This window comes from Vicia villosa, linkage group LG1 (genome assembly GCF_029867415.1).
Source record: "Vicia villosa cultivar HV-30 ecotype Madison, WI linkage group LG1, Vvil1.0, whole genome shotgun sequence".
NCBI classification, from domain to species: Eukaryota; Viridiplantae; Streptophyta; class Magnoliopsida; order Fabales; family Fabaceae; genus Vicia; species Vicia villosa.
This window is the reverse complement of record NC_081180.1, coordinates 135665652-135737740: the sequence shown is the minus strand read 5'-3', so window position 1 is coordinate 135737740 and position 72089 is coordinate 135665652. Positions and strand designations below refer to the sequence as shown.

The 72089-nt window shown below is 33.0% G+C and overlaps 3 protein-coding genes and 2 long non-coding RNA genes across 8 annotated transcripts; 1 reads left to right on the top strand and 4 right to left on the bottom strand.

Moving 5' to 3' along the window:
• Positions 1-8760: 8760 nt before the first annotated feature.
• LOC131617595 (calmodulin-2/4-like) lies at positions 8761-10220 on the bottom strand. Its single transcript, XM_058888864.1, has 4 exons — positions 10066-10220; positions 9804-9961; positions 9608-9688; positions 8761-9180 (listed from the first exon to the last, which is right to left on the bottom strand). Exons 1-4 carry the CDS (start codon positions 10139-10141, stop codon positions 9043-9045), a joined length of 453 nt encoding a protein of 150 aa, XP_058744847.1. The 5' UTR covers positions 10142-10220; the 3' UTR covers positions 8761-9042.
• A 34101-nt stretch (positions 10221-44321) lies between these two features.
• LOC131644267 (protein PSK SIMULATOR 3-like) lies at positions 44322-46322 on the bottom strand. Its single transcript, XM_058914723.1, has one exon. The coding sequence runs from the start codon at positions 45999-46001 to the stop codon at positions 44523-44525; it is 1479 nt and encodes a 492-aa protein (XP_058770706.1). The 5' UTR covers positions 46002-46322; the 3' UTR covers positions 44322-44522.
• A 543-nt stretch (positions 46323-46865) lies between these two features.
• LOC131617581 (uncharacterized) lies at positions 46866-50050 on the top strand. Of its 4 annotated transcripts, none has more exons than XR_009288626.1 (4): positions 46866-47591; positions 47878-47948; positions 48128-48243; positions 48720-50050. It is a non-coding gene; the product is annotated as an uncharacterized LOC131617581 (long non-coding RNA). The 4 variants fall into 4 exon arrangements; XR_009288624.1 differs by having other exon boundaries at positions 47878-47971; XR_009288623.1 differs by having other exon boundaries at positions 48128-50050.
• An 11896-nt stretch (positions 50051-61946) lies between these two features.
• On the bottom strand, positions 61947-64602 carry LOC131617574 (uncharacterized). The gene is made up of 3 exons (XR_009288621.1): positions 64219-64602; positions 64044-64138; positions 61947-62353 (listed from the first exon to the last, which is right to left on the bottom strand). It is a non-coding gene; the product is annotated as an uncharacterized LOC131617574 (long non-coding RNA).
• Positions 64603-66455: 1853 nt separating this feature from the next.
• LOC131655143 (uncharacterized) lies at positions 66456-67727 on the bottom strand. Its single transcript, XM_058925050.1, has 4 exons — positions 67523-67727; positions 67190-67439; positions 66963-67054; positions 66456-66793 (listed from the first exon to the last, which is right to left on the bottom strand). Exons 1-4 carry the CDS (start codon positions 67725-67727, stop codon positions 66456-66458), a joined length of 885 nt encoding a protein of 294 aa, XP_058781033.1.
• Between the last annotated feature and the right edge of the window lie 4362 nt (positions 67728-72089).

The following is a 72089-nucleotide window of genomic DNA, read 5'->3' as shown; positions in this document are numbered from 1 at the left end:
ACGGATCTAAAATAATCATCTGAATCCGACCGAATCAACTCTATGCTATCCAAATTAAGCAACTGAATCAACCCTACACTCGATCCTATCCGAACCGTTTGCACAAAAGTTACAATGGATCGGTCGGTTTGAATCGGTCTGATGAAATTTGTCCACCCCTAGTTTGTTAAAGAGAAAAAAATCCTAACGGATCCAAGGGAGAGAGAGAGAACTTCACACATTTGACACCATTATCATAAAAGATTTTACCTATTTATTGTATTTTAGACGTGGTTTTCTCTCTCTGTGGTTCCTTCTTACGTCCACGATTAATGGATCTTCTGCCACGTGTCTATTTTCATTCTATTTGCATAGCACATCATTTCTACTCACGGCGTCATCATTGCTCATAATTGGCATGTTACTCTCATTATTCTTTACAATACTTCCCTCATCGGCACCAACCTTGTCCTCAAGGTTGAAATTAGGAAGAGTACAAAGTATGATATGTTGATCTTCCCACGTGGTCATAGATGCATCTAAATTCTGCCACTTGATAAAAACTTGAGGTACCGTAAGGGGGCCCTTCAATATAATGTAAGTCTTAAGAATCTTTTCAGGCACCATGATGGGACCAAATTTGTGAAGTAGTACTTGGTAAGGGAGAGTATTGAATATTGTCAACAACCATAAATTTCTTGAGCTGAGAAATGTGAAAAATAGGATGGATGCGTGCATTTGGAGGCAAGGATAACTTGTAGGCTACGGAACCAATCTTGGCAATCACCTTAAAAGGGTCAAAATACTTGAGTCTCAATTTCTGATTTTGTCTATATCTGACAGTGACTTGTCAATGTAGTTGCAGCTTAACCAAGGCAAGGTCTCAATACTCCAATGTGACATGTTTTCTCTTCTTGTCAGTCTGATTTTTCATTAATTGTTAAGCATTGTGCATTTTCTGTTGAAACTGAATCAGAATGTATTCCCTTGTCATGAGTTGTGCAGTGACTCCATCATCCACTTCTTCAGTGATGGTAGAGGATCTAGTGAGGGTTGGAGGGTCTTTGTCGTATAAGGCCTTAAATGGTATCATAGCGGCACTAGTTTGAAAGGTAGTATTATACCAATACTCAGCCAGATGTAAGACCTTAGACCAGATTTTGGGGTTATGGAATGTCAGACATCGAAGGTACATTTCGATACATTTGTTAAAAGCTTCGGTCTAGCCATCACTCTGAGGGTGATAAGTTGAACTAATGGCCAGCGTTGTTCCTTTTCAATTTAAATAAGTGTTACCAGAATTTGCTAGTAAAGATTTTATCTTTATCTGAAACTACTGATGTCAGCATACTGTGTAGTTTGACAATATTCTTGATAAAGACTCCAGCCACGAGCTTACTATCATAGCTAGTCCTCATCGGGAAAAAAGACCAAATTTTGTGAGTTTGTTCACAACCACAAAAATGACAGTAAAACCACAAGAATTTGGCATTCTCGTCATAAAATCCATGGAAATATCCTCCCAGACCTGAGCAGGAATAAGTAAGGGGTTTACCCATCTTGGAGATAAGTAGATTTTTTAGCCTATTGACAAATGGCATATAGCTTCACATATTCAATAATGTAATTTTTCATCCGTGGCCAATAAAACTGACTGCAAATGCGATCTATAGTTTGAGTGGTCTCCTCACGACCTCCAATAAATGAGATGTGATATTCATGCAAAACCTTAGAAATTAAGGGGTTCTTAGGTGGAATAGCAAGTCTATCATTCCATATAACAAGTTATCCTTCACAGTGTAACTCTGGTGAGGTGCCTTCTTCTACCTTTAGATTATAGTCTTCTTCTTCCCTTTCTTTTCAAATTTCTTGATTTCTTTGTGAACAGGCTACTGAGTTATTGCTATTATGAATAGTTGTTGAGAGTAGGAATTAGAGATAGGTTGAACGCTGGTAGATTAATGTAGGGATGATGTTGATAATTGTTGATTGATGAAGATGAAGGTGCCACCGATTAGGGGTTGATGATGAGGTTTAGCTCTACTTCTTTCAAAGCTTAGATAAGTTATTTTAGAGCTTTGTAGTTCGAGTTATGATGATAAATTGGCAGAGTAATGCTAAGCCGATTGGTGCTTGTTCATGAAGGTGAAATGAGGGGGGTTATATAGGTGTAGGATCGAAGAACTATGGAGGGAAAATCAGTTATAAATAGTTAGGAATGAGAGGATTCTAGCCTTTAATAGTGATCCTAGGCTTTAGTTAATCAAGGGCCATAAATTAATTTGAGAGTTTGTCAAGGATTGATACTTATAGCCATTGGATTAAGGTTGAAGAAGAGTGATGATAGAGTGTGGAGAAAATGAGAGGGATTGTGTTAGTTTGTAACTGAAGTTAGTTGAAAAATAGGGATGGGAGTGTGTTAGTTTAAGTTCAAAAGTTTTTTGGGGTTTTAAATGATTTTTGGAGGGAAAATTGAATGCATGGGTATTTAGGTCATTTGTTAGGAGCCACATGGCTGGATGTTAGGAGTCAGTTATAAGTTAGTTGTGATTGTTGTCTCAAGTTGGTTAGAAGTTAGGGAGACCGTGTTTCTCTTTTGAATTTTCCATTTTTTTAATCCAAGCCTCATACCCTACAACATGGCCCGTGTTGCTCCACGGGTGACTTCATTTTTTCCAAGTCCCAGACTTTGTGACACGGTTTGTGTCAGCTAACACGGGCGGCCGTGTTGCTCCACGGGTATCTTGAGTTAACTTCTACCGTCAACTAAGATTTCTCCACTTTCTCGCATCGAGTCTTTTGGATATTTTATTTTGATCTGAACATAATTAAAGGGACACAACCAACACATAAAATGCAAAATAAACTTGAAATAAACTTAAAACAATAAAATTTGCAATTAACTTACGGTAAATAGAATTTACTCAAACGATAACAAAATACAAGAAAAGTGCTACAAAGTACCTAGATTCATGTCCAATAAGTGATGAAAATATAGTATAAATGGTGACTTATCACAACCCCAAACTTATCTAGTTGATTGTCCTCAAGCAATGTTCAAGATAACACAATATGTTACCCCAAAGTTCAATGTTCACCACAATAATACTAAGATCTTCGACAACTCGACTTTCTCTTTCTTTCATAGTCAATGCTTTACACATCTGATTGTTCTGCCACACTTCCACCGAGACGTACTACTTCACCTGTAATCTTATTTCTCTCTCTCACCAAGCCTCTCGGAGTTAAAGTGTTTACACTCAACATTTCACAGTATGCAATATCAACTCATAAGCTTGAATAGATTCTCATATCATTTAACTTGAACATAACACACAATTTTTCAGGTCATTTACGGTTGTAACAAGGCTTAGGTTAAGGTGGGATATGCAAAGAAGGGAAAACAATTGGTTTTGGGGCTCAAAGTCAGTTTTGTAATCCTTTTCACTGTGTTCAGTTTGAAACATGGCAGTGGGGGGTTTAGACACCCTTTTTCAGTTTGACTTCTCAGTTTCTACTCAAGTATTTCTTCTTTTTTTTTTCTTCTTGAGTGTATCCCTTTTTATTGAGTCCCTTCTTCAAGCAAGTGATTTTTCTTGTACAATCAAAAATCTTCTATTCATGCCTATTTTTCTTTTCTCCTTTTTTATTGCACTTACCTGATTCATCTTAGGTGTCTTTACCCCAAACTTAGAACTTATCATAGGTGCAAGTCTAATAACACTTATCTGAGCAGGGTATGAAAGTGTTTGGGTCATGGGTCATAATTATGTAGTGATAAAACAAACAAAAGAACATAGGCTCAACTGGGGTTAACAAGGGATAAAAATCATGGGGATGGCTTGAAAGACTCAGGGGTAAAAAGAAACAAAGTGCCTCAGTGTGTGTAAACATGTCGTGACATTCCAAAAGATCTTACGTAAACTCGGAGTGATAGAGACATACTTGAATTATCTCTCATGAGGAATATGTGTTTGGCCTTTATTCTCTCACCATGTCGGGTAAAGCTTGACAGAATTCAAATTACCTCTAATATGGTGCAACTTCCCAATCAGATCGGGCTTCACAGGGTTCCTAAGTCAGTCAGGCTTAAGAGAGTTGCTTCCATTCATCTTTTTCAACAGTATCAACTTTTTAGGGGGGCTTCACAGCAAGAAAGAACGTAGATGGTGTGAATCTTTCATCCACTAGTACTAACCTTCATCACTTATCCAAGCAATAACCAAGAACCTGTAATACTCAAAACAACTACCACAATAAATTAACGGAAAAATATAGCGAATACTAAAAATAAAGACTAAAAATAACAAAAAACAATAATCCCCCCACAACTGAACTAAATCATGGCCTTAATGTTTGAGAATAACATAGGAAAGGGTGACTCACAGTGCTTAGAAGCGTGGGTTGCCTCCCACATAGCGCTTCGTTTAACGTTGCATGGCTCAATGGCTCATTCCCCCTTGTTATGGGGGAAACTTTCACTTCCACACCTTGTTGTTTTGACCTGAGCACAATCAAAGGGACAAAACCAAAGCATAAAATGCAAAATAAGTTTAAAAATAATAAAACGCGCAATTAACTTATGATAAATAAAGTTGACTCAAACGATAACAAAATACGAGCAAAGTGCTACAAAGTACCTGGATTCATGTAGAATAAGTGATGAAAATATAGAATAAATGGTGACTTATCAATAGGTCTAAAAGATTCTTTTGAATTCTTGGTCAGGGTAAATGTTAATGGTCAAATGTTGGCCAAAAGTTAGCAGTTGACCAAAAGTCAACTGTGTCACAAAAATGTAAAATTTCCTTTTCTTTTGCAATATTCACTTGTAATAGCTACTAGTTGAACCTTGTTGTGTACCTTATAATGACTTTGTGGTCAATCGTAATCCAAGCAAATTCAAAAATGAAAGTTTCCCTCCTTTTCAATTTGAATTAAAATTTTGTAATGTTCTTAAATTTTCAAATGAGTATGAAGTACTAAGTGTGTAGCCTTAGAAATATTTTGTGAATAATAAAATATTGTCCACAACTTGGTCAACAAAAGTCAACCTTCCATGGTTGACTTTTTGACCAAAAGTCAACTTATTAGCCAAATGAAACACATTCAATTTTCCTTTTTTTTTCAAAGTCAAATCTTCTTTCCAAATGACATTGAGAGGAATCCAGTAATTTGTACAATAAGTCACAAATGAAAGTCATCCCTAATCATCTAATGACTAACCAAATGTGGAGACCCAATTGAATTCATGAACCCTTTGAACCAATGAATGAATGTTTGTATGCAAATGTCTTGATGAAAATGAATGATTAAGACTAGAAGAATGTAAATGAATGTGAAACTATAAGCCAGATAAAATTGAATGAGACAGGGAAATTTTGGGGTATGACAACTGCCCTTATTTAATAATCTTAAACCTGAAGGTGTGAAAAACAATGATTTTCAGACATTCAAGGTAGAACAAGATTAAATACAAGAAGATCGAAAATTTGTACTCCGAAGAGAAGAGGAGGGTAGAAGTGTTTATGGTTTTTTTTTGTTTTGTTTTGCCTCCACTTACCTTTTGGCAAGTATTGGTAGTTGAGAGATTTCCATAGGATTTTCGCAAATGACAATTGTATTTATTGGGTACTTGCAAAAGGCGAGCATACATTGCATAAAGATAAATTTGAAATTCTCTTATGCAAAAGGAAAATGAGACTTCACTGGGGGATAAAATATCTCACGCAAAAGGCGAGATAGGACTTTGTGGGGATGATCTATGATGACTGTTAAAGACCTGTGAGGGATAAGGTATGGTGAAAAGACTTATTGCGAAAAAAACTGTCAGACGAGAACTGACTTCAGGATTGGCTACCAGACGAGAACTAGTAATGATTTAGGCTACAAGATGGGAGTTGGTTCCAGGTTTTCCGACAGGAACTGACTTGAAATTTAAACGACCAGACGAGAACTAGACATGATACTAGACGGGAACTGGATTTGATTTAGGTTACCAGACGAGAACTGGGTATGGTTTTTAAATGTTAACTGAAATTTGAGATGATTTTTGAAATTTTTTATTGTTCCATACAGGAACTAGACTTTGAGATGATTTTCCAGACGAGAAATTGACTTTAAAATGATTTTCCAAACGGGAACTGGACTTTAAAATGATTTGTTATACAGGAAATAGAATTTGAGATGACTTGCTAAACGATAAGTGGACTTTGAAATGTTTTTCCTGACGCGAATTGGACTTTGAAACGAGTTGTCAGACGAGAATCAGACCTTGACTTAATAGTCATACGAGAATTAACTATTAGACGGAACCTTAATTTTTTGGATTAATTGTCAGACGAAAACTGACTACTAGACGGGAACTGGATTCATTTTAACAGCCAGACAGGAGCTGAATACCAGGAGGAGACTGGATTTTTTGGATCACCTGTCAAACGGAAACTGGATTTGATTTAACAATCAGACGAGAACTGACTACCCAAGACGAACTGGTTTTTTAATCAAATGTCAGACGGGAATTGACTACCAGAAAAAAATGGATTCGAATTAACAATCAGACGAGAACTAACTACCAGACGGGGACTGGAATTTTGGGATCAACTATCAGTAAAAAATTGACTACCAAATGGGAACTATATTTAATATGGGCTACCATACGGGAATTGGTCTGACTACTAGCCGAGAATTGGGTTTTAAAATGATTTTCCTTACGGGAACTGGTTTTGATTTACTGTCAGACGGGAACTTACTACTAGACATGAACTGGATTCAGGAAAGGATTTTCAGATGGGAACTATACGTTGAGGAAAAACCAATTGGGACACCAACAAGAAGTTTTGTGGGGGTAATATTCTCTTCGGAGAAATACTAGTGTCTTTTGAAAAGCTTGAATTCTGGATAATGCTTTGAATGCATGTTTGATTTTGTATGATGATGTAATGTTTATGCAATGATGATTACTATATGCCAAGTGCCAACACGTGAATGGGCTTTGGTGATAATTTTGAGTTATGCGAGGCTTATATCTTTTTTGTCTAAAGGATCAAAGCGAGGCAAGGCTTCTGTAGAACAATATTGATTGGTGTCTGATATGAAAATGGGATACCAATGATGATTGTATTTTCAATATGCTAATAAAGATTGGGCTTTGGTCTCATCGGAGGTGCCAATAAAGATTGGGCTTTGATTTCTGTTGAGGGTGCAAATGAAGATTGGGCTTTGATTTTGTATGTTTGTTTTATGGGTCTTCATGATATGCTAGATGAATGTGATGATATGCATGACAGACTATCTTAAGCCATTATGGTACACGTGTTCAAATGCTCAAGTGAGTCTTCAAAAGCTTTGCCACTTAGGATGGTCATTAAAGTAGCTTGCCCCTGCTCAATGGAGTTTCGAGGCGTTTTGTCCCTTGGAATCATTTGCAAGTGACTTGCCCATGCTCAACGAAGTCTTCAGGCAACTTATCCTTGAAATGATTCGCTTTGTTCTAAGTCTTTATTATTTTATTTTTTATTGTTAAAATCATGTATCTCTTAAGGATGAGCGACCAGTTCTCTTAAATTAGGTTCCTCATAGATAATTATACCCTAAAACCGTGATTTATGTAATTCTCTATAGTTGCCTCTGTAATGATATTCTATTTCTTATTATATAGTTTCATTTGAGTTTAATGCTTTCTTTTGTCTACAAAATTAAGATAATTGATTTAGAAGACAATTGAGACCTATTGGTGAATCGTTCACCTGTTTGGTAAAATTATGAGACTGTAATGATAGTTCGTGTTGTGACAAGAATAGTCTTAGCCATTAGTCTAGTTTTACGTGCTAGAAAACCTTTGACATTACGACTAGAAACTCTCAATATATTGTGGGTTGCTCTGATAAAACGAGTCACCTTGCGATTGGAAACTCCTAGTATATGGATGGTTGCGAAGTTGTAATTATGAGTTTAGCTAAACTGTCTTCTTATTTTATTTGCCATATGGAGGACTGCTTCTGACGAAGTGGGTCGTCTTGTGATTAGATGCTTCTAGGATATGGGGAGTTGTAGATGTTATAATTTTATGCTTTGTAAATATGTCATAATTAAAACATAGTCATTATAAGATCAATCATGAGAAATTCTCACATTTAAGAGCAATCATGAGAAATTCTCACATGTAAGAGTGGATGATTCGAAAGGGGAAGTTAATCACTTTTATATTTATATTTGTCAACCTTTAGTTGACCTTTTCTATTTACAATTATATACATAAACAAATCAATCGCGAGTTCTACGAACCCCAGTTACCGCTAATCGCTCAATGCGTTGAATTTACAAGTGCAATCACATTATCCTTATATGGATTAATACAAGTCGATACGATATTTGTAGTCCAACAACATGCATGATCAAGATTAATTTATAAAGTACAAATTATGTTTTGTTATGACGCTATATTTTTAACTAATTTTAGATCCCATAACCCCTTTTAATCAAATTAAACTCATGCATGAAGAATGAATGAAGGGGAAACCCACCTTTGATTCCTTCCTATGAGATGATAATGATTCCTTGTTCCTAATGGACTTACTTTTCTTTCTACCTCTTCCTTTTTCTCTTTTATCTTTTCTATCATTAATTCTAATTTTCTCTGTATCTCTTACTTGATCATCTTTCTCTAAGCTCTCTCTCAACCCCAAGGTAGTTTAGCTAACTCAAATATCTCTTATTTATGAATATCTAAAATATGTCATGCGTTTAACATTTATTTTTTCTATTAGATATACAAAAGTGTAATAAGAAGACAACATAAATTGCAATCTTAATGGAAGAGTAACAATTAAAATTACTTCACTGTGTTATATTATATAACACTTGGTACAAGGATTAAAAGAATAACAACTTTGAGTTGAGACTAGAATCATGTGGTTAACTAACTAATACTTGGCTAGCACCAATTTATGGGGCCACTAACTTGGTACAAGTAAAAAAAAAATAAAACAACAACAATTTTGGAAATTAAATAAAATTAGGTTGGAATTAAATAAAGGCAATGAATTTATAGGTGAAATATTTTCATCTAATGGTCATCATCATCTTGACAAATTCATCATAGTCAACCTGGCCATCACCATCCATATCTGCTTCTTTAATCATCTGCTTCACCTCCTCATCACTTAGTTTTTCACCTAGATTCATCATTACATGTCTCAACTGCACAAAACACATGTTTTCTTTTAGAATTAGTATTCAAACAAATAAATGTATTTGAATATGAAAGCGTGCAAGACAGACTATAACATCAAGACCATAATAACTATAACAGCAAGACCATAACGTATGATAAAAATTTATCACAATTAAACAGTGATTAAATAAACTTTTTATAAAATATTATAACAATTAAAATGAGATTAAATATGATTTCTAATTTATTTTGGCCAGAATAAACTGCCCCTAACCTAGTTGCTGCCACTAAAAACTTGAACAAATAAATGTATAAGATTCTCTTGAATACTCAAATGTCAAACCCCTATGGATATCTTATCTTATAATTAAACAGCTAGTAATATTCATTGCATGTGCATGTGGCCATGTGCATATAAAAAATTGTAACAATTTCACATTTTTTTATATATACCTCACTGGCAGAAATATAGCCATTTTGATCTTTGTCAAAGACCTTGAAAGCCTCTCTTAGCTCCTCTTCTGCATCAGTGTCCTAAATGAAATAAAACATAAATAAACTTAATCTTTGATTTTTAAATAATATAATAATGAAATGTGTATGGAACCTATAATGAATAAATTAAATGCAAGGAAAATAATTGTATTACTTTCATTTTCCTTGCCATCAAGTTCAAGAACTCATCAAATTCAATTGTTCCATTGCCATCTGCATCAACTTCACTTATCATATCTTGTAGCTCTTCCTCAGTGGGATTCTGATCCAATGACCTAATAACAGTGGCCAATTCTTCCACAGTAATGCAACCTATAACACATTCAACAAGATTAATTAACACAAATTTTAAACATCAATATCATTCATATTCATATGATGATACTCATGTTAAAAGGAAAAAAAATGTAACTCACCATCTCCATCTTTGTCAAACAAACCAAAGGCTTCTTTGAAATCAACAATTTGTTCTTCACTTAGGATATGTGCCATGGTGTGTGGTTGTTTTTCAAAGAGAAATAGAAAGAGAGAAAGATGAATAAGAGAGAGAATTGTGTTAAGTATAGTTCAATTAGGTGGCCTTTATATAGAACTTCAATGAGGTCAATCTAGTAAGATAGTAGTATTATTTAAAATTTTAATTGAATTAGTCAAATTAAACTTATTATGATTGCCTTTTATAGTTTGGTGCTCTCCAATTTTATTATGGAAAATGATAATACCTACTCTAAAAATACATCTTAAAATATAAAAATAATATTTAAAAGATGTACACTTAATTATTTAAAATAAAAATAATACATCTTAAAATAAAAAAAGTGGTGAAAATAGTAATAATAAATATATTAACAGCTGGAAAGGTTGGATACATAGGAGACAAAAACAAAAGACTTTAATTGAAATTGAAAGGGTATGGAGTAAAGAGTATTGGGAAGTGTGTAAAAATTTGAAAATTGCATTCCATTCTGGTTGGTTTGCTTGTTTGCTTGCATTGCACGAGAGAAGACTACTTGTTTATGCCTCTTTCTAATTCTGTGTGCATGTTACGCTGTCAACGCGGTTCTTGAATAATGAACATTTAATGAACTTATCAAAACGCGTTGTGTTGTTGTCCTATCAAAATCCTTCCTCACATTTCAACAATTCAAGTTTTGTTTTTATTGTCTTTTCATAAATATTGACAAGTTTAAAAAGAAAAAAGCGTGTGAGAATAAATATCACATTAAATGAAATGGTTGAGGTTGAGTAACATGCAATGAGTTAGAAGACTTGTAGTATCTTTAAAATGTTGAAATTTTGAGGTTAGAATATAGTGTTGAGACACTTTTGAATAGTTATTGGTTGTGATGATTAACTCTATTGTTCAATAGACTAGGGATGACAAAACGGGCCGTCCGCCCCGTCCGCTCTGCTTTAAGTCCGTCAAAAAATGAACGGGGCGGGCATGTCCGCCAAGTAAAATGGACATAAAAATCATGCCCGCCCCGCCAAGATGGCGGGCTTGCCCGCCTATTTTAATTTATATTTTTTTTTCATTTTTTTTAATAGATTAATAGTTTCTTTTACCTTTTAATTAAATTTTTCACTTATTTTTTAAAACAATTTTTTATAAAAGTAACTTTTTAACAAATTTTACTTAAAAAAATATTACATATATTTACAAATAAATATATAAAATAAACCATCAAAAATTGGAATTACTAAAATTAACTAAAAAATAGAGAATTTTGGAGGAGGGGCGGACTTTGGCGGGCGGAGGGCATTGGCGGGGCGGGTTATGGCGAGCGGCGGGCTTTGGCGAGCGGCGGACTTAAAATCTCAACCAACCCGCCATTTTTTGGCGGGTGCGCGGGCCGGCCTGGCGGGCCACGGCCTGTTTTGCCACCCCTAGATAGATCATTAGAGGAGCAACCACATTGAGACAAGAATAATTACGTAAGTGAGCAATTAGGGATGGCAACAAAACCCATATCCGCGGGTACCCACCCGAACCCGCCCCGAAGTTGACGGGGAAAACCCGCTTTGACTGGGTTTGGGTTTGGGTTCGGGTTCGGGTTTTCCCCGATTACAAAATATGGGGTTGGGTCGGGTAATTGGGACACTAGTACCCACCCCGAACCCGCCCCGTTTATTTCATTCTATATATTATTATATATTTTTGATAATTTAGAATAATAAATACATAGCCAAAGTTTTGATATTTTGATTTAAATTTATTATTTAAAACATTTGAAATGTATATATGATTTTTTTTAAATTGTTTTATTTTATTATTTATAAAGTAATTTAATTTTGGAAAAAATAAATATTTCTATTAAAAAATTGATTTTATTAAATGGATGATGGCGGGGCGGGGATACCCGAACCCAACCCGAACCCGTTTGGGTGGGGTTTGAGTTTTAATTCTAGATCCCCGTTTGGGTTTGGGGCGGGGAATGGGGATTGTTTTGGGATTCGGGTTTGGGTTTGGGGGAGGTAATAACCGTCTCCGGCCCGCCCCGTTGCCTTCCCTAAGCAAGACGTAACATATTTATAAAAAAAAATTAAGATATTAAATATATGGACCGTATTACTTATAAAGTGTTCAATTTACATATGTATCACAATATGTAGACTTTTCAAAAATTTCAACAATAGTATTAAAACTTGATTCACCGTAATTAAAAGTGAGAATTGTTCCTAGTGTTTAATAGAGGGTGTCAAAGTCTCAACTCGATGGTGAATAATAGTATTAGAGTTTGACTCGACTTGGTAAGAGAGGGAGAATGATTCCTAATGTTTAATCAATGACATGGGAGAGTCTCACACTTGAAGGAAATAATGTTGATCTTATTGTTCAATCATTTAATTAACCAAACTATTTGTTGTAATTGTATAACTAACTAAGTAAAGAGCTATGTAAAAAATGTTACTATTTCTGTTCCAAATTATAAGTCACTTTATCAAAAAAATTGTCTCAAACTATAAGTCATTTTACAATCGCAATACATCATTAATCACTTTTTTCCTAATATACCCTCTACTATTTATTTCTCTTTCTTCTTTCAATTTTTTTAATTTCGATTTTTAATGTAATTATTAAAGGGCATTTTTGTAAAGTCTTACATCATTTTATTTTTCCATAAAGTAATAATTGTATTTTTTTAATTCGTGTGAAATGAGCAAAATGTCTTATAATTTGGGACGGATGGAGTAGATTGTTAGATAAGACAATTTTAAGTACTTATTTGTGTAAAAAGCCAAATATCTATGTAATTACGAGTATAGTTTAAAAAATGGTCCATGATTGTAAAAAAGATCGTGATAAAAATAGTTTTGACATAAGCCGATATCAATACCGTTATCATTGTTTTTATGTTACAAAACAAATTGTGATTAACTCACATCGCGGCGACCTCAATTAGTGTCACGACATCTCTATCGACCGAAATTACAAAATTCTTTTCATAACCATGACGTGACATCGACCATTTTTTAAAATCTTGATTACGAGTGTGATGGGTTGTATGCCCATAGTTGCACCTGGACTACATGAGCATGTGACATGGTCTTTACAACAATAGTTTTATTGTTGCAATCTCCTTGTTTGTTCCTATGATTGTTGCTTCTTTGAATAAGGAGTGTAGACCTAAAAAAAACTCTGTTGTCAAAGTAAGACAATGATATAACATGTAATAAGTGAATAGATTGACTATGTGATCATACTTATGAGTGAATCCATGTTTATAGAATGGATAAAGTTTGAGTTCCTATTTATAGAGGGGATGAAGTCTTATGTGTTTCATGCAACGATTAACTCCACTTAGGTGATCTATGAGATAATTAGTAGATAAGTATGAGCTTGTTGACATAATGGACTCTGAGATTGATGGTGAAACCTATGTTGTGTGAACATAATAATGCTTCTAGATACTTGACAAATATATGTGTGAGTCTTCAGCGGTAATCTCATGGGTGAATTATCATGTCCTGTCATCTCGCTATGTCGAGGTGAGCACCTTAAATAATATGGCTATAAACCTCACTATTGGTGTGAGAGTTAAGCCAAAACACCATTTAAAAATATTGAACAACTAGCATTGCATTGATAGAAAGAAGAATTACACAAATCTACCAAATGATGTAAAGTTATTCACTACTTGTAGCAGTTGTAATCAGTTAGATCTAGTAACTAACTTCTAATAACCTTTTAACTTCCTAACAGAAAGTAGTTACATTAGTTAGAACATAGCTTCACTTGATAGTTTCATCCATATTGGAGTTAACTTTTCGGGCGAGTAACTTCATTAATCTCTACTATCATCTTGTGTTCTACACCCCCCTTAAGTTGAAATAGATATCAATATTTTCTTTCTTGTTTTAAAGATTATTAAATGGTCTTATATTTAAAGACTTTGTCATTATGTCTGCTACTTGTTCCTTCGATGCGATTAAAAGTAAGTGAAATGAACATACATATACCTTGTCTCTAACAACATGGTAGTCAATCTCTACATGTTTAGTTCTCTTATGGAAGACAATATTTGTAGCTATGTGGAGTGTTGATTTGTTATCACAATAGATCATAATTGGATAAGGATGCTCTATGTGAAAATATTTTAGCAAATACATGATCCACTTCCCTCACATGTTTCTTGGGCCAAAGCTCGATACTCAACTTCAAAGGATGACCTAGATACCACTGATTGCTTCTTTCTCTTACAGCTAACTAATGATTTTGCAAGGAAGAAACAAAAACATGTTGTAGATCTCCTTGTGCAGGGCATGCTCCCCAATCTGAGTCAGAAAACCCTTGAGTTTTAATTTAGCTGATGAGCTAAATAAGAGACCATTGTATGGGCTACCATTGAAATACCTTAGAACATGAAGTCCTGCTAGCATGTGCTCATTTGTTGGTAAGCTAAGAAATTTACTAAGCTTACTTACAACATAAGAAATTTGATGTCGGGCTATCAATGCACGTCATTTAGCTAGAAAAACCGTCGAATTCTAACAAGAATTGAGCAAGTTAGAAGCATTTAAATGGGAAATTAGAGAAAAGAGACAAAAGCACGTTGTTCACCACTGGGATTCACGTGCCCACACTACTTGCCAACACACCCACGTTACAAGATAACACACCCGCATCGTAAAGCAATGTGTCCATGTTGGAATGATGATGATGCAACACGCCCGCGTTGAAAGGCAACGCGAATGCTTTGCAGCTTTTCGCTGACAAGCTTTTCTGACTACTTTATAAAGGAGAAAAGGAGGAAATTTTAAGGGTTCAACTACCAAGACCTGAAAAATGACGTTTTGTTGCGATTTTAGAGCTTTTGAAGGCCAATGAATCCATTGGAGAGCATATTCTTTAGTGTTTTTTTATGTTCTTCTCATATACAATACTAGTATTGAATTAATTCAACATGAGTAGCTAGATTTACCCTAGGTTAGGTTTTATTTGATGATGAACCAATTTTTTCTTGATTGGGACACATGATCGAATGATGTTAAATAAGTTAGGTTTTATTTGATGATGAACCAATTTTTTCTTGATTGGGACATATGATCGAATGATGTTAAATAATGTAATTGCATTGAATCTATATTATTCAGTTGTTGATTGTGCGCATTGCCTTTTGTTTGTTACGACATTCAAATTGATCTTGATAATAGTGAATAATGGCCCTATGGCTATTTATCTAACATACCTTAACTGTTGAATTCTCTAAATGACTAGGGATAGCATGATTATGAATTCTGGCTTAGGGATTAATGAGCTCTGTTGCCAACTCATTGTGTGTAGTGGTTGTGTTAATTTGTCGTATAATATTGTATTAATTGTATATCTGTTAATGTGTGTTTCATCAAGCAAGTAGAACTAAGGGATTATGACAATAAAACCCGTTCACTTTTCTTATTATCGTATAAAACTCTTTTCTTGCATTCTCGACCTAAACAACTTGAAATCCCCCCCCCCATTTATTGTTTTAATTTACATCGCACAATGTTCTTTGTTTAAAGTTCGCAGTTCCTGTGGAGACGAATTTAATTTTATTATTTCGATAACAAAAATAGTACATTTGCTAGTAATTTTGTCATCAAGTTTTTGGCGTCCTTTCCAGGGATTGTTGATATTTTCAATAAGGCATAATGTGTGACTTGTTTTATTTTTAAATTTTGTTTAATTTTAATTTTTCTAATTTGATTATTCAATCTATTCTGAATTGAACAATGCTACTAAGGTATTGTTTTATGTGTTTATTCGAGGTTTAAATTCAAATCATTTGTCTAGGGTTGTTCGCGGTGTGGTTTGAGCAATTTTGACGCTAAAAATTATTTAAAATGAAAGAGAAAAAAACGTGTGGTTCGATTTGGTTCGGTTGGCTTTTAAAAATAAAACCATACCAAACCAAATCAAACTAATGCGGTTTGGGTTGGTTTGGTTGGTTCGGTTTTTTACAAAAAAATTATTGAGCCATACATACACATATAGAAGAAAATATAATTTTGTGCTTTATCATTCATACATTGCCATAAAAAAGTTTATAATTGTCAAAATAAATTTAAAATTTGATACGTAAAACTGCATCTTACACGTTTATCTTAAGTCAAAAGAATGATACACGTGAAATTGCATTCTTAAATAAATATCATACAAACAATATATTTTGTTAAAATAGTATTTATAAGTGAATAATATTTTGTTTTTTGTTGATATACAAAGAATATGATAAAATATACATATACAATATTTGATGATTTCTCTAAAGAATTAAAGAAATATATATTAGTTAGTAATATTTTGTAAAGTAATGCGGTTTGGTTTGGTTTGAAAATACAAACCGCAACCTAAACCAAACCGCGCGGTTCTATTTGGAAATGACCCAAACACATCCGAACCAAATGTGGTTTTTACAGTTTCGATTTGGTTCGGTTCAGTTTTGCGCTTTTATATTGGGCCGGTTTGGTTTTGAATACCCCTCAGAAAAGAAAAGATCGAAGCACTATTAGCTGAACAAAAGTTAAAAGAGGAAACTGAAACGGAAAATCCACCTTGTCAGAAAAGAAAAGATCGAAGCACTATTAGCTGAACGAAAGTTGAAAGAGGAAACTGAAATGGAAAATCCACCTTGTCAGAAATTTTGAGTTTATTGTAGGCGTATCGATGCTAATCAAATTTCACAAGGATTCCAACTGGAGAATCCAGTGATGTTTGATATCAATAATTCAATGTTGGAGGGCCTGAGACATTTTGTTTGATGGCCAAGCCATTTGTGATCCTTGGGAACATCTTTCCAAGTTATACGAAACATGTTCTGTGTGTAAACCATCCGACGCTGATATAACTGACGATCAAGTTAAACTACACTTGTTCGGATTTTCATTGATTGTAAGAGAAAAAGAATGGTTATAGTGTATCCTTAATAAGATGATACAAACGTGGAAAGAATTAGAAGATAAGCTCCTAGAATGATATTATTTGAATGTGCTGTTTTCCAAAAGAAAAGATGCAATTACAAATTTTGGCCAAGAATATAGTGAGTCTCTGTGAGATGATTGGGAAATGTTTAAATTGTTACTATGAATGTGCCTGAATCAATTATTATATTTCATGAGAGGATTGACAACAGCTACCCGAATGCTCATTGATGCCTCAAATAGAGATTCATTGAGAGAGAAGACGGACGATGAGGTTAAGACATCAATTGAAAATATGTGTCACAATGAGTACCGCTCGAGCGAGCGAGCAGTTAAAGGTAAATGTGTGTTAGCTGATTGTTGAGCAGGCATAGCGGCAAGAAACAAAAGATTTGGAAATATTACTCCGGGATTTATCGTGTCCATAGAGATGGTGAGAATGCCATTTAAAAGTTTCTAAGGTTTCGAACTCGGGTTTGAATGAACAAAAGTGTAAAACGGAAATATAAATATTAACACAAAAGAATTCATTCTTCGGAAAGATAAGATTTATCAAGCATTGCATATGATCTACTTCTCACAAACTTAAACTTATCGACCAGTTATACTCAGCCTACGATACTCGTCTATGTTATCACGTATATCTCACATCAGCGTTCATCTCTGAAGCACCTACGAGACAATTCACAACTAAGGTTATCTCTAATGCAAAGTCGCAAGAACATCCGTATTCTCGCTTCGGCAATCTCTCGCGCGCCGCTCAAACACGAAAGCATTAAGTACATATACCCATAGTGATTGACAGCTCTAAATCTATCTCTAGAGTTCAGAAACTAACAGATAATCATCCTAGATAAGGATTCAAGAAGTTTATCTCTAAAGCAACCCAAATCCCAAGCACAGAGCAAAAATTCAGAATAACAATCAACACAGATTTATAAAGCAAGTTTTATATAACACCATGGACGACAAATATACATTAGTTCAAAGTAAATACATACACAAAACCTAACTATAAGAGAAAACAGAAAGAGGAAGAGAAATGAACTGAAAATCTCCCTGTTTGTCAGCTCCGATCGATGATCAATCTACCTCCAATCATCCAAATGCAAGCTCCATAGTTGTTTTCTAACCTAATATACCCTAAAAATGAAGGTTTGATGAGTTGGGAACAAATACCCCAAAACATAACCTAAAAAATGTGATTTTTTCCCCTTTTAACGAGCTGCTATATCAGGAAATCTCGCTTAGCGAGATTGATCTTGCTAAGCGGGTAGCAAAAAACACTAAATTTTGTTTTCGCCATAACTTGAGAACTGTAACTCCGTATTGCGCTCGGTTCGAAGCGTTGGAAAGCTTATTCAATACTCTATCTAACAATGACTAAATGGAAACCAAATTTATGATTTTTATCATCCTTATTTTGAGCCTTATTCTTTGATGAATTGGTAAAATTTGCATTCTTGAAGCTTAGCCTTTGGTCTTTATTACTCAGTGCTCCAAATATGCATGAATACCTATAAAATGAATGGAAAACTATTAATTGGTATAAAAATGAATCAAAAACACAAGTATGCACATATTTACACAAAAGTTAGGATTTTATTACAAAAACCATAAGAATATAATCGATAAGTGCCACAAATATATACTCAAAATATCGACATTTTGGCACTTATCAAACTCTCCCCAACTTGAAACTTTGTTTGTACTCAAACAATGTTAAATAAATCAAAGAATCAAAAGTAATAAACCAAAGAATTGTGAATCAACAAGTTTTGAAAATAAAAAACAAATGTATGGCTCAATACAAAAACGTATAAACAAAATAAATACTTACCACTATCCTACAACGACAACATGTAAACGAAACGAATCCTAAGTACAAAAGTCATGCAAAACATTCTAAAACAATATAAACTATCTCATGAATCACACCTAGCAAAATTTCATCAATGGATGAAGAACACACAAAGGTGAGGGACTTTTAACACTCATCCAACAATCTTGCGAACAAAAGCTTAGATTATGCATTCATCCAAAAATCCCATTGAAGATATAAAAGCAAGAATCACAAGGACTTTTAAAGGTTGTAATGTGGCTTGGTTAACAAACAAGGGATAAGTCCTAAGGCTAATTGAAACAAAAACTTGCCTAAACCAAAGGGAGTGATCAATCCACCAAAGATTCAAACAACACAATTCCGATCAAACTTCTTCCTTATCAAAAGTTGCCATACCAAAACAGAATACTTATTAGCACAATTATTCCATACTCTTTTTGTTTTTCTTTTTCAAAACTTTTTCTCTTTTTTCTTTCTTTTTCTTTTCTTTCTTTTTCACATTTTTTTCTTTTCTTTTTCTTTCCAATATCATAGAAACAACCAAATAAGTACATAATCATTACTCTCCTAAACTTGAATTCAACCACATCATCATGTGAATACTCCCTACTTTTTAAGGCAAGGTAAAAATTCATACCAAAAATCATGGTTGAGGGTTCAAGAAAACAAAGAATCAAGCATCCATGCAAAAATGAGAACTAAACACTCAAAGATAAGCATTTAGCAAAAACAACATGGACATTGACAAAAAGGCTCAAAAGGGTTAACAAATGATCACACACTCACAAGGTGAATTGACTATTTGGTTATGGTGGTTGTGCTCAAAATGAAACAAAATGCCTTGATCCTTTTTATGCTTTTATAAAATCAACATAAACAAAAGATTAAGCATAATAAAATCCAGTTAAAACAAAGATTGTGGCCTCCAACATATGTGAACAATGGAAAACTTCATCACATTTATGGTTTGGGAACTAAAGTGATTCAATCAACAAGCAAGTAATGCAAAAGAATGAATGGCATGGTAATTGTACAAATGAAAAGTTTCCTAAACCCGTTACGCTATAGAAAGCGATAAATGAGTACCTTGAATGATACGAATTCAAAAATAATATCCTACCATACATCCGCAGGTTGAAACACTCAAGCTTTGGAAAATCACCTCAAAAATATTCGATTACCGAACAAAATTTGAATACAAACAACCAACAAAAGAATTAGAAAAAGAAAACTAATATATATTACTAATTAGCCTTGGTGAAAGTGGGAAAAAGAAGTGAACCAAGTGGAATAGGAACCCCATTGGTACAAAGCAGGAAAACAAAATTCTGTTATGCTCGCTTAGCGGACACAACAGAATTCAGAAAAATCATAACTGCACCAGCTGTTCTAATCACTCTCCAATTCACCTAAATTCCTCATAAATAGAAATATAAACAATATTTACAACCATTTACGTCGTTAGCTCGACGCCTTTATTGTTTCAGTGTTTGAAAAGTAGCCTCCTCTCGTCATGCCATGGTGACGTCTCACCGCACAAGCCTAAAGAAAGTATTCTAATCAACCACACAACAAACGTTACATGTACAAATATATACAATGATTAAACGAACATAAAGGAAAATACAAGTATACAAATATGTACATGAACAAACACATAAATACAAACATGAAATACATATAACTAGTAACATACACAAAGAGAAAAATTGGTGAATGTTGGATACGTAAGTTGAAAAGTGAAGATTTGTAATTAAAGAGCTAATCCGAGATCAACATGCTTCACCAACGTTCACCAATAAAAGTATACTTATATGTAACATATACAAGTAAACATATATGGTGAATATAAATAAGTAAACATGTAAAAGTATATATATATATATATATATATATATACAAGTGAAAATATACAATATTTACATTATATACAAAGCTCAAAACCACGAAAACTATTACGATGCAATTCTAACAACCATCCCCGGCAACAACGCCATTTTGTTGAAGCAGGCATAACGGCAAGCAACAAAAGATTTGGAAATATTACTCCGGGATTTATCGTGTCCACAGAGATGGTGAGAATGCCATTCAAAAGTTTCTAAGGTTTTGAACTCGGGTTTGAATGAACAAAAGTGTAAAATGTAAATATAAATATTAACACAAAAGAATTCATTCTTCGGAAAGATAAGATTTATCAAGCATTGCATATGATCTACTTCTCACAAACTTAAACTTATCGACCAGTTATACTCAGCCTACGATACTCGTCTATGTTATCACGTATATCTCACATCAGCGTGCATCTCTGAAGCACCTACGAGACAATTCACAACTAAGGTTATCTCTAATGCAAAGTCGCAAGAACATCCGTATTCTCGCTTCGGCAATCTCTCGCGCGCCGCTCAAACACGAAAGCATTAAGTACAGATACCCACAGTGATTGACAGCTCTAAATCTATCTCTAGAGTTCAGAAACTAACAGATAATCATCCTAGATAAGGATTCAAGAAGTTTATCTCTAAAGCAACCCAAATCCCAAGCACAGAGCAAAAATTCAGAATAACAATCAACACAGATTTATAAAGCAAGTTTTATATAACACCATGGACGACAAATATACATGAGTTCAAAGTAAATACATACACAAAACCTAAATATAAGAGAATAAAAGAGGAAGAGAAATGAACCGAAAATCTCCCGGTTTGTTAGCTCCGATCGATGATCAATCCACCTCCAATCATCCAAATGCAAGCTCCATAGTTATTTTTTAACCTAATCTACCCTAAGAATGAAGGTTTGATGAGTTGGGAACAAATACCCTAAAACATAACCTAAAAAATGTGATTTTTACCCCTTTTAACGAGCTGCTATATCAGGAAATCTCGCTTAGCGAGATTGATCTCGCTAAGCGGGTAGTAGAAAACACTAAATTTTGTTTTCGCCATAACTTGAGAATCGTAACTCCGAATTGCGCCCGGTTTGAAGCGTTGGAAAGCTTATTCAATACTCTATCTAACAATAACTAAATGGCAACCAAATTGATGATTCTTATCATCCTTATTTTGAGCCTTATTCTTTGATGAATTGGTAAAGTTTGCATTCTTGAAGCTTAACCTTTGGTCTTTATTACTCAATGCTCCAAATATGCATGAATACCTATAAAATGAATTGAAAACTATTAATTGGTATAAAAATGAATCAAAAACACAAGTATGCACATATTTACACAAAAGTTAGGATTTTATTGCAAAAACCATAAGAATAGAATCGATAAGTGCCACAAATATATACTCAAAATATCGATATTTTGGAACTTATCAATGTGAACACACAAATGATATTGCAAGCTCAAATGGAAGCTCTCACAAAACAGTTGGCTGCCTCTTTGTTGACTCAAGCTAATGTTAAATGTGATTTCTGTGAAGGTGAGCATAGCAATTGTATTCCAAATATACAGAGTGCAGAAGTTCAGTATGCCAACTTTCAAAGAAACAATTTGTACTCTAATACGTATAATCCAGGTTGGAAAGATCATCCAAAATTTAAGTGGACCAATAATTGTCAGACCTTGAATCCTACCTAAAGTGCACCTCATGAATCGCAAGCACCTCAGCGGAAACATCAGCTTTAGAAGAAACTCTAAAGAATCTCCCACCTAAACTCACTGATCCTGGTAAGTTCTCTATTCCATGTTCTATTGGGCCATTAAAAATTGACCAAGCTCTTTGTGATTTGGAGGATAACATTAATCTGGTTCCAGTCTCAATGATGAAGAGATTGTGTTATGGGAAGTTAAAATCCACTCATATGACTCTTACTTTACCTGACTGGTCTATAACGCATCCTCACGGAATATTAGAGGATGTCCTAGTTAAAGTAGATGAAGTGGTTTTTCTGATTGACTTTGTAATCTTGGAGATGCCAAAAGATGTTGAGACTCCTCTGATACTTGGAATGTCATTCTTGGCAACGAGAAAGGTTTTAATTAATGGTGAGCTAGGGGATCTAACATTGAGGTTCAGCATACAACAAGTAGTTTTCAAAGTGTTTGCCTCCCACGCGCCAACCGCTGTACCGCTGTCACCGTCAATGACAACCACTGCCCTTCCCCTTGGTTATTTTTTTATTAGGGATAATTTTTTTCCTGGACCTCTAAAAAGTCAGGGCTGAATCTAGGAGTGCATACATAATTTTAGTAGACTGTTTAAGTATGTTCACTCGGATCTATGTGGTCTAACCAGGGTGACAATTCATGGGACTAGTTTCTATTTCTTTATTATTATCGATGATTTTTATAGAATATTATGAATCTACAGTTTGAAATATAAAAGAGACACATTTGAAAATGCCAAAGACTAAAATACTCTTATTGGAAATTAATTGTGAACTAAATTGAATATATTAAGAAATGACAATGGACTAGGGTTTATTTCAATGTAGTCTTTTTCAATGTCCATCCACATTGTTGAAGTATGTCTTAAAGCCTTTGTTGATGAAGAGAAAGAAAACATATATAGAGATTTCTAAAAATCATGATGTTGGAAAGCAGCAAGAATGTCCGGTTTGGGTGGTTCGCAGATTTCGTGTTTGACCGGTTCGGTTTGCGATCCGTTATTTAATGTTAGAATATTGGATTTATATTAATTTAGAAATAGTCTAAATTAATATAAAATATGCTATAAGATATTCATAATATTTTATTATAATAATTAATGGATTGTGTTTTGGGCTCTGTATGTTGGGTTTTAGTAATTATAAATATCTATCTCTTCAGTATTTTACAATGTGACACTCTTAGAGTTTATAGCAAAAAGGTGGAGCAAAGGGTTTAGGGTACTCTCAAGGAAAAACTTATAAAGTCAAAGGTTTTGGGAAACCTTTGGAGTTATCTAAGGGGATTGAGAAACACTTGTCTATACTTTGGGTTTATATGATTACATTATTGCGAGTTGGAGAGGTTGGGAAACATTAGGGCAGAAAATAGGGGTTTGTTATTAGGAGCCTTTAGGGTTTTTCTTGGGAAGTTTGTGTAAAAACAAGATTGGTTCTGCATCTGGCCTTAGGTTTTGATGATAACTTTACATGTTATCTCAAGGAAAAATTATATACACTGATGGTTTTCTTTCTAGTGTGTGGATTTTTCCTTGTAGGTTCTGAATCTGGTAAGAAGGTGTGTGACATCACCAAGTTTTTAACTCAACACTCTGGAAGAACACTAAGTGATGTGTTACAATGGAAGTCAATATTCTAGGATTCTACTTTTGCAACGGTTCCAAGGAACGTTAGTACAAAAGCTTTTGATTGTGAATTTGCAAGGGAAGCTTTGGAGGCCTATTTAAGCTTTACTTCCACGTCCTATGTTCTGAAGATGCTGAAGATGATGTTCTACTGAACAAGCTCTAAAGATATGAAGACATCGCTTCTGAAGACTAAGTAATGAAGACTCTGAAGACAAAGGTTCTGCTAAACAAGCTCTGAAGACTCAGAGACTTGGGTTTGAAGATTTAAGTTCTGATCATCTACAACATGCTTCAATCAAATATACAATCAAAAGCCTCTGAAGACTTAGAAGATCAAGAACGGCTTGCATGTGATGGTGGGCATAAAAGTACTAACGTAAACTGTGACCTCTACTCTTATAGGATGGTGTAAGGACAATCCAACTTGTACTTGTTATCTATCATTCCCACCATGACCGTTGGGGACTTTACAATTGTATTTTGCATTTCCTATTCTACCCTCCAACGAATATATCATTATTTATAAAGGAAGCCATTGGAAGAATTTGAAATCAATGAATCAGTTCTACAAAATTACACCAAAGCACTGCACAAACTCTGTTATAGAGATTCTTTGTATAGTTTTATATTTTTTGCAAGGAGCTTTTGTTTGTATCTTGCTTATCAACACTTTTGTGTTGTTGTACTTAAACATTGTTTAATATGCTTATTAGAAGTATCTTGTAATACACACTTGTAATCATCTTGGTTGTTGTTTCCTTGGGGGACTAGGTGCTAGTCAGAAGCCCGAGAAGACTGTGGTTGCGGTCATAGTAGTTTCACGATAAGGATTAGTTGAACTTGTTGGGGTTGTCAGCAAGGTTGATTGGAGTTTACTGTGGTTATTTCCTTGAGAAGGTTAGGTGTTAGTCATTAGGGGTCCCAATAAGGCATTGGCTATGGTCAATGTGGTTGTCTGTAATTAGTTTGGTTATAATGGATTAAGTCCTTATCGAAAAGGCGAAATTACCTTGGCGGGTGGACTGAAGTAATTTCGTTAACAGTGAACCAGGATAAAAATAATTGTGTTCATATGTTGTTTTTCACTTGTTAACCTTGTGTTTTGATTTGTAAAAAGATTATATTTGGTGCAACCCAATTCAAACTCTCTTTCTGGTGTTTCTTGAACCTTCACTTTGAATGCAAAAGATTTTTTCTTATAACTCATTTGTAATCTCTTGTAACAAATTTTCCGACTATAGAGAATTGGAGAGTTGTTCTCTCCCCAATAGTAGATCTTTTGATCGAACTGGGTAAACAAATCCTTTGCATTTATTTGCCTCATATTGCTATATTTTTTGCTTATTGATTATTATTGTTGAAATCCATTTATTTTGGCTACTTCTATTCTTTTCCTCACATATCACAGTGTTGATTGAAATTGAACGTTGTCATTATCATAACAAGTGGTACCTACCGTGTGACAAAGGGGTATTATTTACAAGTGAGCACCATGGCTAAATGAGAGATCACAAAATTTTCCAGTGACAAAGATTTCGGGTTGTGGAAAATAAAGATTTATGCAATTTTAATTCAACAGAAGTGTATTTATGATTTGAAGGATGAAGCATTGATGCCTGCAACAGTTACACAATCACAAAATTGAGCTGATGGATTAGGCCATGAATGTCATTATCTTGTGCCTCGGGGATAAAACTCTAAGAGAAGTCGCCAAAGAGTAAACTGTGGTTGCGATGTGGGAAAAACTTGATTTATTTTATATGACCAAGTCTTTTGCTCACATGTTATGCTTGAAACAACAACTCTTTTCATTTCAAATTATGGAGAACAAATCCATAGTTGAGCAGCTTATAGAATTTCACAAGATTATTGATGATCTTTAAAATATTGAAGTGAAGATTAATGATGAGGACAACGACTTATTCTTGTTAAGTTTATTACCTAGATCCTTTGAGCACTTTAAGGATTCCCTTCTTTATGGTAAGAAAGGTACTATCACTTTGAATGAAGTCCAGACGGTAGTAAAATCCAAAGAATTTTCAAAAGCGAAAGATTTGAAGATTGAAGATATTATGGTAGGTTTGAGTGTCTCAAGAGGAGGAACTAAGCGTAGAAGGATGCCCAAATCGAAGAAGTTTGACAAGTCAAAGGTAAAATGTTTTAATTGTCATAAACTTGATCACTTCAACAATGATTATCCTGAGAGAAAGGTAAATGATGATTTTGTTCAAGTCGTGGTTGTCTCTGATGAGGATTATTATGAGAATGCTTAAGCACTAGTGGTATCGAGTTTAAAAACTAAAGATAGTTGGGTTATTGGCTAAGGTTTCTCTTATCACACGTGTCCAAGAATATAATATTTTGAGACTTTGAAGCTGGTGCATGGTGGAGTAGTTCGCCTTAGTGATAATAAGGCTTGGAAGGTTCATGGTATTGGTACGGTCAAACTTAAAATGTTTGATGATCATGAGTTTCTTATTCACAACGTGATGTATGTTCCAGAGCTCAAGCAAAATTTGTTATCTATAAGCCTGTTTGGCGATCTAGGCTATTGCACTAGAGTTAAATATGGAGTGTTGAAGATTTCGCATGATGAAGTGATTATTGCTAAAGGGTCTAAAATATATGGTCTATATATTTTAGAAGCTTCAAATGTTACTATTCATTCATCATTAACTAGTGGAGGCTTTCATGACAAAAAAAAAGTTATGGAATTTGAGGTCAAGGGGTTATGAATGCCTTGAGGCTATTTCAGAACTATATAATGAATTTAGCATAAAACAAGGGTAAAAATGCATGTTACCACTGAGTTATTAGTGAGTTTTTGGGAAAGGGGCGATGTCAAAGCTGCTGACTTGGTTGGTAGAGAATTTCTTCAAAGGAAGAATAGTAAAAACAAAGGGATAAACTTGTTAGAAACTATAACGGGGAAGATTCAGTTTAAGGTGGAGTTTCCTACTATGGACACTAGTACTAGTGAAGGAACGATTATAGAGATCTCTGATTATCATTTGACTTGTGATAAGATAAGGAGGAGATTATAGAATCTCAAAGGAACGATTATGCTAGCCTTGTGTGTTATGCTTTGAATGTGGCTAAAGGGTTGCAACACATAGAAACAGGAACCTTCAGGGATGCATTCGAAGGCATGTGGAGTCGACGATGGTTCAAGAATCATACTAGTGGGCTTGTTCGATTACCTAGGTAGAAAATGGTAAATGGAAACAAGTGGATGGAAGTGGCAGGATCAAGATTCAAGGTTGCCTTGAATTTGATCAAGTCTTTTTATTAGAGTTTCAATATGGTAGAGAGCATCAAGGTGGTTGATGCTTAATTTGACATCAACGCGGTTTAAATTCAAGGTGGGGATTGTTGAGGTATGCCTTAAAACCTTTGTTGATGAAGAGAAAAAAAAACATATTTTGAGATTTCCAAAAATCAAAAAAGTCGAAAAATAGTAAGAATGTCTGATTTGGGTCGGTTCGCAAATTTCGAATTTGACCAATTCGGTTTACGGATCCGATATTTAATGTTAGAATATTGAATTTATATTAACTTAGAAATATCCTAAATTAATATAAAACATATTATAAGATATTTATAATATTTTACTCTAATAATTAATGAATTGTATTTTGAATTTTGTATGTTAGATTTTAATAATTATAAATATGTATTTCTTCATTATTTTACTGCGTGATAATCTTAATGTTTATAATAAAAAAGATAGAACAAAAGTTTTAAGGTGATCTAAAAAAAATTATAAAGACAAAAATTCTGAAAAACCTTTAAAATTATCTATCAAAGTGTTGACTGAAATTAAATTTTGCCATTATTACAACACACATAAATAAACTTTAAGATATTTATGAAGATTTAGAGTGAAAAATCGATAGACTAGTGATAACATTATAGGATTTGGTGTTATAAGTTTCATTCTCCTAAGTTTACTACCTAAGAATGTGGACAATTAATCTCTTAAGTTTACTTTAGATCTCACATAACCGATGGAAATGATTCCATATTTGAGCAGTTGCTTTAAAATGTCACAACTATATATGTTTATTTTTTTTTTCCTTTAAAAGCTTTTTTTTTTAATTTGCAATAGCTTTGCCGAATAGAAATCAAAGTGCACTGATATTTTGAGTTTTGTATTAAGCAACTTTTAGTTTCACATCCCGATTTTAAGGTAAAATCTACTAAAAGTCAAGCAAGTTCAGTTGCTTATTTGTTAGTAAGAGCAGCCAATTCTTAATCTAGGTGTATGTCTCTTTATTCGATTCTTCTTAATATTGAACAACAGTTATGTTATGACATGATCTGAATTTGTTTAGGTAAAAAAAAAATTTGCTTCAAACTTTTTCAGTTCCGAAGAAAAAAAAACTATGACACCACAGTGGATTTAGTAGTGGTTGTTTGTTTGGCTGATCTCCAAGTAATTGAGTCATCACCAGATTTGATTACATAATCAGTAGTAGAGTTTATCTCATCTAAATTAGATATCCATTTTGCATTACTACATTGTTCTCATACAACAAGAAATTGACTGTATTAAATAACATAATAAACGGCGCCTTTTAAATATTTTGTAGTCAAGCCAATGGCCATTATGATTTCAATTAGGATTGTGTATATTAACTTTAGAGGTGTGTATGATTGGTTATTTTCAAAAACTAAACCATAAGCATTTTAAAACTATTTAAATGGTTTGGATTTATAACTATAACCACATTTTAATTAAAACAGGTTATAAAACTGATTATAAATTTGGTTATAATTATATAACCGGTTTTTAAAAAAATCCAGTTTTAAAAATTATTTTTTTTCAAAAAAAAATTAATATTTTGATAGTTAAAATATTTGGATCTGGATAATAACCAGATTATAACCGAATCCAAAATAATTTAACCGGTTAATAACCATCTAATTATATATAGATTATATGAATGAATAACCAAACCATTAATAACTAAACCGGTTAATAACCATTCAATTTATCCGGATATTTAAAAGTGGTTTAAGTTTGGTTATGGATTTAGACATCAAAACCGGATATTTTGCACACCCCTAATCAACTTAATCTATTTACTGCATAAGAAATTAGACCGAGAAAAACTCATTAAATGGAGCCAGCTTGAGAATATAGAGATTTCAACAAGGAAGATTGTCTAATGCAGACTAAAATTTATAAGTTTTAAAACTTAACATTACGCGACGTTTCATTTCTTAAATATTTAGGTAAGTTACATCATGAAGTAATCCAAAAAATATGTTGTTTAATATTAAATAATATTAATTTTAATAATTGATGGGGTCAAATATAAATTGATTGATCACATATAAATTGCAAATAAAATTAATTTAAATTACTTAAATATTGTTTAAATGTAATATGACAACTGACAATTGATCTCATGTAAAATAGCTTAAACAATCAAAATAAAGTCCTATTGGAGATGCTCTAATCACTTATCATTCTATAGATGAACTGCACCCTTAAATTTTCATTTATAAATTTAGTATATATTATAGGGTATCATCATAATTTTCAAATTTTGACATGTATGAGAGTTTTTAATAAAACCGATAGGATATTTCTTTGCAGCTATATAAAAAACATAAAGTTAATACAATTACTTTTTTTATAAGCTTGATATGTATCGTAGGATGTCATCATAATTTTTAAAATTTTGGTATGTAATTAGGGATGATAATGGATAATGGTGAACACGGATACTATTTTCTCACTTTCTGTTTTATTTAATATCAACCAATCTGTAAATTTTAAGATATTTACGAATATTCAACCGATATTCATAAATATTATTATTTGAATATTTTTTAAAACTAATATAGTTAATTAATTTTTTATCCATATTAAAGACACAAATATTTTCAAACTTAACTCATAATAATAATAATAATAATAATAATAACAAAAATGAATAACATTTATTTTATTTCTTTTTTTATTAAATAAATGAATTCAACAAAATAATATTAATTACATATTCAATTAAATAATTCTAATAATAATAATATAATAATAATAATAATAATAATAATAATAATAATAATAATAATTTTAGTTTAAACAAATTAATATTTAAATAATTTTACTAATTATTAACCTATACAGATACTTGCGGGTACGAGTACCATCAAATCCGTATCCCGTAAGAAAACGGATAAATAAATATCAATTTATTTTACATAAATATTTTTCAACCACACAATTCGTATCCGTGACGGATTTTACCCGCAGATACCACGTTGGATATGAGTTTTTTCCATCCATATATGTGATATAGTGGTGCATCGGATTTTTCAATAAATTTGATAAGTATTTTTTCTGCAATTATTTATAAAACAAAATGTTTTTTTTTTTTTATAAATCCATATTCAGGCTACTTTCAAAATTCTACTATATGATGTAGTGCATCAAATTTTTTTGATTAATAATGTTAGCTATTTTGTACAATTATTTAAAAAACACAATTAACACGAATTTATGAATTTATGATAAGGTGAAAAATTTTACTATATCAGATTTTCTCTAAGCTTAATAAAAATTAAAAGTTTTTTTAACTGCATAAAAATTTTAGTATTTTTTCGTACTTTACTACGAGTAAAATTTCTACCAGATTATTTTGTATAGGTACCCTTTTAACATTTACGAAGGTTGGTACTTGGTAGAGTTAATTTTATAAAAAAAATGTAAATTTTTTCAAAGATGAATTATAAAATATTCAAAATTAGAATATGGAAATTGTAGGGGTGTGGGGCTAGAGGTGTCAATTTAAGGGGCCAATTAATTTGGGCCCCAGCCCCAATATTAAGAGGGCCTAAAAAAATTTAACAATAGTAAGCCCTCAAATGCATAGGGCCTAAAGTTAGAAGGCCCTAAAATTCAAAAGGGGCCATAAGGCCCAAATAAAATTTAAAAAACATAAATATGAAAAATAAAATTAAAAATAATTGAAAAATAAAAAATAACTTTGTTTTAGTTTTAAAAACTAAAAAATAGAAAAAGTTGTAAAACTTGTTTCCGTTTCCGTTTCAGTTTTTTTTTTTTCTTTAAATCTAAAAAATAAAACATCCTGAAAACACTCTGTTTTCATTAATGTCACTTTGATAATTTTTTATTTTTAGTTTTAATTGATTAATAATTAAGGTGCACTATTTTTTCTATAATACGGTAATAATTTCTACATGCAATGTTTTACACTAAATTATAGCTAATAAATTATTTTCATACACTCAAGTAATGTTTTACATTAAATTATAATTAATAAATTATTTTCATACACTCAAGTTTTCATTTTCTTTCTAAAGAGCCAAATATATAAAGCACCGCACACAATAAAACTTCGAAATGGAATGTTAATACTAAAAGATTTAAATAGAGAATCTCAAATAGTTAAGTAGGTTTTTTATTAACTTATATTATTAATTGATAAATTTATAGCTTTGATTAATATTAGAGATGTTTTACTATAAAGTTTAAAATATTAGATTTTAAGTTTTTAAAAATGTTCATTGGTAAAATTTAGAATACGGAAACAATTTTTCCAAACAAGTTTTTAATATTTTTATCCTTAAACAGTTTTCAAAAGTAAAACTATTAAACATATTTTAATTATTTTATTTTTAAAAAAAAGTTTTTGAAAATTAATTTATGAAACTATTTTTAGAAATAGAAAATTAATTGTTCATACCTAGTTTTGTTTTGGAGAAAATTTAATTAATAGACTTTGATAATATAATTTGTAAGATGTAATATGGTATCAAATTTTACACACCCAGACAAACAATTGAATTTATGTATTATTTGGATTCAATTTGTACATGTAAACAACAATTCTTTCTAAAGATAGATCCAATTAAATTATTTTCAATGACTATTAGTTATTTCTATAAATGTGATTTAAGAATTAAAGAATTATGTTTTAAAATAAAAATACTTTTTGTTTAACAAATGGAATAATTACAATTCTTTGCTGAACATTACAATAGAGACTTGGAACAAATAGAATCTTGTGCAAGTTTTTGGAATAAAATAGGGCCCTCTAAATGGGGCCAAGAAAAAAACATTATGTAAAGGGGCCTAACATTTTAGGGCTTAAAATTAATTTCTAATAATAGGGGCTTAATATATTAGGGCTTTGATGGGGCTAAAAAAGTGGGGCTTTCAAATATAGGGCTTATTTGACACCTCTATGTGGGGCTACTGGCACATGACTCTCTTTCAATTTTGAAAACAAGTTATAATATACAAATAGCCCAAAAGATAATAATAGGTTGGCGAAAATGGCCCCATCCTTCTTGGACTCGCTAGATTAAGAATAAGATGATTATTATTGACAATTTCTTTATAGACCCCAACCTTCTTGAAAACTCATGGCGAAATTTAAAAAATGTTCATTTATTTCGGAAGTGCATCTCCGAAATTACATTTTTATGAAAAAAAGGTGGTTTTGGATGTGCATCTCCGAAAACACCTTATTTTTTAGAAAAAAAGGTGATTTCGGAGATGCACTTCCGGAAACGCTTTTTTTATAGAAAAAATGTGACTTCGGAGATGCACTTCCGAATTCACCACCCTTGGAATATTTCAGAGATGCACTTCCGAAATATTGTCTAATACAAAATACTTAAAACAAACAAACAACACTTCGATTTATCATAAAGCATCAAAATCATAAAGATTACACAACATGTAATTAAAGTTAGATATTATTAAACGTCGGCTCCCGATCTTTGAAGTTTTGCATCCAACTCGATCGGACCCTTCGAAGAAAATCGGTCAAAAGTTGTCAACATAACCACTAAATCTTCGTCGTTCTTGACCTCAAATGCGGTGAACTGGACGTCTCCCTCGTCGTCAAGCGAAGGCGAGCAATACTCAAACTTGACAACCTTCCGATTTTCTAGGTATTGCAAGAGAGAGTTAAGCGACGTTATCAATTCCGCGAATGGCGTGTCGCACGAGAAGCGAAATTGGAACGGCATCGGGTAACAACTACTGAAGTAGACAAAAGCAGGGTGGGGTAGGTTTGTGTCATTGGTGTTTGTGCCTTGATGTTGATGAAAAGGTATGGTGTATTATTTATAGATTTATTGGAGTAATAATGACCCAACAAACCTTATCTTTCTTTCAGTGGATGTTTCAAGAAATGCACTTTTGAAAACAGCCCTGAAGCATTAAATTTTCGGAAGTGTACTTCTGAATTAAGCAGAGACAGAACAGAAAATTGATTTTTGATGTGTGCAGTCTGTTTTGACAAATTCCACAAATTGAACCAAATCATAACAAGTAATGAGCACAACATAAACAATGACAACATTAAATATAGGTATATTATATATGTATTGATTCGGTTTGATTTTACATTCTAAACGACAATACATACAAAAAATGACACACATCTGGTTATTACAAATAAAAAATATCCGGTAAAATCTAAAATGCGTCGAACCAATCCTCACCGCTTAGTTCTAAAACCGATAAGTTCTTCGACCGCTCTCTATTTTCCTCACGCTCTTGCTTCATCATTTCTTCAAACTCCGCCATTCTTTTAAAAAAAAAGATATGGCCAAGTGTCCGCTCTTTTGTATGATGTGCCGTCCACTGACAAGAAGTAGCTAAAATAGGACACCCCCGTTTCAAAAAAACTTGACAATGTGGCGTGATTTTAGATACCCGATACAAATGATGCGGCTAGACGCGTTCAAAGGCGGGCGACTATGAAGCGGAAAAAATGTCTCCGAAAATCCAAATCTCGTCAAATCGACACACACCCGGTCGTACGCACTTACTATAAGATGGCACATATCGGGGAATGACATCCACTTTGAGACCGGGGCGTGACCGCTTAGTGATGGAACAAGGGAATCATGAATTTTTTTAAAGTTTTATTGTTTCTCATAAAGGCAGCCGTAGAGGTCCCTATGCGAAGTCAACTCTGATATAAGTGCCCGTCGAATAAGAGTGTGATTTTCTTCTCCTTTTCCGAGCAAACCGGCAACGTCCCGATATCCACAATTACTGTCGGTACCCACATCAACTATATTATCAATATATTTGTGCATAAATAGCGGCATCTCATCAATGCAGATCATGGGAGGCTTTTTAATCTGAGGTGTGCGAGGCGACTTCGATATACGTGCTCCTTTGTTAGCATTACCCTTGGACTTTGGTGTGGGTGAATCTGGGATCAATGCATCAACATGTTCAAAATAAGAAGGATCTATTTTAGTTGATGTGTCATCTTGGGTAGTTTTTGGTTTTTTCGCGCACCTTTGGTTTTCATCGGTTGAGATGGCGGTTTCAAATCGATGGTCTCTGGAAACGCAATTTTTCGCAGTTGTTCTTTTATGTGAAATTTCATGGTGTCACACTCTTTATAAAACTTACTCATTATCTCTTCCAACTCGTCGGAGATGGTAATTTTGGATTCACCCTCCTTTGCCGGTTCGAAATCATCAAAACAGAGCTTTTTCCAATGATCGATTACTTCATCCATGCGTATCGAGGAATTCAAATTCATTTTTTTAGGAAGTATACAAGCACATGGAAGCCCGTATGTTTTTTCTAATCGTACACCCACATTTTGAACTATGTGGACCGGTCGTTTTCGCCCGCTTCGCTTCATGAAAAACACAATTCAATCCGGCACGAGATATGTTGTAAATCAATTGCGAGTAGAGATTTTTTCCCTTAAACCGGTGTTCCACAACCGTCTTGCTTCGACCAAATGATGTTTGAATTTCATTATGTTTATTTTGGAGCATTTGGTTCACGGTGTCCCATCCCTTACACTAATCCCCCTTTCTATCACCCAATCATTTCTTCAACGACGCATGTGCGGATTCAACTCGGTTAGTTGTGGTGCAACCAAGATGTCTTACTCGATCCGTCCAAGCACAAACAAATTTTTCTTTTAATTTTTCAAGGATAGTACTTTCGACATAATGACAAAAAGTTTTCAAAGAAACACACAAAGTCTGGAATTGTACCACTTTCTCGGTATACAACTCTTCGGAACGTGTATCTAAAATCTCCCTCCATGCGGCCATAATCTTGTCCACCATAAAACCTACTTTGATGATGTTTTCGTTGTCATCCTTTCTTTCTTTCGTGCCAAACCGCGCCTTTGAGCTTACTTCTCACATTGCATGTTATGTGATACCGACAAAGTAATACGGTCGATGTCGGGAAGACGGTAGCCACCGTATTCATCAAAGCATTATCTTGGTAGGTAACAATGACACTAGGCATATTCTTTTGATCAACCAACAAAGACTTACATATTCCCAAAGCCCATGTAAAGTTATCTTCTTTCTCCCATTCCAAAAAAGAAAATCCAACCGAATATGTCTTGTCCGTGGAGGTCACACCAACAATTCCTAGAAGCGGAAGCCTATACTGGTCTTGTACGTCGAATCCATTACAAGAACGATTGGAAATGTGTTGAACAAGTTGATACTTTCGGGATGAGTCCAAAATATGTCACGCACCGTAACTTTGTCCTCACACATTCGGAAGCTTGAAACGTATTGGTTATCACCTAAAAGTTTTAAAAGGTGTTGCATTTCCGACCTCGGTCCCATTTTCATGACTTTAAGATTGTACCGTTCATTGTATACTTGCTTGATATTTGAAACACTCTCCGGTTTTTTTCGCTTTAAATCGGCAAGTATGTTTCTCGGCGCCACATTATTTGTCGATAATTCCGAAATAACATCCTTCTCTTCGCGAGACAACTGACACGCCATTGGATGCCCGTGTAGCTTACTTTCCAAGGCATGATTATGAACTCCACAAATGACGCTAAAACGCCACAAATCATCAATCCTACAAGTTACGTGCAAATTAAAAGGACACGCACACTTTCTCGATCCCGTGTCATTGTGTTTTAACACCCGGTTTGTTGGTACATACTTCCCACCCCTCTCGCAATTCAACACAACAAAAGTTTTCCGTCTACTACTTCCATTGTCGGACCTTAATATCACAATGCGAAATCCAAGTTTACTAGCTTCACTTCAGACCTAATCAAGCAATTGTTCACGACAAGCGAAACTCATATCATTTGTAAATTGTTGTCGAACATCCACCGCAACGATAATGGTTTTAACATCGTTAACCGGCTCTTTAGGCCCGTTATCAATGTTGACCTCTTCCGGAACTTCTAACTCATCGACCGCAATGTTGTCCGGATACGCCATACCTAACATATGCAAAAATACAAAAATGTTGTTAAAGCTGTTTTTTTAATTTCTCCCAGACCCTATTTCGGAAGTGCATTTCTGAAATTTGTTAGGTGGTTTATTATCGGAAATGTACTTCCGAACTGACGTAGTTTTCATCATCTTCAAATCAGCAACAATATAGTGGAATAAGATATTAAATGAATAATGTTTACCTTAAATTGTAGATTTCTATGCTCCCTTTAGTATGATCAACCGCTTGAAACTTGATTTGGAGACTAAAAATAGATTGAAAATAATGGAGGTTTTGGAAAGGGTTTATGTTTTGGTTTGGAGGAAAATGATGAAATAGTGAAGGAGGGAAAATGTTTATGAAGAGTTTTTTTCGGATATACATCTCTGAAAAAACCCTTGACAGTTAAAATCCAATGTATAATTTGAAATTTAAGTGCTTTTGGAGATGCATCTCCGAAAACACCACAAAATGAGTGTTTTTGGAGATGCATCTCCGAAGTCTGGGAAAATCTGGAAAAAAATACTTCGGAGATACATCTCCGAAGCAGGGGTATTTTGCGATTTTCAGCGAGGATTATCCCCACAGGGGGGGGGTCTATAAAGAAATTGTCTTATTATTTGACAATTTCTTTTTACATTTTAAAGGGGTGAAAGAAAATCTCTGAAAAATTCCAAAATATTCTTTGAAGATGCATCTCCGAACGCACCACAAAAGATGTGTCTTCAAAAGTACCCTTAATACTTGAAAAATGTGTTTCAGATATGCATATCCGAAAGCACCTATTGAAGTGATCTTTTTTTAAAATCATCAAAGTTTTATAATGATAATAAAAACGATAATAAACATAAAATGTTGTTCTGAAAATAGTAAAAAGTAATACATAAATTATTCTGAAATAAAAAATCATAGCCTACTGTGTATGCCTAATCCTCACCCTGGCCCATCTTCTACCTCATGTATCACATCAAAGTCGTTGTCTCGCTAACCACCCTCTCCATGATGACCACCGCCTCAGGACCACCCCTCTCAATGATCCATAAGTCCAAAGCCTCTTGCCCAATCACTTGTATCCGCTGACAGATCGGTAAGACATCAGGGGCATGGTCATCCTGGGCCTGCAGGTTCTCCAAAATCTCCTCATGAGCTGGTCTAGGTGGATATCCATGAGCATCCAGTGTCATGATAAGGTGTGACACTATGTAGAACCATGTCATGAATCCCTCTACACAATGTCAATTGTTGGATGCCTGCATCAACCGATACTCCTATGGCACCATATGATGCTCATAATCCTCAAAGATGTCATTGAGATCCCGGCGGACAGTGGTGTCGGGAGAAGCCTGAGATGGAGATCTGGTTATGGTCTGAACATAGCCAAACTGCCGCATGCATCGCTCCGACAGATACATGGCCATAGTGATGGTGTGAAAAACACATGAAATGGGGGTTTGAATTGGGTTTTAAAAACAAAAGCTTTTCTTTGAAAATCACCTTTAATAAAAATAGTTTATCTTCACTCTTGATAATAAAGTTAAAGATGCAAGAAAGAAAGAACAAGGTATGTTTATACTAGTTCACTTGAAAATTTTCATGCTAATCTAGTCCACCCACCAAGGTGATTTTGCCTTATTAAATAAGGTCTTAATCCAATAATCTCACAGATTATTACAATGCACAAGCCAACTGCAAGTGACTCACGTACAATCTCTAAGACACACTAATCTTAGACTTCTCAAGGATTATGACCAACTGGTCCCTTAAGGCACAATCAAACAACAGTTTGAAAAAGGTTTGTTTGCAATATATTTGCTTCTACAAAAGCTGATAGTAAACAGTATTTCAAGAATAATAGACTAAGGAATGCTTATGAACAGTATATTAAGAACGCAAATAATTTGATATTTTTGGTCAGCAATTTTCCCTCTAAAAACCTTAAAAGATGATCTCGCCAAGGTGATTTCGCTTCTCTCAGTCGAGGACTTAATCCACTAATCAAAAACTGATTACAACAATCCGCGAAGGCAACAACCAACGTCTTCTTGAGAATCTTAACCACAACTTGATTACTCAAGGAATATAAACTTTGACTTCTCGAGAATCCTAACCACAACTTTGTTACTCAAGAAACAATTACAAATAGAATTTCTAACAAGTGATCTTAAGTGCTTCTTACTCTAAGCTGTATCACAACTGTGATTTTCACTAAGTTTAGTACAATGAAGATGATCTTTAAACTGATACTTTGAAAAAAATTATTTTCTATCAGTATAAGTGTTCAAGTATGAGAAATTTCTTTGAACGAGCTTGCTTGTATCTTGCGTGTGTTGTTTATATCATGTATGAGCTCTCTTGTGTTGTATCTATTTTCTTTTTCAAATGATCTTCTATTTATAGAGTTTTGAAGATTTCTTCCGATGCTGGATAATAGGCTAGCTTAGCCTTTCATGTTTGCGTGTTATCTTGGATAAGCTTGCTTTCCACGCTTCTTAAGACTTGTTACTAAATCTGTTCTTAGCCGTTAATAATCATTATGTCTCCAACGGTAATCTTTCTTCTGTCAAAGTATTTTATCTTTGTATTTCTTAAAGAAAAACTTCTTTCTGACTTTGTAGAGATAACATTTATCAGAATTATGCTTCAGCGGTTGGTGCTTTAAGAAGTTTCTTCATTAGGACTTCTTTAGGCTTCAGCGTGATTGTTTTTCAGCATTTGTGTGTAGTCCAAGTTCTGATGATACTTGTTTTGCTTGAACTTCAGCATATGTTTAGAACTTCTTCTGAAATAAGAGATATATAATTAGAGTATCATATTTTTTTATACAAAATTTATTTAATTGTTATCATAAAAACACTAAGATAATATTAGAACCAAACTATGTTCTAACAGCAGTCAATGTACTCTCATAGGATCTCTTTCTTGTTTTTTGAGTGGTCCCATTGACTATGACCATTATCGTGGGTTGCCACTTTGAGGCGGTGAAATGGACGGTGAAGGCTTCGTAAAGATCTCTCCAATACTCTATACTCTCATATGAGAGGGTCTTAAACCAAGTAATTGCATATCCAGACAAATGTAGTGCAAAGAGCTTGCACTTTACTGCCCTTGGGCGTGATAACTGTCAAACTAATTGTCCACGTACTCAGAGTGTTCGTTTGGTTCCTCAGTCCCGTCATAGCTTTGAAGCTTCAAAGGTTTCTCTAGTCACCTCGGGATCCTACTATCAATGATATGAGCAGAAAAATAGTTTCTTTTATGCTTCAGGTTCGGAGCGTTTTCGTCATACCTCTTACTCCTTTGAGAATAAAGGACCTTTCATCTACCGCTTTTCCCATTTGGGATCTGGGGGAGGGATCATGTGTTTTTGGTGATAGTCGCGAGTCGATGACCTCGAGATTTCTCCTCGCGGCGTTGTTTCTCTGACGGAGGCCGACTCATAAATGAAGATTTGACTTATTCGGGAGGTCGCCTCCCGCACAGTGTTATTTCTTTAGATTCATGTGTTGTAGGCTCTCTTCAATTCTAAATAGTCTTTCTGTCAAGAATTGTGAATTATGTTATCGGACCCGATTGTAAACATTGTTCAACATATTATTAGCTCTTTCACCCAGAGGTTAGTCTGTAACAATTGAAGGTCAGGGAACGTTTCTTCTCCAGGTATCACAACTAGTGGTTGAGATTGATGCAAAGGTACGCCTAGATGAAATTGTTTTGTGGATCCAAAGAACAAAAAAGATTGAAATACTCCTTGAGTGGCTCTCGGTGGAAAATCTTGCAGAGTGAAGTTCAACAAAGGCAAACAAGGAACACATGGATCCCTTGATTATATCCATGTTGATATTTGGGGGCCTGCAAGGTGTCCATCATATTCAGGAGCAAGGTATTTTCTATCCATAGTTGATGATTATTCCAGGAAGTTATGTGTATTCATCCAGAAGACTAAGGATGAAACTTTTGAGAATTTCAAAAGTTAGAAGACTCTGGTCGAAAATCAGACTGGAAGGAAGGTCAAGAGGTTGAGAACCGACAATGGCCTTGAGTTTTGCAATGAGGCGTTCCACAACTTTTGTGTTGCCTCTGGTATTGCAAGACATAGAACTACTGCGGGTACTCCACAACAAAATGGTTTGGCTGAAAGGTTTAATCGAACTATTTTGGAGAGAGTCAGATGCATGTCGACTAGTGCTGGATTAAAGAAGGTGTTCTGGGCCGAGGCTGTTTCAACAGCAACATATCTGATAAATAGATGTCCTTCGACAGTGTTAGATATGAAGACACCTGAAGAAGTATGGCCGGTACATCCACCAGATCTCGACAAACTGAGAGTATTTGGCTGCGTAGCCTATGCTCATATTAGGCAAGACAAGGTCGAACCTAGAGCTATGAAATGCATGTTCATGGGATATCCTGAAGGAGTCAAAGCTTATAGGCTATGGTGCCTAGAGCCAGATCACAGGAGGTGTATCACAAGTCGAGATGTAGTTTTCAATGAAGCTGAGATGGCTTTCAAGAAAACAGATGATGATGATGGTCGAAGTGTAGAAGATCTGGAACAGGTAGAGATTCCTGTTGAGGTGGAGCAAGTTGATGCTGAATTGCATATTCCAGATGAAGTCGAAGAAGAAGCAGAAGATGCTAAGGAAGTTGAGGAAACTGTCGATGACTACCTATTGTCGAGAGATAGGTCGAGAAGAGTCATCAAGCCACCTCTGGGTAGGAAGATCTTATAGCTTAAGCATTAATCTCTGTCAGTGAGGTTCTTGATAATGAACCTAGAGAATATAAGGAAGTAATGAGGAGTCGAAATAAGACTGAATGGCTGAAGGCCATGGATGATGAGATGAAATCTCTTCATGATAATCACACATGGGAATTGATCAAGAAACCCGCTGGAGCAAGGTTAGTCAGCTGTAAATGGATTTTCAAAGTTAAGGGAGGAATTAAAGGAGTGAAATCGAAAAGATACAAGGCAAGGTTGGTCGCAAGGGGTTTCACTCAGAAAGAAGGTGTCGACTTCAATGATGTGTTTTCTCTTGTTGTGAAGCATAAGTCCATTCGAATGTTGCTTGCCATGGTGGCACAGTTCGACCTTGAACTGGAACAGATGGATGTGAAGACTGCGTTCTTGTATCGTGATCTAGATGAAACGATCCTGATGAGGCAACCTGAAGGGTATGTCGAAAAAGGAAAGGAAGATTATGTGTGCAAGCTAAAGAGATCTTTATATGGGCTGAAACAATCTCCTCGACTGTGGAATAGGAGATTCGACAAGTTCATGGCACGCATAAGTTTCATTAGAAGTCAGTTCGACCACTGTGTTTACTTCAGATTTCAACCTGGTAATTCATTTGTTATTTTGTTGCTTTATGTGGATGATATTCTCATAGCATGCAACAATGTCGAAGATGTAAAGAGGGTGAAGGTTGAACTCAATAAGGAGTTCGATATGAAGGATCTGGGAGATGCTTTCAGGATTCTTGGAATTGACATTCGAAGAGATAGAAAGAAGTCGAAGTTATGCTTATCTCAAGAGGCATATCTATGAAAGATTCTCGAAAAGTTTGGTATGTCGAATTCGAAGACAGTTGTGACTCCGACAAACCCTCAACTCAAGCAAAGTATAGATCAATGTCCCAGTACTGATGTCGAAAGAGCCTATATGAATAGCATCTCATATGCTAATATAGTTGGTTCTTTGATGTATGTTATGGTATGTACTAGACCCGACATAGCATATGCAGTAAGTCTTGTAAGCAGGTACATGGCAAATCCTAGAAAGGCTCACTGACAAACATTGAAGTGGATTTTAAGGTACATAAATGGGTCTCTGAACAGGGTCCTAATTTATGGTGGAGCCTTGGGTGAAGATAGTAAAGCAGTAATCGAAGGATATGTCAACTCCGATTATGCAGGTTGTATGGATTCTAGAAAGTCTATTTCTGGATATGTTTTCAATATGTTTGGCACAACAATTAGTTGAAAAACAACACTTCAGAAGGTTGTTGCTCTATCAACCACTGAAGCGGAGTATATTGCCCTAACTGAATTTGTGAAGGAAGCATTATGGCTTGAAGGTTTTGCGAAGGAGCTGAAACTTCAAGGTCGGGGTACACTGTTAAATGTGATAGTCAAAGTGCAATACACCTGTCGAAGAACTCATCATATCATGAGCGAACTAAGCATATTGATGTGAGGCTGCATTTCGTCCGAGAAGTAATCAAGCGAGGAGAAGTCTAAGTGCTGAAGGTTTCGACTGAGGACAATATTGCTGATATGATCACCAAGACATTGCCAAGTTGCAAGTTTTTCCACTGTATGCAGTTGATAAAGCTGCATGAAGAAAGCTAGTTTGTTCGCTTGATGTTGTATAGTTAGGTCCAAAGTGGAGATTTGTGAGATATTGGATCAAACTCTAGAATGGTCGAAGGGTAGCTTACTGGTTCGATAGTTCGACAGGGTTAAGCATGAAGTCGAAGGTTGTTCTCATGCGGGTGTCGAAGTGTGCATGTTATAGTCGAAGATGAGTCGAGCATGCAGATGTCGAAGATGCTAGAGTTGGTAGCATGTTAAATTAGGTTTTAGTGTTTAAACCCTCATTTGTTAAGTTAGCTTGGTTATTAAGTTGGCTTGTGTAATGGGCCTTGTGGAAAAAACTCATTAGTTAGTATGTTAGGTTTTATTATAAATAGCATACTAGTCTCTCATCATTGCAACGCTGTAAATCCTAATTTAGGGTGAGGGAGGTTATTTGTTATTCTTGTAAACTTGTAATCTTGTTTTCTAAGAGAAAGTAAAAGAATAGCAGTTATAACCAATTCTTGTGTTCTTCTTCTTCCTTGTTCTTTATTCATCCCTTGTTTTATACTTTGTTCTTGGCATTGAATTCACAATATTTTTTTATATAACTAAGGAAGCAATTCAATATAAAACCTGATATAAACATAAAGACGAGGAGAAATGCTACTTGTACACTAAAGTGTACACTTACACCGTAAATTAGATCATAGATATATATTAATTAATTTTTTAATAATTTCTTTTCTTGCTTTGGTAACTGTGTAGGGATAGAAGAAGTATATGCATAGGCTGTAAAAGCATTTGATGTAGAAAAAGAGTGTATACATAACATTGCTCTAAAGACGAGCAAGTCTTACATAGCCTCAAAACTATGGGCACTGTACACACGCATAAAAGTAAAATATTCAATTAACTTTTTGAATATTTTCAAAAATAATTAAAGAAACAAACAGTATAATTGTTATTTTGTGGGTGTGACTAAAAAATTTATACTTGGGATTGTGACTATAAAATACAAACAAAAACACAAATAATACTATTGAGTTCTAAGTTTTCAAACAAAAGATCTCATCATAACATAAATGGAGCATTTTTTTTACCAAAAAAAAATTTCCAACTTACTGTAATAAAGGTATAACAATAGACGCTTCAAGTATTAACACGGTTTAAAACTTTTGAATCTGCTATGAAGATTTCGATTATTTACCCAAGAGGTTAAACTACTTTTAATAAAACACAGGTAGCTGAACAATCGAATAAGGGTGGAAACATGTCCCCTTCCCGATCAACCCCACCCCAGCGATGAAGAAAAACATAATCCTAATCCTAACGTAAACTGTATCAAATCAATAGTTGCGGCTAGCGGGTCCATTGTGGTTAGGTTAGGTTATTGATTTTGATATGATACTAATGCCATCAATCAAGATATATACAAGGAAAAGGATCGAGAATATAGCTAGCTAGTAGTTTATTTGTATTATTACTCATCACATGAACCACACAAAGTTGGATCTAATAGTGGTGGTACAAATACAATACATCCACACACAATTTCAACAACAATGAACTCCACTTATATATAAATATCAACCATCAACCACTCAATTTCTAGTCAAACCATAATTGAATACAAGGAATATTGTCTCATGATTGTGGAAACATTAATGATGAAAAGCCAATGCATTTCTAAGAGATTTCACTAAAAAAAACATATAACATCATTTACATTCTATACACTTACAGAGTGCTGTGTTACCTTAGAAGCAAAACAAACCCTTTAAAGTAGCAAAATTAAAACCCCTATAATTGAAGTAAGAAGAATTCAAAGGACATGAAAATTAAAAACCAATCAATCTCATTAATTAACTATGTTTTTGCAGATTTAATAAAACCATTGAAATTAGCACATTCAAACAAAGCCTTAGCAGTCATTTCCCTCTCAAACCTCCAAATATAGTTCAACCCAACAAGCAACTCAGTTATTGCAGCCTCAGTCTTCTGTTTGTTTGCAAAAAACAAAGTCTGCAGAAGCAAAACATTAGTCTTAGGCACCAAATTATGCTGCTCAAAGCTTCTTTCACTCTGCCACTTGATCATGTTATGTGCCAAAGGTGATAACCACCCTAATATCCTCCCCAAAGCATCCTTCCATTCACCAGCAAGAACAGGATCACTTGCACAGAACCCAATTCCTTTCAACCTGGTCCTCAAACCTGACCTTATGCTGCTAGGTAACATGCCATACAAATCATCCCTTGCATCCAAACCAATCAAATGAGGTGTCTTTATCATCTTCTCCAACACTATGATCAAGTTAGCATAGTGTAAAGCCAAAGCTGAAGCACCTAAAGTACTAGGAGGTGGTTTCAAAAGCTTGGAGTTAGACTCAAAAAACCCACTTCCGAAACGTTCTTTGATCTCTTCAAGCTCTGAGATTTCCAATGACCCAGAAACAAATTCATGACAAGAATTGGAATTCTGATCAGAGGGATAAACTGTTGCAGAAGTTGACAAACTAGGTGACAAACAAGGAACAGAATGACCAATCCCAAAAACAACCTTAATCCTAGCTAAAACAGTGAAACAAAACCTCACAAGTAATAAAACAACCCCATCGAAACTTCTACTCCACAAACACCTATCTTTCAGATCCTTCACCTCTTGTTTCTGCCAACAAATCTTCTGCTGAAGTTCATAGATTTTCTGCTCTTTCCCAACACCCAAAGAACCTTCATTCACTTCACTGCTACTATTACGCCGATGATGATGATGATGATTCAAATTCAAAGCTTTTCTGAACCCACTTTCCAAAACAGAAAGCTCCTCCATTTCACGGTGCAAAGCTGCCGTAAGCATCACGTAACGTTCCATTTTCCTGAACTTAGCTTCAATTTCCTTCGGGCCAGATAGGACCCACCCGTTTGTATCACGGCCCGAATCAGCAAACTCGAGAAACGCCCGGTGAAAATCCCGAAGATTATGATCCTCGCAGCGTTGACTGAGTCGGGTAACCGAGTTAGCAACGACTCGTAGAGCCTCTGTAAACTCAGCGCAAGCGAGTCCGAGCAAGAACGATTCATCATTAGAGATAATCTTCCGAACACCCTCAAGCGTAACGGCGTCGTTTCGGATGCGAACTATGGTAGCATCGGAGAGAGAGTGATAAAGATGAAGAAGCTTCGACATAACACCCGCGATCTCGAAGGCTAAAACGGCGACGTTTCGTTTCGAGTTCTTGAATGAAGTAGAAGAAGTAATTTTCTTCTTGAGAAGCTTGGGTGGAACGGAATCGAAGCTGTTTGAAATGGCGGTTTTGACCTTGAAGAGGAGTGTTTCAAGAGCCATGAAAACGAATCGATGTGTGTATTGTTGGGTTTGAAGTTTGCAAGGTTGAATTTGAATCTATAGGTGAGAAATAATGAGCAGCATGTGTTTGTGAAAATGTGAAAGAGAGAGAGAGAATGAGAGAATAATTGAAGAGTGGGGAGGTTTTGTTTTGGTGTTGGGAGAGGCTCGTGGGGTGTTTGATGAAGATTGATATGTACCGGAATTGTTTGAGATAGGGAGAGAAAGAGAGAGGAGCAAGAAGTGACTGAGGCAATACAAGGGAGTGAAGATGAATATAATAAAGTGTTTAAAAGTTGAAAATATCACATGCAGTACTTGCAAGTTGTATGTAGAAAGTGTGATAAATTGTGGAATCGGTGTTTTTGTTGGGTCTTTTTCTTGTTTGAGATTCAGTTGCTCTATAGGCGCGTACAAGATTCACTTTCATTATGGGATTTGAAGTGCTGGATTGCGATTTAACCGTTTGATTTTGATCAATGGTTGAGATTGTTTACTGTGTATAAATTCGTGTTGCAGTAATTGCAGCAGATTCTTTTCTGATACTTTTTTAATGAAGTTACGGAAAGCTCTTTGCTTTTTTCTAGGGGTGGCAAAGCGGGCGGCCCGCCCCGTTTAGACCCGCCCCATTTAAGCCCATCCAAAAGCGGGGTGGAGCGGGGCGGGCCTACTTAGGTGTTCGAGCTCAAAAGTCATGCCCGTCCCGTTTACTAACGAGTTGGCGGGTTGGCGGGCCGGCCCGCCAATTTTTATTTATTTATTTATTTTAAATTTGATTTACCACATAATTTACAAAAAAAATAATTATAACCAAAAAGGTCGATAAAGTATCTACAATATAAGAAAGTTAGATGTTCTGGAAAGGACCAGAATGCCCCTTTGCTTTTTTATGCCTCCACGTGGATAGCTTCTTTTCATTTCTTTGCTGCTTACTAATGTTACTCTCTTCAAAACGTATCCGTGTGAGCTTCTTGGAAAAAAACAAAAGCTTTTGTCATTGAAAACACAACTATGCTTACTACTATACTCAACATGTCAAATTATTTTGCTACCTAAAATCTGAAAAATCTCTCTTTCTCTGATTTCTTCTTCTTCCACCTTTCTCCCTCCTCCTCCCTCTAACACATGTTCGTCTTCCACCTTCCTCCCTCCGTCTCCCTCTAATATATTTTCTGCTTTCTTCCTCTTCATTTCCCCTTTTCTTCATCATCTTCTTCATTTCCCAAAACGAAACCGACACGGTTATCAGGTTTTTTTGGATTTCTGTTTAAAGATACTGTTAGATATTGTGGTTAGTGTTTTTGTGATTTATATGATGATTTTGTGGTTTATATGATGATTTTGTGGTTAGGGTTTTTGTGATTGTGGTTGATATCATGATTTTGTGGTTAGGGTTTTGATGCTACTATTGGCCAAATGGAGGTATGTTGTTCTTTTCATCTTTGTAACAAAAATATGAATAATGTTTTCACCAGTTGCTTTTAACATTCAGATCTATGGTGGCAACAAGAGGTTACCGGCGATTAGTGTGGTGGTGGTGGTAGAAACGGGTTTCCGCCGACGAGTGTGGTGGTGGCCGAAATCAGAAAGGTTTATCTATGACATTTTCAACTTATGTTTCGTTATTAACTCATTCTATTGTAGAAATTGCAAGATCTGAACTAATTATTATTTATCTAAAATTATTATTATTATAGATCTGATGAACGTATCTATGTGAATATCGTGTTTGTGTTGTGTCGGTATGCTTCGTTTCTGATTTACGTGTTGTTCCCACGTGGATCTCTCTGATGCCACCGATCATATTGGATTCAAGTCTAATGAACTGTTGTAGTTGAGAAAAGGATTATGTTGTTGATATATTTTTTTGTTCCAGGTTTTGATGTTAACTGATTTTGGAATGTCGAAAGAAATTGTGTGGGACTACAGAATATATGGCTCTGGAAGGTAATGAAATGATAACCTGAAAGGTAATGAATTAACGCAATTCGCAAATAGCATCTCTTGAATTGTTTAGGTTCTCCAATCGTTTCCTACTTGCGGTTTCAAAATTGGAATGTGTTTAATTTTTGTTGTGCAGGCTTATAAATGGGAGGAGAAGCTGAATCGTAACATGTTTTGTGCAGGTAGCACGTCCTGATTCTGTGCAGGTTTGTTATAATGGATTACCGATTGAACGCAATGATATGGAGTCATTGGATGCAAAGTTTATAAGGGTTAACAAGAGTTGGGGCAAATGAAGGTTAGTTAGAGTTTATTTTCTAAAACGGTTAACTGTTAGTTCAATTTACTTTTGGAAGTGTTTTGACGGTGTATGCGAACTGTCTTAAATTTGAATGCGGTATGGTGATTTGTCCTTGAATTGTCAACTATTATGAGGGTTCGGTCTATTTTGTGGTCTGGATGCTTTTGGTTATGAATGTCATTGAAGTTGGTTTAGGGTTGAATGTGTAAGGAATTTGAATTATGGATCTGTCATGGTTTTCTTTTGAATGTATGACGGTTGTACGATTGTTTTGAACCGTTAGGAATCGTTGGCAGCATTTTGAATGTATGATGGCAGCATTTTGGTAGGTGGGCACTAAAAGCTAAAGTGAATGTATCTAAAAAAAATTATCCACCTGAACTTGCAATCAGTATTTTGAATGTATGATTTTTCAGCCTATCTAAGACTGAAAAATACAGATATATAATATATTTGCTTCTATTGGTACTTAGTCATTGTGTAGGTTATGAGTTGAACTATCCCTGGGAAGAAGCCTTTCTTGTGGTCATCACAGAGCTGAGACACACGGGAATATTGGATATTTGAATGTGGAAAGCTGCTGGAGTTAGAGTTGCTTCGTCTTTGCTAAAATTATATTTCAAATACTGTTTTCTTTCTCTTATAATGAATATGAAGTAACAAGTGAAAAATTGATTGAAAACAGATCAAATGGTGGTTGAATCTTAGGTTGCAGTGACTGCAACCATTTTTCAACTGCAGAGGATCATGGTCCCTATTTATGTATCTGTGGTGTTTGAGTCTATTTACATATGTATGCTAGAAATGAAGGTCTTAAAAAGTATATATCTGAATTTTAAATTTTTCTCTCTTGACATCAGAAGATAATATTTTTCTTTGCTTAGTGGACTATACTAGCACTAATACATTGAATCCTATTAAAAAACTGTTGTGAGCTTTAGTAAGGGTAATGCTAGGATAAATACTGTTATTAGAGTGAATGTTTTTGATATTGGGTCTTACCATGCACTGTCTTAAGACCAGGTACTGTGTCTGTTGGAGGAAATTTGGATTCTTGGTAAACCAATAAACAGATTGTTGTTAAGATCAAGGTTGAAACTAAGTGCTATTGCAAAAGTTACTTATGTGTTTATGTGGATTTGACAACTTCCAAAACACTGATTTTGCTCTTGCTTCTCCTTTGAGATTATGGTTTGACAATAAAGTCGCACGATTTTATCGGATTATGGCCTCAATAATTGTACATTTAGGAGAATACAGTGGTTAACTGAATTCGTCTGCTCATGCTAATATTTTTTCCCACGAAGTTAACTTGCTGTCACTATAGCAGCTATAACATAACCCCTGATTGGTGTTGTGCCACACTCAGACTGGTTGGAGTGTTTCAGATTGGTGTAGTGGCTGCTATAATGGGGAGGGAAACAGGAGCGTTTAACGGTGGAAGCAAAGTAGAGTGGCTGCTACAGCACAAATGTGACAAAATGGTGATTTACAATTTTGTTATAATTAACTATTAACATGCTTACATTAATTGCTTAAAGAAGATATATGATATATCCCTGTCCCATTTCGATACAAACTTTTCAACGTGATCTTTTGATTGTTCAGAAGAGAATATACAAAGCTAACATGCGAGTTTGTCTTTACTTTTCAAAAGTAATTAACTGATGGAGTGATTTGTTACATTTACTAGCTGAAATACGCTACAGATTTTTTATTGTCATGTTTCTTCCATAGTTCACAACAACATTTTTATACAGTGGATTTTGTCATGTATCTTGAATCTTGATAGCAGGTTCATAGTTTCTTTGTAGCATATACTTGTCAGTGATAAGTTAAATCTTTTGAATTTTGAATGCTTTCAAAGTTGTAATAGCAATATTATTAGACACATAATGATATTCTGCTTAGAAATTATTAATTATAGTATTATCTATTACTGTATCACACCTTAAGAAAGTCAGAAGTAAGTTAAAGAAATATACCGCTGTCTAGAATCAAGGTGGTTGATCATTACACCTTAAATAAATCAAGGACTATTTTGGTTTCTTCAATTTTCTTTTTCTAATTTATAATTTTATTTATACAATTTATTAAGATTTTTCACTAAAAGACTTTTCATTGCCCAATTAAATAGATCACTCTTTATTTTATATCCTACTTTAATCCAAAGTAACAATGCAAATTAAAAAAAATTCTATTCAATTAAATGATATATATTCTAAACTTCATACCCTTTACTTTTTATTATATTTTAATTTGTATTTGTATTTTTAATTACACACAACCTATCTCTAATTCATCAAATGCATGGTAATAAAACATCACTAAATTATTATTTTCTTTTAAAATTTATTTATATTATAGATAATTATTTATTTCTCTAAAAATGAAATCTCCTTAACTCAATAAGAGTACCAGAGCGGCACCCGTGCGAACACACGGGTATCTTGCTAAGTTTGAACAATTTTTTAGTTTCTACCTCAAAACACTTTCTTTGCGCTACACAATTTGTATTGGTTTTAATCCGTAAAATGCAATATTGAATGCATTAAATTCACCAAATAATATGCTAATCCATAACAGAAATTTTTTTTATACCCTGTATGAATTCAAACACGAGAAAAATTAATTATTTTTTAACTATTCATAAAAATATTAAATAATAATAGAATAAAATATAGTGTTGATTTAAATATTTTTGACAATAATTCCAAAACAAAAATTATATATATATATATATATATATATATATATATATATATATATATATATATAAAATTGATTCAAATATTTTTATATATTGAAAGAATTATAGGCACCGATTTATTATATCTTTTAAAAAAATCTCATTTTATTTTTATTATATTTTTGGAACAAATGAGCGTATTAGTTTTCCTTCATATATTCATATTTATTTTTTCATATAATTTTATTTAACTATCTTATTTAATTTTCTATGTAAAATAAACCATTTAAAACAAATGAGCGTACCACACGGGAGCACAAAATGTTTGATCAAAATATTGAATATTAACGAGACTGTCAAATTACTGATCAAATTATTGAACATTAATGGGAATATGAAATTATTGACTAAAATATTTAATTTTTTTTCACGGGTACTAGATATTTTTCTATACATTTTATTATTTTTTTCACGGGTACCAGATATTTTTATATACATTTAATTATTATTTTTCACGGTACCAGACATTTTTCTATTAAAAAAATGTAAATCTGAAATAAATGCGCGTCCCGTTAAATACGTATTTTTTATGTGAGTTATCCTAAATTATGTTTCTATTGATTTTTAACTAATTTTAATTTTAAATATTTATTCATCTCATTTATTAAACTTAATATTTTCAACTAATTTTAAATTTATATCATTATCTTTGAACATTTATTTTGTTTTGCTTTTCCACAATAAAAATATATCTTAACGATGTTGCATGAAATACTTCTCGATCTTAGAAGATACACACAATTTATCTGGTATATCCGGTCCAGGCCAAACCAGTACCCGTGCGGAGATAGCAAAATTATAAACCCTACATAATTTTGAATAATATATATTTTATAATACCAATTATACATCTGAAATGAATGAACGTGCGTTCCATACCAGAACCCGTGCACACGCACGGGTTAGTTACTAGTTTTTTTAAAAACGCACAATATAACTTCAACATATCTTAAGTCTAAAGAGTTCAAAAAATAAAACAAATAAAGATCAATTATAACAAAAAAAATAACAAAATAAACTCAATCACAATAAAAAAGCGTATCAAAATAAATAAATAAATAATACATATCACTTTAATCCTATTTAAAATCTAACTACTAAGAAACCCAATTAAGAATTTACATAAAACAGACAGTGATAACAATTACACCGCATAATACATCACGGTGCATAAAATAGTAGTGCATAAAATATCAACACCTAACTTTCTCACTAATTAGTAATTACTTCATATAAACTTTTATATTAAGCGATTCCTTAATAAACTTTTATATTAAGCGATTCCTTAATAGTTAAATCTAAAATTTGTCACACTTATAGACTCATCAAATCCCTCTTTTTCTTAAAATCAATATCTTTTTCTAAAGAAAACATGTGAGCTAATGTATTAACAACTTAATAATTATGCAAACTTAATAATTATGCATGTTATACAACTGTTCTTTTATTTCAAGCTTTTCCAATCAACACATGTATTAGAAAGTTATAGAAAGAACGCTACAATTATAATTCAATTTGTATGTATAATAATTTAGAATAGAATCCAATCAATATAATTATAAGAGAAGAGTGTTGTTTTTATAGTTGAAGTTATTTTAATTCTAAATAAAAATTAATTTTTTTAACAAAAAGCCCGCGGGCAAAACCCGCCCCGCCCCGCCTCGGCCCGATTTTTTAAGCGGGTTAGGCGGGGCGGGCCAACTTAAGGCACCGAGCCGAAAACCTCAGCCCAGCCCGCCCAAAATGGCGGGTCAAACGGGCCGACCCGGCGGGCCTGGCCCGTTTTGCCACCCCTACTTTTCTCTATAGCAATCAATTGGCGAGTTTTTATATTCTGATTCCTTTTTTCATGTTTTTATAATTACTTTAAATTAATTAATGCTATTTATACTACTATATCATTTAAAATACTCTTATAATTCATTATTGCTACCACTTATGTAAAAGAAATTTTGTTATTTCATTCATTTTTAAATGAATGGTTTTATTAATCATTTTATACTATGAATTAAAAACTATATAAATAGAATAGAGAGAATACTAATTTAAGAAATATATATTTTTATCAAATATAAATATATTAGTTACTAGCCTCATTACAAATTATAAATGTTAATTTAAAAGCATTAGAAAGTACATTTGAAAATACAATTAATATTAATTAAGTTTAATTACAATTTTGTTCATCTATTTTAATAAAAATAATTTTTATTTTTATTTCAAACAGATTTTGTCGGAATCAAACATACTCAAAATTAATAATATATTTATTTTATAATGACGTGTAAGTGCTATTTTTATTTTTACAGATATATATATATATATATATATATATATATATATATATATATATATATATATATATATATATATATATATATATATATATATATATATATATATAAAAGTTTTTTGAGCCTTTCTCATTTTTAAATGTCAAAATTTGATAGGGTGCCTAATTTTAAATTAAATATAATTTATATTTTTTATTTTTAAAATTCTATGATCTTCAGTTTAAATAACTTGTCATGTTTAGTAAATGACATATTATTTAAAAAATGCATCATCAATTTTAAGTGTAAAAATATAATGATTAAAACTATTTCAATTTAAAATAATAAGATTAATCTTATGAAGTAAGGAAATAGAGAATTAAAATAAAATTAACTTATTAATTAAAAAAATTAAAATATCATTCACTTTTAATTAGAAACATTATTAAACAGATGACTCATTGTGAAAACCATAAAATAATATACTTTGAAATTAAGATTACAAATTAAAATTAGCTCTGTATTAGAACTAAACAATAATATTAGTTTTTTTTCTTTTCATAGGTCAATTTCTTGTGATGTGTATGTGCGAGCAATACATTTCCAATATGTTTGCTTTTCCTATGCTAAGTCTGGGTTTCTATTTTATGCTTTTGGTTTTTTGTGGCCTCCACTGTGGAATGTTTTGATATTTTTGTAGAGATAGTTACGACAGAGTGTTTAATATCTATTTGTTTTTATTAAAATATATTTTAATTTTTATTGATTTAAAGTAGAAGTGTTTACGGTGCGGTTTAGGCGATTTTTACATAAAAAAATTATTTGAATCGTAAGAGTAAAAATTGTGCGGTTGATTTGGTTGGTTGGCTTTTAAAAATAAAACCAGATAAATCAATACAATTTGGATTGGTTCAGTTGGTTCGATTTTTAAAAAAATAATTATTGAGCCATACATACATATAGATGACAACATAGCTTTGTATTTAATCATTTATACGCTATCAAATAACAACAAAATTTATCATATTTGGACAATAACTTTCCATTTAATATACATAAATAAGATTAGATAAAAGAGGAATAAAAAACATAAAATATTGACTTAAAACAATATCAAAAACATTATAATGAAATAGAAAAAAGAGGAGTGAAAAATTAGAGAAGATGAAAAAGAAAGAGTAAAAGAGATGAGAGATTAGAGAATAAGGGGAGCATTAAAAATGTAATTGAAAGAGAGAACAGTAGAATAAAAATAATAAGATGAAAAAGAAAGAACTTAAGAGATGAGAGACTAGAGAAGAAAATGTGACATGTACTTGGAAAAGAAGATGACAAAAGGCGCGATATCACTATGTGAGATTTGAGAAGACTTAAACTAAAATTTTTAGTGTAAGGAAGGGAAAATCATTCGTAATCGTAAGGTTAAGGCATAATAGGTTTGAGTTTGGGTTGGATGTGGGTTAAGTGAATGTTGGTTGTAATGTAATGTGGTTTGGTTCGGTTTGGTTTGTAAATTACAAACCGCAAACCGAACCGACCCGCGCGGTTTTGTTAAAAGATGGCTCAAACACAACCGAACCAAATGCGATTTTTTGCGGTTTCGGTTTGGTTTAGTTCGGTTTTACGATTTTGTATTGGGCCAGTTTGGTTTTGAACACCCCTAATTTATAATCCAACACATATCCTCTCCATAGTAAATCATTCTAGATTAATCTCAAACTTTATAGGTATGATCTATATGATATTATGTTTCAAACCAACGGTTGATTTTAAAAAATATTTATTCGAAATGAAGTTACGAGCGAGTCTAATTCGTGGTGTAACTCTTCGGGTGTAATTTGACCCCTCTTCATATATGCATTTGGTCTGACTCCTGGTGTGGCATCTCATTGGTTAATCAAGTTCTATAATGCTTCTATAACAACGGTTCTGATGAACGTTTGTGATAGAGCTTCTGATCGAGACTGTCATGAAAGAGCTTTTGGGGCCTCCTCTAACTCTGAAATTATGTTGTCCAAGTTCTGAAGATTTTAAAGACAAGGTTCTAGAAGAACAAGCTATGAAGATTCTAAAGACAAAGCTTCTGAAGATCAAGTGCTGAAGTTCTGGAGAGAAGGTTTTGGATGAACAAGTTCTGAAGACTCTGAAAACTTAGGCTCTGAAGATTTTAAGACCAAGTGTTGAAGTTCTGAAGACAAGGTTCTGTTTGAACAAGTTCTGAAAATTTTCAAAAGACCAAGTGCTAAAGACTCTGAACACAAGGTTCTGTTTGAACAAGTTTCGAAGACTCTGAAGACTTAGGTTTTGGTGACTCAATGTTTTGGTTCTTCTAAACATGCTTCAACATTTAATATCTGAAGCCTATAAAGATTAGAAGATAAATATCAAATTTGGATTCACGTGAGAAAATAGTGCGTGGTATGGTATATACTCTTCCACTACCCGCGTTGGATGGCGCTAGGTCAGTACTACTGCACCACTTGTCTACCACTCTGTCACTGACCATAGGAAACATATAGCTGAAATTAAATCTTCCAATTCTACCATTCAACGGACTTCTTTTGTTAAGCTAAAAAATGAAGACTTGGAAGATTGAAGAAGCTGACGAAGTAGAACATTAATTAACTTTACAAAACTTATGCTGAAATGATGTTAAAATCACTCCGATCATTTTGTTGTATAGTTTTGTAAGCAAGTAAACTTTTGTTTGTTAACTTGCAGCAAGTGAGCTTTTGTTCGATATTTGCTTAACACTTTTGTGTTATTTGATTGTATTTCAAATTTGTGTAATCTACTTTCAAGAAGTAACTCTGTAAACACAAACCTTTGTATTCAACGAGTGAAGTTGAAAGTTCTTTGAGAGACTAGGGCTTTTGTCAGAATTCCCAAGAAGACATTGACGGGTAGTCTCCGTGCTTTGCAACAAGTGATTGTTAGTCTTTGTTGTGGTTTGCAATATTGACAAGTAGACTTTATTGTGGTTGTGTAATCAATTTGGTTATAGTGGATTAAGTCCTTGTTGATAAGGCAAAATCACACTGACGGGTGGACTAGAATAACTTCGTTAACATTGAACCAGGATAAAAATAATTGTATTATTTATTTTTGTTCTTGTGTTCTTGCATTTTGATTTGGGAAGAAATTGATTTTAAACCTTAAAATCCAATTCAAACCTCTCATTTCTTGTGTTTCATACACCTTCACTAACCGTCCACACTATATAAAGTCTAACAAACATCATTTCATATATTCTATCATTCACACACTTCTACTATTTTCTCACCCATTCACTAACTTAAGCGTTAGAATGTTATCTTGCCGTATTAGGAACTCACTCTACCGCATCAAAACTGAAACTCATTTTAATCTCCATAAGTTTTTAGTTTCAATTAGGAAACATAAAAATATATACACGGTTTAAAATATTTTCACATTATTATCTAATAAAAATACATCATAATGTAAATTGAGCGGAAGCTATAATTCAATTTTTGGGCAAAGAAATTGTCTAATTTGTTTACTTTAGATTTTCTAAAATATTCCTAATAAAAAAAATTATAAGATTATTCTCTAAATATTTTTAAAAAATATATCTGAATCAGGGTTTAAAAACTTTTTAGTTATAAATATGTATCTTAAAAAAGTTTTCCGGTTGAAAAAGCATAAACAATGTAAATTATATTTTATTTTATTAAAGATATTTTTTCACAAATTAAAATTAAAATAATTATTTTAATTTTAACATATAATTTATTTTTCATGAAAATGATTTTTGAAAATAATTTTCAAATAAACCTAAAATAAATCTAAAATAAACAAGGCTTTAAGAACCAAACAAATATCAATCACAAATATAGTTCAAATATTAATAATTTTATTGGAATAATCATGAAGACACGAACCCACTTCTCTAGGAGATAGAGAAGCATTAAGATAAGTGATATTATATTATATTAGGTTTGAGGGGCCATGTCATTTTTGGTCCACCTATTTCCTAGTTTATAAATCGATTATTGTGTTCTTATTCATTTGTTGGTTTTGTTTGTGAGGTTACCTGTTTCAAAAATTATGAATCCAATTTAAATAAAGAAAACAATAAGCTTTAAAATACTCGAGTATAGTGGCCATTTATATATGTAAAAGTTAGTCTTCATTGGTCAATACTATATTCTATATGATCCCTCATGAATTCCTTTGACTTACTATTTCTTAAATCTTCATAATTAGAGATTTTGAAGGTCAACTTTATTATAGAAAATTCAATTTTTTTAATGTTTGTGAAATCATTTCTGAGAATAAAACATTACAAAACAGGGTTTCGATTTAATTGCATATGTTGGTAATTTTGTTGGCATAACACATCATTTCTAGTGATGATGATGACTATAAAAAATTGAAAAATTTAGCACGAAAATAATTATATAGAACCAAACGTAGCATAATCATTCATGTTTTTTAAATGAATAGAATGTTTACATAGCTAGCATGCACGTGCCCGTACATGAATGTTAACGACAAAGGATGATAATTTAATTAAAACAAATCAAGGGTATTGATTTTGTTATCATAAAACTGATTTATTTATTTTAAGCCATTGATTATAAGTTTAGCTCTTGAAACGAATTGTGTTGAACAATGCAATTTGACTAAATAAGAATATGTTCAATTCAAAATTCAACATAAATTTAACATGAAAATTTTCATAGTTTCTAATAGAGATGTATGATAAGTGCGGATCTATATGTAATGTAGCTATGCTTTAAGTGATTGTAAAAGTTGTAAGTTAATTAAGTATTTCTTTAGTTTTGATGATGATAACATTTAATATCAAACAATAACTAGTGAAGTCAAGTATTTGTTAAAGATAGCTAGCGGTCAAAGATGCGTAAGATAATTTATCAACTTATTCCATTATGCTTTTGAAGATCAATGCATCTAATAAAATCAACATTGTGGTCAAACGACTTTTAAGTGAAGACTTCGGTTTCAAGAATCATTGGTGGTTTAATCTCTCAAACCTTCGGATGATGATAATCAACATGAAGAAATATCAAGCCTTATCGAAAAAAAACTAAAGATTCTTCTATAATGCTAAACTAAAAGATAATGGTGTTAAGACTGGAAACTTAAGAGTTGTGAAAGAGAGGAAGTGTTAAAGCTTGTCTGGTCGTGTCTGTCTGAGTGACTGGTGTCTTGTAAAGACACAAGGGTAATTTTGAAAAAACTATGGCTAAATCACACACATTAAAAACTTTTAAGAACCTCTCATATTTTAATTAAGTGAAAAAAAGTATTTTAAGCCTAGTCAGTTGATTAGAAAAATGTCTAATTGATTAGAAGATATTTTCTAACTAAATAATCAATTAGACATTTAACCTAGTCAATTAGATCATGCTTAGTTGAGTTTAAAATTGATTGGGACAATCTCTTAATGGCTGGTAACAACTGTATATCAAAATCTTTCATTTGTGGCCTTAACAATAGACTATTTAGGATGTCTAATCGATTAGCCTAATCAATTAGAGCATTGATTTGACTCATTTATTGTTTCCAAATTTATACCACGCTTTGATCTATAAATAGAGAGCTTTTCTATCATTTTTTCATATTCAGAAACGAGAATAAACTTCACTTTTCATTTCTCTCATCATCTTTCTAAATATCTTATTTATCTCACATATTTTTAGCCATAGATTTATACCAAACATATATTTTTTTTCTTGTGTAAATAATTCTTTAGTAGGAAGTTGTTAATTTGGTTGCGAGGTTAACTGCTTAAAAACTCTTGTATCTATGGGGGATTCTCTGAGAAAGTCTCTGCTTGGTTCGTGATTTTCGTCTTGAAGAAAAATATCTCTTTTAGTTCGTGAAGATTAACCAATGAAAATCTCCAATTTTTTAGCTCAGCCCGGATAAAGGCTCTATTGATTCGAGATCATCCCGGTTAAAATTTCTTTTGGTTTCTAAGTTCACCATGGTGTAAAATCTCAGTAGATTCGAGATCAACCCGGTAAAAATCTCATTTCGATTTGTGGCCAGCACGTGTAAAATCGTGGTTCGGTTCAGAGGATAGTCAACTCAAAACTCTGTCTTGGTTCGAGATGATCTCGTAAAAAATCTCAATTTGGTTTGGAGACTAACCACTCTAAGCCTTATTCGCTATTTAGTTAGAAGTTAGGTTGAAAACTTCATTTCTTTGAATAAGGAGGTTTGTGAGCACATCCTTCTAAAAGCTCTCAAGTTTATTAGATACTCTAAAGAATAATTCTTGGGGACAAGAGTACGCCACCTTAAGGTCGAACCTATATGATTCTCTAGTATTATTTCTTCTTCCTTATCTCTTTTACTTTCCAGTAATTTTATTTCCCTTTATTTCACACTGTCTATTAATTCATTCATTTTATAAAATATATTTGAACTCTAATATTTCAAATAATTTTGTTTTAAGCTAACGTTTTTTAAATCTCCAAAATTCATCCGCTTCTTATGTATGGAGTCACATGTTCAACAATATATAGGTTGATATAAGTTTGTTAGAGATAATGGGAATTTTTTACAAGTGTGATTTGATTTATAATTAATTCAATAGTATGTGCACTCAATATACTAAATTATATTAAATGATTACTCTAACACCTTGATTTTTTAATTAATATTTTTAACTGAATTTAAAGTGCTTAATTTAATTTAATTAGAATTTTTGAGATTATAGAGTTTTATTAGAATTATTATGATTTTATATAATTAAATTAATAGAGTTAGCTAGAAAACAAAATTTAATTAGAATTAAGGCGGAGAGGTGGAATTAGTGAGAGTTGAGGGAAGTTAATGGATTAATAAAAATTGTAGGATTTTGTTTAAATAGAGAAGGAAATTAGAGTTTGGAGCTGTTTTGGAAGAATAAGCTATTTATGAGAGAACCCTAACAAAATAAGACGTAGGAGAAGAGAGAGATCTCATTGCTGTAACTTGAAACTTGTTGTGAATTCGAGGTAAGGGGGAACTGTTCATACTATAGGTATTTAAGCATGAAGGATAGAGAGAATTTCTTATCCTCTTTCACTTTTCCCTTTTTATTTGCTTCTATTGATGAGTTTTGTGAATCTTGAGATGGTTTGGGAAAAATCTCTCTTGATTGCTATGTTATGATGTGAAATTCGTGCTCTGTTAATAATTGATTTTTGTGCAAATCTGTATGAGTATTTATGAGTTTGATGTTCATGTTGATATGTTTTGATTTGATGAGCTTGATTAATCTCAGTAGTATGATGTGTTCATTGTTATGTAATTGATGTATGATGTTCAATTCATGGTGTGAAATACTTAGGCATGTTATAATATGATTGTATATGGTTTGGAATGGTTAAAGGTTAAAGAAGATGAGTTTAGAAGTGATATTTTTTAGAAAGTTCCAGGTGGAAATCGATTGGTCCCCTATAATAATTGATTGGTTCCTTGCTTCAAGTAAAAAATATTGAACAGAATGTTCTGAACTACCGATTGGTCCCCTGCAGCAATCGATTGGTTCCCCTATTTTTCCCATAACTCAAGTTTTGTGACTCCGATTGAGGTGCGGTTTGAAGCGTTAGAAAGCTGGAGCGTAGGACTACCTCATGGTAATGTCCTATGAATCTAAATGGGCAGTTAAGGACATGAATTTAATATTTTACTAATTATGTCATGTTATGTGATGATTAATAATGATGAAAGAACTTTTAATTGTTGTGATTGGTTGAATTGATGAATACCTCATAAGGAGGGATTATGATGTTGATGTTATGAGACAATTATTGATTGAGTTTTAGGTTCTAGAGGAACTAATGATGAGGATTATAGATGTTGGTGTTGTTGTGTTGTTCATGCATCATATATTGCAGTTTAGGTTGCGATGATGGTCCTATGGTGATGGACTTGGCCTTGCGATGATAGTCATATGGTGATGGACTTGGCCTTTGCAATGATAGTCCAACGGTGATGGAATTGACCTTGTGATGTTGGATGGTTCAGTAATATACCTCTGAATATCCGAATTTTTGCACCACACATATTGGAGTAGAGTAGACGAGTACATTTTATACATAAATTGCATTTGTGATTGATAGTTGTTGTGGATGAATTGTATGAGTGGGTGAATATTCTATATGATCTATCCTTGTTGTTTCATGGAGAGTTAACATATATGAATGTATTCTCACCCCCTATTTGTTTTCTTGTGTTGTTCTTTACGCTTGTGATACATATATAATGGTAAGGTCCACTACAACATTTATTGCCTATTGCAACACTTAAAAATTGTTGCCATACATGCTGAAAGCGTTGCCTTAGAGAAAAGGGGACGATTTTCAAATGTCTCTTATGCGAGCGTTGCCTATTGTTTGTGTCAACGCTTTCTTCACTCTTTGGGCACACTATTACTAAGCGTCGCCTAAACTACAGGGAACAGGGGTCGCTTTTCTGCTGCATCTATGGCAACACTCTATAACTGTTGTTGTATCTAGGGACAATCATAAAACGTCCCCTTTAATTATGAAACATTTAAGGCTACATTTTTTTATGTTACCATATTATAAACTTTTTTTCATTTTCTTTTAATATGTAACACTATCTTTTTAACAAAATAAAATCAATTATAATTTAATTTGAAAATTTGTCACAAAAATTGTATTAACAAAGTTGAGTTCACACATTAATTCAAATAAATTAATTCAAATAAAAGTAATATAGTAAGTAAATTGTCTAATATTATTTAGTAAAATTTAATACTTTAAAATATGAGACTAACTACTAAAATGATAAAAGACAACTATTTGAAAGTTGAATGCTTAATACAAGCTTACAAAATACATCTATATAAAAAAGTCTTCCATCTCATGGTAAAATCCACTCTGAGTATCCTTTAAAAATACTTTGCTTCATAATTGGTCATATTTTCCATCTTTTTTTCCCAACTATCATTGCAACATAAAACATAAGGACACAAAATCTTGTTTTCTTCAACTATTTTTTTGGTGAATCCAATATTTAGAAAGTGATTAACACCATCCTTGTAACATTGATCGTTTCGAGGCAACTTCACTCAATCCTTCTGGTTTACAAAAAAGAAATCAAGTATAAGAGTAAGCCTATAAGTATTAAGTACTCTAAAAAAATTAAAAAGTGAATGGATAAATCATAAAAGATTGAACTAAAACAATATTATATACATTTCATGTGATGCTGAGAGAAAAAAAAAAGATAGAATTCTCATATGATAGTAGAAAACAAGACAAAAAGGACATTTAACTAAAAATATAAATAAACAAGGTTAATATTAAGGGGTGGTTTGGATATTACATAAAAATGGAAAAATTAATATTTTAATATACGGTATGAATATCTCCATTTTATGCTTAAGTACAAAGGATTCTTTTGTATTTTTTATACTAGTTAATTTTTTGAAGTTTATTAATGATTATTAAATCAATTCATAAACTATGAAGTTCCTCAAATTAAAAAAAAAACAGTACTCACAACATAAGACATTTGGATTGAAGGAGAAAATCACTGCCACTCATAAATATAGATATAAACTATATATTATTTCATGAGATTATAAATATTTTTAGTGGTGGGAGTGAATCCATATTTCATATCCTGTGTGATATTTAGAAAAAGTTAGTCTATAATTTATTTTTCAACACCAATTGACAATTCTTTAATTTTGGTTTTGGAAATAGGAAGACCAATATTGAGTTATACAGTTGACTGTGTGGGGTCCACATCGTTTCCTGTGATTTTTCTACAATACCATACTATCCCAAGTTTTCATGCTATGAAAACTTATATGCAAATTTGAATCTTTTAATGCAATGTTCCTCTTTGTTAGCTTCAACTGCAGCTACAGGTATTTATAAATTTATTCATAGAAATATGCAATTTATAATGCAAGTACAACTAAAACGGAGAATATGCAGCAATTATAATTTTTCAGCAGAAATAATCTTAATTATATGTTGCTTGCTGAGAGCAAATGGCAGTGATAAAATTGAAAATTATATAGCTGCAAACATTTCAAGTTAATTGTAAACAATAACTAGACCCACTTCCTTATTTCCTATTTATCCAGGACTAAAAAGTTCCATGGTATATGAGTTCAATGATTGTTCACCATATTATCCAGTGTCAACATGTTCTGAAACAGAGGTATGCTGAGATCAGGAACAAATTGACACAACAAAGAAAACCAAGGCTGTTACCTCGGCACAGATTGACACAACAAAGAAAACCAAGGCAGGTCGCGCTAACACGGGGTAGATGGTTGATTCAGTTAAAACGACCAGAATAGTGAGATTGAATTCGAAACACGGCTGGGAGCATCCCCAGTTTTCATAGACAAATTAAATGAGAAAATGTATTGCGAATTCTCCAATTTTCCTAGAACCAACACATACAAGAATTTATTATAATTAACAGGACTGGTCTGCTAATTAATTGGTGATCATCCTTCAAAACTCAAGATTCAGTTCAAGCTAGTCATTTTAAGTCTAAATCCATATTTAGCATACAAGTCCGAACAAATTCTCATTTTCAAGTAAAATATAAACAAACTCAATCTATTTAATCATTTCAATGAAGGACAACACAAGAACACAAAATTTGATTACCCAAACCAAAAAATATAAAGCATAACTATTGAACATTTCAATGAAGGACAACTCAAGAACCCAAAAATATTGTGAAAGATACAAAATTTGGCTCAATCAAATAAATAATATCTTGTAAATTAAAAACAATACCTGAACAAAGTAAAGTTATCATAAAGAACGCAGAAAAACCAGAGTGCCTAAACAGTTCCTGAAATCCAATCTTACTTCAATCATTGTTCTAACATCTAAATCAAGTAGAAAACAATAACAATTAACAAATATGACACAAATTAATATAAAAAAAAATCAAAGGTTTCGTTATTACCGAATCAGGGACAAAGTATATAACAAAAGAGGAGAACCATAAATTTTTAGAGATATTGATATAGAAATAGAACGATTTGTGGAAGGGAAAACAATTTGGGTAGCGAACCCCAAAACGATACGGCGGAGGGAACCACTTCAAAACGAAAAAGCAGAAGAGACAATCTATTTGGATTGGGGAAAAGCGATTTGGGGGGAAATTATTTGGGGAAGAAAAATCAATCCGAGAGGAGAAACTCAATATAGGTTAGAATGATGGAAAATCGATTCGGTTACCATGGAAGTTGAACAAGGGTTAAAACGATGGTTAGTGCAAGATAGTTTCAAAGGTCATACAGTCACATGATGAAACTCCTTTGAAAAAAATTGGGTATCAATTTTTTATCTTTCTATCGTTTTACTAAGAATAATAATAATAATGAATGATATCTCTATTTAAAAAATTTATTTTTTTATCATCTACTTTTTTTAAACATATTTTTATAATAGAAATTAGTAATAATTGTTCTATAAAATTAACCTTTTAATTCTGAAAATAAAAAATTTATATATATATATATATATATATATATATATATATATATATATATATATATATATAAAATTAGAATCTAGATCTTTATTAATATTAAATTTGTATGCAACATTAACAAATTTAGCCTATAGTACAACAATAAAAAAATGTCCCCACAAGTCTTTAAGGGGACATTTATCGAATATTACCAAAATGATAACGTAAGCACATTTAAAAAACGTCTCCAAAAGAGTTTAGGGAACATTTATAAGTTGTTGTGAGAACATTATTAGCATCGCTCGCAATATGTTGCCAGAAATACTTTTTTGGCAACAATTGTTACTTGTTGCATTAAAAAGTGTTGCTAGAGACCACAAATGTTGTAGTGGTCTGAAGAGCATTGGATGTTGCTTATGTTGGAAGTTGGCATATTTGGCCTTCTTCGTTCATTATTTTTTGCATTGTTTAGTTTCTGTGTGTTGCTCTGATAGCGTAACACTTGGTTTGGAATTATTCCAAATTTTTCTGCGAGTTGTTGATGTTATTTGATTCATGATTTAAATATAGTTGATTTTATTTTATGAGACAAAAGAAGACGTGTTTTAATTGTTTAATTTCGCTGCTATCTTACTCTATGTCGAGAAATATGTTTATGCTGAGAAAATGTAGCACCATTTTTGAGTAATTATTTTTGTATGTTTTTATAAATTAAGCGCTTGGAGTTTAGGGTGTTACAATTAACATTTGTACAATTGATAGAAAAGGATATAATACACACTCAAATTTAATATAATATCAATCATAATATGTGTGATCATTCTCTCTTCATTTACAATTTTCATCAAAGTTAGTATATGATCTCATTAATAAACTCCATGTCAAGTTTACTCTCAAGAAGCTAGGAAAGCATGTTTACTTCTTATGAATGGAATTCACTTATTAGGTAAATGGTTCCTTGTTACTCTCACAATCTAAGTATGTGAAAGATCTTTTGTCAAGAGTAGACATAATTGATGTATCTCTACATCCATACTAAGCCATTATAAGTTAAGAAAAAAATGGAACATACGTATTTCACGACCTTTGCCTATATCAGTCCATTGTAGGAGTTTTTAAATATGTCAAACTAATAAGATTAGATTTGACTTTCTCTGTCAAAAAAGTTTGTCATTTTATGATAACTCCTCTTAAAAGTCATCAATTAAATCAACATATCTTGAGGTATTCTCGTGTCAGCTTTTGTACCAAGCTGTCCAACGGACCGCAATCCAAACTAACAGACGAATGTTCTTTTGCACTCTACCTTTGAGCATAAAACTGAAACTGCTGAAGTTAGTACCCGAGACATCAAGCTAGAATTGAAATTGCATATCCAACCGCTTGTAAATATGTTCCCAAACTTGAAAAGTCAGCATAAAATTGAAGAAAAGGTGGGGTAAATATTTTTCAACAGCAAAACAAAAGGGACAAACTAAATTGTGGGATCCATTGATGATGCCCTTGTTTGCCAAAGCTACGCGGGTTAGCAACCGATTCTGCAACAACCTCCAACCAAAAATAAGTATTTTACGAGGCACATTTGTGATCCAAAGCATATCCAATAGATGAATAATGCTTTCATCCATCTACACATCAATTTCAGACACTGCTTGTATTACTTGATAGTTGCTTTTTACTGAGAATCCATGTTTGTTCCTCCACAGGACAAATGAATCATACACTTGTCAGTTTAACTGTACATCCTGTAAGATAGACAAAAGAGATTCCAGTTGAGCTTCCTCATCCACCTGAAGCAGCCTATCTTCCTGAAGCTTCACAACCAAAATCCACGCATTATCCGCCCAATCTCCCATGGTTGAAACTTTGTGCTTCTCATGTGCTGCTCTCGTAAAAATGAGTGGAAACAACCTTCTAAAAGAAGAAGAACCAAGCCATTTGTTTCTCCAACATTCAATAGAATAACCATTATCAATTTTACAAGAAATTTTATTTGAGAACCAGTTGCAATCTTTGTTTTCCAAAACACCGACAAGAGTCAAAATGTCTCCACCATAGAGAATCACTTATGTTAACCAACAACTTAACATCATCAAGCATTTTTTATTTAATATCTCTGTATCTCAACAACAACAAACCCGACCATAGAAAATTGAATTCGTTAAACATACGCCATTTCCACTTGCTCAAGAGAGAAAGATTAAATATTTCATAATGTTTTACTCCTAACCCACCTTGATCCTTCGGTTTACACACCAGCCACAAACTAATCCACGCCATTTTCCTTTTCTCTGAATCACCACCACATAGGAAATCCCATTGAATCCTAATAATGTTTTGGATAACACACTTAAGAGCCTTATAGAAGGAGAAGAAATAAACTGGAATGAAGTTGAGTACAAAATTTAGTAAAGTCACCTATCCACCAATAGAAAGAAATTTCCCTTTCCACTTTGATAACCAGTTCCTAAGTTTATCCAAAAACGGCATCCATGTGTTATGTCTCCTTGGATCTGCACCTACTAAAATTCCAAAAAACCGGAAAGGAACAATGCTAATATCACATGCTAGAAAAGTTGAGGCTGCCTCCAGAAAACCTTGTTTGAGATTGAGGTCAATAACTTTGCTCTTGCTGAAATATATCGACACACTCGACGCCAGTTCAAAACCCCTCGACACAGCTTTGATAGTCCAAAGATTATGCCATGAGCCTTCCCCGACAATTATCGTATCATCCAGAATTGTAATAAGTTGAAACTTAAGTCATTTGATACCTTGAATGGACGAAACTGACCCAACCGAATCACATTCTGCAATATCCCTGTTAATCCTTCAGCCAAAAGGAAAACAGGAAAGGGACAAAGGATATTCTTTTGCAAACCCCTTTCCACCTTAAAGTCTTTGGTTGGACTTTCGTTAACCAAAACCGACATTGAACTCGAGATCACACAAGCTTTCATCCACCTCATCCATCTACAACCAAAACCCATTATGCCCATCGTATGTCTTAAATATTCCCATGCCACGCAATTGTAAGCCTTTTGGAAGTCGAATTTAAATAACAAACAATCCTTCTTCTTCCTTTTGGCCAAATCCACAAGCTTATTTATCACCAATACCCCATCTAACATTTGTCTGCCCTAAATAAACGCAGATTGACACGGTGAAACCAAAGCTCCTATAACTTTTTTTAGTCTTTCTACCAGCATTTTTGCTAGAATTTTGTACACGCCACCAATGAGGCAAATATGACGATAGTTATTCAAGACTTGAGGATTACTCGATTTTGGAATAAGGACTATGAATGATGCAATGACCTCTTTGGGCAGGATAAAATTCCAATAAAACTCCGTGATGAAATTGAATAAATTGTCCTTAACAACCTCCCAACACTTCTTATAGAATCTCATATTAAATCCGTCAAGACCCGGACTTTTCTCACCTTCGGAATTCTATACGACCTCCTTTATTTATTCCCTAATGAAAGGCTCCTCTATACTATTAATGTCTGACCCAACTAAGTGCTTAAAATCTACTCCAAGCAACTTCGATCTACTAGACTTAGGTTCTAGGAATCTTTGATGAAAGTGGCTGAAGATTTCACATTTGATCTCATCAACTTGACTGAGCATGCCCCTATCAGAATTAAGCCCCATTATCCCATTGCGATGAAAATTCCTTTTCATCACGAAATAAAAGTACTTAGAGTTGGAGTCACCCTCTCGTACCCATCACGCTTTTGATTTTTGTCTAAGGCTATGTTTGGGAGTTTGGAGGGGAGGGGAAGGCTTCCGAAAATAATTTTTTTAAAAAATATAGAAAAATATTTGACATTTTTTGAAAAATTGATTTTGTTTAGAATAATAAAAGAGTCATTATTATCATTACAAACATTTTAATTTTCAAAATAGTATAACAATCTAAAAGATATTTGAAAAATTTATATAAGCCCTCCAAAATCCTCCTTCAATACAATTTTTGAGTTCTATCATTTTATGTGGTTTTTGGTGTTATGAATAAAATCAAACCCTCAAAAACCCTCCTGTCCAAAATATTTTTTCTTTTTTTACCCAATTTTTTTTTATTTTTCAAAGTCTTCCCTTCCTCTACCCTCCAAACTCCCAAACATAGCCTAAGAATTAATTGCTTGTAATGCAAAGTTTGCCACACCCTATTTGTGGCCAACCCGCTTGTTCGAAATAGCCTTTTTAACACACTCCCCTTAGCAGCCACTTGATGGTTTAACAAATTCAAATCTTTAATTGCCTCTTCTACATTCAAGTTAAGGATCCCAAAGATGCCCCGATTCCAAGTTTTTAAAATTTTCTTTTAACCTTCTCAACTCTTTTTAGAACCGAAAAACCTTCATGCCTTGCATATTGCTTGCATTCCACACTTTTGTAACAAAGGGGACAAAATCTGAATGCTCGTACCAGCAACCAAAAAAGTTTCGGACTCCAATTCATTCTATTTGTTTTGATCCCAATAGAGCAATGATTTGATAAATTTCTATGTAACGGTTCCAGACATGAGATTAAAAAAACAAAAGTTAAGGCAAGGGACATAAATTTAATGCAGATAAAATATAAGTTTGAAAAAATGAGAGAAAAGAATTGTATTCTTTTTAAAAATATTTAATTTAATACACATGGAGAGTTTTAAAGACTAACTCAATATAACATATTTAAGCTTAAAAATAAACATAATATATATTAACTAATCAACTTATAAATAAATAAAAAATCAAATTATGTATAATTCAAATTAAAATCATTTAATTTAATTTAATTTTCAAATAATTTTTTTATTCAATTTAAATTAAATCTAACAAATTAATTGTAAAGTTAAGTTTCAAATAATATTTAATTTTACTTGATTCATTGTCATTGCAATTATAATGTGACTTTTATTTATCTAGAAAACTCTTATGACATTGAGCTATTGTAATAACTTCTTGGTTAATTTGCAATCAAAAAGCAATGTGCCAAACAAGTAATGTCAATGGCTAAAAACAGAAATAAGTGGTTTGTGTGCTTTTTATGAACTTTAACAAGTAGTAATACTTAAGAAAGGACCATATAGTCATAGATGTGGAGGAAAAAAATACTCCCCTCCATTTTACTATAATTGCTTTATTAGTAGTATTTTTAGTTTAAACTATTTATCTTTTAGATTATTTAATCATTTATTTTTTTTATAATAAGATATTATTATTTATAATATTTTTATACATATAACTACTTTATTAATTATTATTAATTAAATATATTCATTAAAATAAATTATTTTATTGTTAAAATTAATGTAATTAATATATCTTATAAAATTTGTACATAATACAAAATGGGACACATGAATTAAAATTGTAGAAGCATGTTTTAGATGTATTTGTAATCCATTTCAAAAATTTGTTTGCAACATACCATAAGTATGTATTAAATCAATAGAAGAATTAAAGTGAATCACGATTTTTTATCTTAAAACGCTTATCGACCTGTTTGTTTATGCTGTGGAAAACCAACATACGTGCGTTTAGCCAAATAACTATATTTTATAGCTTCTCATTTTTACGATGAAATAAGTTTAAAACACGCAGATAGAAATTTGGACGCATACTCGTATGCTATATTATTTTGTAAATTTGATTAACTAATTTTCTACGCAATATTTACATTTGGGATCACGTGAATTTAAATAGGAAGGAAAGTTAGTGGTGACAGAAGATTCGTTAAGATTGAAATAAAGTTGGAAATAAAAGTCTATACTAAAATAAAGGTTTGTCTCACCTTTAACAAACCAATGGAAGGTAATGAAGGATAATATTTGTTGCATTGTCGGAAAATGAACAGGCATAACCCATCTGACCTTTGATAATGGTGCTTGTAAAGAACTCAAACTCGTGCATTCCTCTCATTTATTTTAAGTTTGCTGCAATCATAGGCTGCTAGTTACTTCTATTATTATTTTATTCACACTTTTGCACATGGCAAAGAAATTTTCAACTAAAAGGCCAAAAATGTATAAGCCTTTATGGTATTGGGATGCCCAACAAGGAATTTTTATGATGCAATTGGTTCGTGGCAAGTGCTTGTTTATCATAAATTGATACTTAAAAATTCTAAAAATGATTATTAACCTTAAAGCATCTTCAATGCATTTTGCTTATGAGTATAAAAATCAATAAATTGTGATAACAAAGATGGCAAAACTTTCATTGGTAACACTTGCATTGGTAGCAGAGAGATTGGTTAATACAAATGATTTGGTTAATACAAATGATTTGTTGTGCCCGTTTTGTCTACATTTTGAGGAAGATGTCAATCATCTTTTTTTGGTTGCTCTTTTTCAAAGTTTTGGTGGAATAAATTGCTTCTTTGGTTAAATTTGCATGATGATTCTTTGGTTGATTCGCTTTTAGCCCGGTTGTGTTGGTTGGATCATCACTTAGAAGAGGAGTATGGTGTAGATTTTAGATGGTTCTTCGGTTTACTTTTTTGTTGGATTATTTGGAAATGTAGGAATGATGTTATCTTTAATGGCTTAGTTTTAGACTCTTTTGATGGTTTATCTTTATTGAAATCTTTATCTTGGGATTGGATGGGAGTTTATTTTAGGAACTTTTGTAATGGCTCGAGGGAGGATTGGTTCCGAGACCCGAGAGCTTTCTTTGTGTTAAGAGGTGGGTTAGATCGGTAACTCTATTCTAAGTTGTGTATTTTGTTTCTTTGGGTTAAGCACCCCTAGTGCTTTTTAATCCAATTTCGCTTATAAAAAAAAAAAAGCAGAGAGATTGAGGCAAATAAGAACATCATACTGGTATTACTATACTATCTTGATAAATATATTATGAAGTGTTTTTTATGATAGCCCGCAGCCGGGTGCGAAGGGATATGCAGGGGAAAAACAAGAAAAATCTAAAATTTGCTTAATCCTAGAAAAGATTGTTAGGATAGAACCCTGCCATTGTTTTTTATCTAATAGCTGTTGGAATATGAGATAAGTCAATGGACATCTATTAATATAATTCTATCAATACTTTTCTTAAAAACAAAAATTTATTTAAAAAGTACAAGAGGTACTCAACGCTACAAAAAGTACGTTTGATTATTTTATTGGATACACGACTCTCACTACAAGAAAAATTTAACCCTGCGAAGTGATTAGTGACGTGATAATCATGTGTAAAAAAAAAGGACAGTAACGACGTGATTATCATATCACTACGTTTTTTCAACATTAAAATAATAAATATAACCTAAGCACATGGGAAGTCAGGATTTTTTTAAAAAAAAATTACGTTGTGGTATGTCAACCACGTCGCAACTTAGGAATTAAAATAAAAAAAATAAAAAAGACTCAGA

Bases quoted from the DNA above. Each gene is read 5' to 3' on its own strand.
- LOC131617595 (XM_058888864.1), bottom strand. From the start codon at position 10,141: ATGGCACATATCCTAAGTGAAGAACAAATTGTTGATTTCAAAGAAGCC. The intron at 9,689-9,803 runs GTAATACAATTA...TATTTCATTTAG, and splicing joins TGATGGCAAGGAAAATGAAA to GACACTGATGCAGAAGAGGA. The intron at 9,181-9,607 runs GTATATATAAAA...TGTTTTGTGCAG, and splicing joins GCTATATTTCTGCCAGTGAG to TTGAGACATGTAATGATGAA.
- LOC131644267 (XM_058914723.1), bottom strand. From the start codon at position 46,001: ATGGCTCTTGAAACACTCCTCTTCAAGGTCAAAACCGCCATTTCAAAC.
- LOC131655143 (XM_058925050.1), bottom strand. From the start codon at position 67,727: ATGGGCATAATGGGTTTTGGTTGTAGATGGATGAGGTGGATGAAAGCT. The intron at 67,440-67,522 runs GTCAGTTTCGTC...TTGTCGGGGAAG, and splicing joins GCAGAATGTGATTCGGTTGG to GCTCATGGCATAATCTTTGG. The intron at 66,794-66,962 runs GTGGGTTAGGAG...GGTTAACATAAG, and splicing joins GTGTAAACCGAAGGATCAAG to TGATTCTCTATGGTGGAGAC.